At 36.9% G+C, this 69232-nt stretch overlaps 8 protein-coding genes, 1 long non-coding RNA gene and 1 pseudogene across 15 annotated transcripts in view; 3 read left to right on the top strand and 7 right to left on the bottom strand.

Annotated features, from left to right (window-relative positions):
• Positions 1-1530, top strand: part of LOC110767055 (uncharacterized) — a 4065-nt gene extending 2535 nt beyond the window's left edge. For both annotated transcript variants that reach the window (XM_021970483.2, XM_021970482.2), the window contains exon 2: positions 1-1530. This exon is cut by the window's left edge. In XM_021970483.2, coding sequence (XP_021826175.2) covers positions 1-1327 — 1327 coding nt within the window. In that variant the 3' untranslated portion in view covers positions 1328-1530.
• A 1179-nt stretch (positions 1531-2709) lies between these two features.
• Positions 2710-6069, bottom strand: LOC110767088 (MICOS complex subunit, putative (DUF543)). Its single transcript, XM_021970522.2, has 3 exons — positions 5799-6069; positions 4451-4593; positions 2710-2987 (listed from the first exon to the last, which is right to left on the bottom strand). Exons 1-3 carry the CDS (start codon positions 5929-5931, stop codon positions 2973-2975), a joined length of 291 nt encoding a protein of 96 aa, XP_021826214.1. The 5' UTR covers positions 5932-6069; the 3' UTR covers positions 2710-2972.
• A 5069-nt stretch (positions 6070-11138) lies between these two features.
• Positions 11139-13659, top strand: LOC110767098 (Sec14p-like phosphatidylinositol transfer family protein). Its single transcript, XM_088247048.1, has 4 exons — positions 11139-12466; positions 12579-12703; positions 12838-12988; positions 13073-13659. The coding sequence occupies exons 1-4, from the start codon at positions 11390-11392 to the stop codon at positions 13325-13327; spliced, it is 1608 nt and encodes a 535-aa protein (XP_088103174.1). The 5' UTR covers positions 11139-11389; the 3' UTR covers positions 13328-13659.
• A 9246-nt stretch (positions 13660-22905) lies between these two features.
• On the bottom strand, positions 22906-25900 carry LOC110767023 (patellin-3). The gene is made up of 4 exons (XM_021970445.2): positions 24320-25900; positions 24110-24234; positions 23809-23950; positions 22906-23706 (listed from the first exon to the last, which is right to left on the bottom strand). Exons 1-4 carry the CDS (start codon positions 25640-25642, stop codon positions 23452-23454), a joined length of 1845 nt encoding a protein of 614 aa, XP_021826137.2. The 5' UTR covers positions 25643-25900; the 3' UTR covers positions 22906-23451.
• Positions 25901-32228: 6328 nt separating this feature from the next.
• Positions 32229-33673, bottom strand: LOC110767089 (berberine bridge enzyme-like 21 pseudogene; annotated as a pseudogene).
• A 407-nt stretch (positions 33674-34080) lies between these two features.
• LOC110767019 (uncharacterized) lies at positions 34081-34852 on the bottom strand. The gene has a single exon (XM_021970439.2). The coding sequence runs from the start codon at positions 34835-34837 to the stop codon at positions 34244-34246; it is 594 nt and encodes a 197-aa protein (XP_021826131.2). The 5' UTR covers positions 34838-34852; the 3' UTR covers positions 34081-34243.
• Positions 34853-35447: 595 nt separating this feature from the next.
• Positions 35448-36928, bottom strand: LOC110767012 (uncharacterized). Its single transcript, XR_015833064.1, has 4 exons — positions 36591-36928; positions 36286-36349; positions 35733-35898; positions 35448-35588 (listed from the first exon to the last, which is right to left on the bottom strand). It is a non-coding gene; the product is annotated as an uncharacterized LOC110767012 (long non-coding RNA).
• A 1126-nt stretch (positions 36929-38054) lies between these two features.
• LOC110767061 (26S proteasome non-ATPase regulatory subunit 1 homolog A-like) lies at positions 38055-47435 on the bottom strand. The gene is made up of 13 exons (XM_021970492.2): positions 47136-47435; positions 44424-44493; positions 43992-44097; positions 43499-43700; positions 43257-43425; positions 41343-41806; positions 41088-41223; positions 40746-40994; positions 40440-40660; positions 40045-40303; positions 39667-39899; positions 38830-39352; positions 38055-38593 (listed from the first exon to the last, which is right to left on the bottom strand). The coding sequence occupies exons 1-13, from the start codon at positions 47276-47278 to the stop codon at positions 38264-38266; spliced, it is 3105 nt and encodes a 1034-aa protein (XP_021826184.1). The 5' UTR covers positions 47279-47435; the 3' UTR covers positions 38055-38263.
• Positions 47436-51248: 3813 nt separating this feature from the next.
• FBH1 (basic helix-loop-helix (bHLH) DNA-binding superfamily protein) lies at positions 51249-56435 on the top strand. 5 transcript variants are annotated; one of them, XR_002528257.2, is made up of 7 exons: positions 51250-52103; positions 52227-52319; positions 52448-52513; positions 54333-54401; positions 54684-54738; positions 55216-55301; positions 56055-56435. XR_002528257.2 is itself a non-coding variant. In XM_021970540.2 (6 exons), the coding sequence occupies exons 1-5, from the start codon at positions 51696-51698 to the stop codon at positions 54729-54731; spliced, it is 684 nt and encodes a 227-aa protein (XP_021826232.1). In that variant the 5' UTR covers positions 51249-51695; the 3' UTR covers positions 54732-54738; positions 56055-56433. The 5 variants fall into 5 exon arrangements, 4 of the variants coding, with proteins under 4 accessions (XP_021826232.1, XP_021826231.1, XP_021826233.1 ...); XM_021970540.2 differs by lacking the exon at positions 55216-55301 and having other exon boundaries at positions 51249-52103; positions 56055-56433; XM_021970539.2 differs by lacking the exon at positions 56055-56435 and having other exon boundaries at positions 51249-52103; positions 55216-56018.
• A 900-nt stretch (positions 56436-57335) lies between these two features.
• Positions 57336-61869, bottom strand: LOC110767074 (uncharacterized). Of its 2 annotated transcripts, none has more exons than XM_021970503.2 (7): positions 61663-61869; positions 61147-61577; positions 60668-60760; positions 60253-60486; positions 59270-59372; positions 58461-58690; positions 57336-57912 (listed from the first exon to the last, which is right to left on the bottom strand). In XM_021970503.2, the coding sequence occupies exons 2-7, from the start codon at positions 61470-61472 to the stop codon at positions 57690-57692; spliced, it is 1209 nt and encodes a 402-aa protein (XP_021826195.2). In that variant the 5' UTR covers positions 61473-61577; positions 61663-61869; the 3' UTR covers positions 57336-57689. The 2 variants fall into 2 exon arrangements, with proteins under 2 accessions (XP_021826195.2, XP_021826196.2); XM_021970504.2 differs by having other exon boundaries at positions 61147-61540.
• Positions 61870-69232: the final 7363 nt, after the last annotated feature.

The raw sequence follows: 69232 nt of genomic DNA, 5'->3' as shown, positions 1-69232 counted from the left end.
GTGTCAGGATGGTAAGGTCATGGAGGCTTGTGGCATATTCGGTCAGATTGTGAAGTGTGGTTTTGTGCCATCCATTCTAACTTACAGTAGTTTGATTGATGGAATGTGCAAATTGGGGAATTTAAAGGATGCATTTTACCTGTATGAGAGTATGATCAAGACTGGCTATGAACCTGATATTATTCTTTATGGTGTGCTAGTAAATGGCCTCTGCAAACAGGGGCTGATGGGTGATGCTCTTAGGTTCTTCTTTCAGGCTGTTTATAGGGGTGTAAAGCCCAATGTCTATACTTTTAATATGTTAATAGATGGTTTCTGTAGGTTAAAAAGACTAAGTGATGCTGTGAAGGTGTTCATCCAAATGGGAGTTTATAACATAAAACCTGATATGGTGACGTATACTGTGATTATTAAGGGTATCTCTGAAGCAGGGAGATTAAAAGATGCGTTAGTATTTTTCTTCCAATCATTAAAGAAGGGGTTCTTGCCTGATGTTGTAACGTATTGCACACTAATCGATGGTTGCTGCAAGCAGAAACAAGTATATTATGGACTCTGGATTCTAGAGATGATGCGAAGAAATGGAGTAAGTCCTGATATTGCCGTTTATAATGTTCTCATTAATATGCTTTTCAAAGAAAGTTATTTAGAAGCTGCACAAGAACTCTTTGAGCAACTTACTGAAAGTGGGCCAGAACCTGACATTGTTACGTACAACACAATGATTTGTGGTTATTGCTCTCTGAGAAGGTTAGATGCAGCCGTTCAACTTTTTCAAAAGCTGATACAGGGACAGTGTAAACCCAATGCCATTACTTGTACTATACTGATTGATGCTTTTTGCAAAGAAGGTAACATGGATGATGCCATATTGATGTTTGATAAAATGCTGGAAAAGGATCCCCAACCTAATTTGGTCACATATAGTTGTCTTATTGATGGTTATTTTAAATCTGAAAACATGAAAAGTGCATTTGAACTGCACGAAGAGATGCTTAAAAACATCTCTCCCAATATAGTCAGTTATAGCATCCTTATGGATGGTCTTTGCAAGAGAGGGCTAATGGAGAAAGCATCCCTTGCGTTTCATTGTGCTATAGAAAGGGGTTTGGTGCCTGATGTGATAGCATATGGGATTCTGATTCGCGGTTACTGCAAGGTAGGAAGAATGGCAGAAGCCCTCATTTTGTACGGCCGTATGTTAATTAGTGGCATCATGCCAGACGCTGTCATACAAAGGACGATCACTGAGCATATTCTTGAAGCTGATCAACGGAAATATTCAACCGCCCAACCGCATGATCTGCAGATAAGATCTGTTCTGTAATACAGTGTGCCACTTGGAGCCCTTGTGGTCACCTTTTTCCACCTTTTACCTATCTGGTACTACCTATTAGCTAATTGTTGTACTAACACCTAATTTTCTTTACAGTTCTTTTCGTACTCAACTGTATAGATGTATAATTTAGTTTTTCATTGTAAATGAGGGAGTACAGTATTTTATTGAAGCTAAGTTAGCGTTATTATTGATATCTGGATTCTTGAGGTTAACTGGAATCAGTTTCCTAGATTCTGTGCTCAAATTTGTCGACATTTATATTTGAGTACCCCATAAAAACGAAGACAAAGAAAACTAATTTGATGGATGACGGTAGAGTAAAGGCTATCTGCAAATGCGTTTCATGCATGGTTAACATGTCAAAGAAAAAATACCATGCGTTTCTATTCGACTTCTTCGGTCACAGCTTGTTTTTTCCTTCCGTCTGAAAAAAGTTGGTTCAAGTCTTGCATGGAATTAGGAGCCCTGAGTTTGTCCTCCTGAATTCTTACTTGTTTCAAGATCTCATAAACAAAAGAGTTTACTTTGATGTTAAACTGACATTATACAAACCTAGCCAAGTTGCTCACTGCTCTCTCCCCTGTAACAAAAAGTTCATAACACAAAGGGAATTTATGAAAAGGTAGAGCATATAGAATAAGTCATAAAGATCATTTTCAATTAAAGAAATTTGAAGAAGAACCTCCAAGCCATCATCTCCAAACAGATACAAACCATTACTATCGTTTTGGCTTCCATGGAGAAGTGTCAGCGTATAATCATCCATGGAGAAGTTCTTGTTTGCAACATAACCATCCAATGATTTTTTTTCGTGTCAGATAATCAGTCAATATACAATCGTTGTCTTATGACCTGAGTATCTGTTGGACAATCAAAAAAGACATTTTGTTCATCTTTCAAATCGGACAATCAAAACACATTTTGGTCATCAACCAAGATGACATTCCCAGTTTCTAACCTTGTTCGATTCTTCGTCATCGATGATGCTATGGTGAATAATAGCATAGCAGAATATGAAATGGTCATGGTTGACCAGGTCGTGTTAGAGGCCATATGGATCACAGAGAAGTAAAAACCGAAGTACATTGATTCTGGACTTGTGATAGAAAAAGCATTTTAGTGGTATTTCGATTTTCTGAAATCCTTGATATTTACATAAGCATCCATGTTTTCTTATAAAAGTAGAACAATGCAGCACAACAAATAACTACACGTTTGTTCAGCATTGCCCAGCAGAACCACTTTTCCTGAAACATTATCACCATATTATAGAGAAATAATTGAAATCAAATGGCATATAAACAAGACAGCAAGCGACTTTGCGCATCAAAGATATTTCTGACAAAATTTCCTTTTGCTTACTCACAAACTTCTTCCTAGGAAGTTAAAGAAGTAAGAAAGCTTCCCCCAATGCAATTATTTCTTCCTTTTTCCACATACAAAGTTCGACATAATGACAGGGTTACAAAGCAAAAGGTAACAAATTTGTATGAAGTCTGAAGTAGATCAGGTGATATCTTTATCAATCAAAAACAGTATTTGTACTACTTAATCAAAGCAATTGCAGGCACAAACAGTCTACAAAAACCCGAGTTGAATCCCAAAACTGTGGGTTATCTTGACTTGCATAAATTCAATCTTGTCCGTCCTGGAAACAAGAGGAAAAACTACATCAAATAACTTCCCTGCACAATTCATCCCATTATTATATTACTGCAAAACAATAATGAACTTATATTTATTCTCAGGCAGAAAAAGCCTGAATATTTACGTGAGTTTCAAATGATGTATAAATCAATATACAGCAATCACACACTAAACTCACTTGATTGGCCTTCATTGAAAAGAAATAAAAATAAAGATTCTTGTGAACATATTAAGTTGACTTTTTGTTACCGTAAGAATCTTATTTCCACGAAGATATGTAAAAACAAAAACATTGCATGTACTCAAAAGTGATATTGAGAATATACATGCATATTTATATATGTGTGTGTGCGTGTGTGTTAAGCTGTGAGAAATGTAAAGAAAGGGAAATTCCCATTTGACAAAAATGTTAGTTTAAGCAACCAAGACACTTCGGATTCTTGTGAAAACAAGCTTGAAGATGGAGGCCTAGTGCCTTAGCTCGATAGCCAAACAAAAGTTCTATGAAACTTCAGTAAAACCAATAAAACAAAAAAAACCCCAGAACAAAAGTTCTATACTGCAACAGATTCCTAAACCCATAAAATTTCATAAACCGTAAACCCAGATCATAAATCAAATGCCAAAATAAATGTCAAATGAATGACAACCAAGAGATGAAACCCTCATAATACAACAGAAAAATAAAATATATACCTTCAAATTACAAGGTTATCAGAGCCTGAGTTGTGCTATTTTTTCAACACAAAAAAGAAGAAATTGAAATCAACTATAGGGTTTGAGTTCTAGTTTTGTTCGTTGAAGAGATGGACTGTCTCAATGTGATGCTCAGAAGAAGTTTTTGATGCTTTGGTCAAATGGGTAATTCAGTTGGGTTTGTAAAAAAACAAGGGGAACGATTTCAAAATTCAATGCAGTATGTTCACTTTTCTCAAGGGAAACCAATTGAATGAGGTAGAAATGGGGTTTCCTCAGCAACCCACATGGAAGCTTATAAGCAAGAGGTGTCCTACATCTGAACTAAGGCCATGGAGTCCGTAAAGTATGCGTCCACACAAGCAAGCACCTCAGGCTGTTCAGCGAGGAAGCTCGTGACCATGACTTGGGAAATAAAAGATAATTGATAAAACATCTCCAAGAGTGGGGTCGGATGAGAAGAGGCTCAGGAAGGAGATGGAGGCACCCTCCTTCAATTGTGTGTGTGTGTGTTTTTTCTTTTTTCTTTTTTCTTTTTCTTTTCTTATGGGTTAGGGAGGAGAGATGCTTTTTTATTGTTTAGTTTAGTTTAGTATGAAATGACAGTCTTGCCCTTTGATTGTCAATTTGAGTTTCTTCCCTTAAAATTAAGGGGTGTAGGTGGAATAAATCAAAGTTGTTGGGTCCAAGTGGAATAAGTCCAAACCTCAAGCAGTGTAACTCAAATTCTTCCTCAATTATTTGAGTTTACTTGGAAGAAATCAGTACCTGAGGAGCAGGAGTCTCGATAACCTTAGGAGCAGCCAACTTCGCTGGAGATCCCTCAAATAAACGAGAGCACTCCGTGTATGCGGATCCAATGCCCAATCCAGCGCCAAAAGCTACAGAAGCCCAGCGACTCACAGGACTCCCTAGTAAGACACATCAAAAGTACATTGATTAATTCAAGATTGCTAATTTTGGGAGATTTAAAGCATATACTCGGTTCAATAAAATGAAAAAACAAAATTGGTCTCAAGCTCATGATAATTAGGTAGAGCATTCAATGAAATCAACAATCTGCCAAGGGGAAAGGGGGAAAAAGAACTGTAAAAATATGGTTACTCCTGATTTTTATGCCTTTGAAAGTCCTGCCCTTCATGGCTTATGAACTATGCTACATGGCCTCTGGTAAGAATACTAGATGCAGGTACATGCCCATATGTTGGATTAGTTTGATTTTATAACATTTCCATGAATCCAGAGTGCCTAGTGGTCATAATTTTTACGATTGGCACATCCTGTCGCAGGAATATGGCAGGTGAACTGAGGGCCAACATAACGTAGGTTATGAATTCTACCAAATTAATTAGATGTATCTACCATATCCTTCTACATATTAGGCATGGATCCCACTCACTTCCATTAGAAATCCCTAAATATTACTTTACACAGTATGCTTCGTTTTTAGAAATTGTGTAAAAGGAAATCATTTTGCAATGATATAAGCAGCTCAACCTACTCCATTCTCAACCTAAATTAAGAAATCCTAGAAAAGGGTAATTTGGGATGGTGGACGAGGGTGGTCAGCTCTGACACCTGTGTTGTGAGAGTTTCCTGAACTTGAACAATCCATTTGTAGTCCATCTCTGTTTAGTGTGTCTTGCCAGGCTTAGTTGAAGCCATACAATTGACACAAGGCTTGCAGACAAAGACAGTTGAAAATTTCAAGCCCAAGGAAAAACGAAAACTTGCTCTGATGCCAAATTTGATGTAGGATATGGGTGAATTGAGTGTTTAGGTAATTTAGCAAAAGTGAAAACAATTTTAAAAAACAGAAAATATATGATAAGGATGTAAGCCAAAGGGTTTGTCACCAAGAATTCTCCAATCTCTGGAAACTAAACTCTTCTCAATATCTCAACAACTGAATTTTAAAGAGCTACATGGGGTGTATTTATAACAATCTAACCCTAGAGTGAAAAAGAAATTAAACTTATTAGCTCACCCTCTGGGACATAAACACCATTAATGAAACTTTTTAGATAAAAACAAAATCTCATGAGGTGATAGCAAAGAAGCCAAACGGGGTAATGAGCAATTAAACAGACAGGTAAAGGGAAAAGGAAGAACTGACTGAATAAAAGGAGACCACCAAAGGCACCGCCCAAGGAAGAGTAGACGAAGCGCCGGACCGTCAGATCGAGACACGCGTCCCATTTGGCGTTCACATCGTACTGGGGTGGGAAGAATTCTTTGTTGTCTGCCATTGCCTCCTGCTTTAGATTTGCTTCTTTTGTGTTTGGATCGGTTTCTTTGTTGCAGCTGAGTCTGATTTTGTGAGAGTGAGGGTTAGAGGTCTCTTCTTGCTTGCGCTTGATAATCTGTGATTTTGGGGGGTTTGGGTCCGGTTATGCTTTTGGTCCTTAGCTTTTGAGCTGCATTGTTTTTGGGCTTTATTTGGATGAAAATTGGGCATCTTCACAGGGCTTAACAAGTAGGGCAATTGTGACGAAAACTTCCCAAGAGTTAGGGCCCGTTTGAGTAGGGGTGGATTTGGATTTGGGCTCTTAAATTTTTTTTTCGGATCCAAAATTAATTTGGACAGCAGAGAAAAAAATTTCTTGCACGAGAAACGAGTCAAATTTACCCATTAAGTATCCATTTGGCATTGCTTTTTTAGGGTTATAAGTGATTATTTTAAAAGTTTGGGAAGCCTAGTCCGTTTGATAAACTATGAGAAAATCACTTATTGTTAAAAATTACTATGAGAGAAAGCTATAAGAGAAAGCAGCTAATAAGGTGCTTTCATTTTCTGATTATGCAGGAATCAGTTTCGAAGAGGCGTTGGGTTTAATGATTATGCAGCAATTATTTTCTAATTATGCTGGAATCAGTACCAACAACACTTTTAACAAAAAGTTTACCAAACGCCAAACAACTTTATCTCACAACTAATTTCTCTCACAACAAATTTGACAGCGATTATTTTCACAGAACAGCAATGTCAAACTGGCTCTCTCTCTCTCTCTCTCTCTCTCTCTCTCTCTCTCTCTCTCTCTCTCTCTTTCTCTCTTATTGGCAGTGCCTCTCTAAAATATGAGTTCTTTACATCGGAACACATTACTCTCTAAAAGATTGATGGACATGACTTGTTTTAATCCTTTTGTTGACCCCCAAATCTCTTCCGCCACACGCCGATTATTTCGGTTAGTGAAATAACAAACTTGGGGCGGGTGGTCTCAAGTGTAACAAAAACGTCATGCTTTTGTGTGTGTGGTATGTGGGCGTGCCAACACGGATGGTCGTGTGAATGGTTCATAGATGAATGAATGGATGGATGGATGGATGCGCTAGTGTGATTTGACATCTTTACAAACGATTGTTGGCTAAAATAGGAATAAGTCTCGGCCTGAACTACAAGGCCGTTGGGTTGGTAAATACGGTTGATGATGGCGAATGGGTCACTGAACTTGATAGCTCAGCGATGATGGCACTGAGCTATTCACACATCCTAGGAAATGTGGTATCCTAAGATATCTCAATGGACTCGATGGTGCTCAAGAAAATGCTTAAGAAATGCGGGTATCAAAAGAACTTTCTTGCTGATATATTGATGAATGAAATGAAGTGGGGACTACCCACGAAAGCATTCTTTCTTTGCGATAGTTACTCTTACTCCTAAGAAAGCATTTTAAAGATACATGATAAAAATAAAGGGGTTTCTGCTCGTTAAAGGATTTTGGTTTGGTGTGAGTACCCTTATAAACGTTGTTAGGGGTCTTCTATTTATAGGTTTGGTGGATGCTCTGGCCGAACTTGATTACACATGGCTGCTTGTGATTGGTTAAGATGGGTGGTAGAAAAGATTTCCTTCGGTCGAGTTTTGACAATTTGGGTGATGGGAAGATTTCCTTCGGTCCAGAATGTCCAATCATTCTTTCTTTATTCGTCCAAGCAACACATCCTCGGACTCAATACTTTTTCAGTCATTAGTTCTCAATTTGACCCTCGAACATTTATACTCGAGCGTCAACATGGGCTTTTGGGCATTTTGCCTCGTTTCCTAATATTTCTCCTTTTCTGAAAACCATCTGTGTATGAGCCTAAGGGTGTGAAAATTTGGGTCTAAACATTGCCCCCTCATTTCCAAAATCTTCGACCTTCGTACACTTGTAGTCGAATGATTTATGGAAATGCAGGTTTTTAATGCGAAATCCTCCCAATATTCTTTACTCGCCTTCAATTACAAAAATCATAATGACTGCTTTTGGCATGATAATAACTTATTTAATGCTCACAGTCTCATCTCCTTACAGAGAAAAAGATCCAAAAGTACCAAAAATAATAACTTCTCTAAGTAAGCTAACTGAATGCAACAGTGATTGACCTTTAAGAAATATATGACAAAAGTTAGAACTAGGGGTGGCAATTTCAGGCACGACCCATTACACGATTTGAAACCCGCACAAGAATTCAGCAGGTTTAACCCGCACGATTAAAATTCGGGTCATTTTCAAGTGAACACGCCATAACCTGTTTAATAAACATGTGGATTTTGGATCAACCAGCCAACCCGCTAAAATACCTATGTAACCCGCCAAACCCCTAAAATATCTGTGTAACCCGCCAAACCCACTAACCCATTTATTTGTTTATTCTTCATTTTTCTTTTTCTTTTTTAAATGTCTTTTAGTTGCTACCACTTAGTGGGTCAAACTGACACGACTCGAAACCCACACGAGAACTAAAGGGGTCAACCCGTGCATGACACGTTTATTAAACGGGTCGGGTTTGAGTTGAGCATTCCTGACACATATATAATCTTGACACGACCCATTGCCCCCTAGTTAGAACCCCATTAGTCCAAAGTAAAAGTTCTCAAAAGGGTTGGTTATTCAGTTAGTCATCCACATAAATATCCCACACAATATAAATTGGTAATTCCAATTCAGAGGTCGCTTGATCAAGATTATTAGTTAACACGTTGACTCATATTATCACTAAAGATGGTTACTCATAGTAAGAGCGAATGCAGAAGGGAGAAACAAAGAAATTAGTTGTTCAACCAAATCCTCCTTGGCTCTTCTTCATACTAGACACAGTTTGCTTCCATACTTAAGCCTGTTTTCTGACAGGAATTTCAACATTTAGCATCAATTAAAGGCCGAGACAAAACAAAAATCAATTTACAATTGATTGCTCCACTAATTCAATGTTTAGAAACTTAACGACTATATTGAAACTCCATCTTATATAAACTTACTTTCATTTCATGTCATGTACTTTGTGAATTACCTTATACGGGTATATGCTTGCTTGCTTTATTTAATTATTTGCTAGTTGAAATTTAATCACAATTTAGTCTAGTCAAGCTAGTTTTTTTACTTTGAACTTTCGCTTTGAATGATTACAAAATCAGAAGTTGTACGTGCTGGAATTGATCTTCCTTCGATTACAAAAAGACCAGCTTGAAGACCGCGAACAAAGAAGATCAAGTCTTTTAAGAAAGGTACAATGCATTTTTGACTTGCACACACTGCATTGCAATTTCCATTTAATTACAATTGGCAAAATTGTTTTATCATTGGATATTGGTATGATTTTTGAAGTTAATGAAAATTATACAATTGTGTCATTTGATATGTCTTTTTTACTTTGTTTAGTTGCTTGTTTTCATGATAACTTGGCTTTTTTGTTTTTTTGTTTTGTTTTGTTTTGTTTTTTTGTTTTTTTATTGTGGTTGCAACTTCATCAGAAACTGCAACGCAGTTTCGGATTGTTTAAGTTTAATTTCTTAAGCCCCAATGATGATTGGATTTTTGGAAGAAGTATGTCTGATATTGAAGCGATATGTTCTTTTGACTTAGTTTTAGTATTTTGATTATGGCTTTTGCCTTTTTGTTTCTTTACAATTTTGTTTTAATTTTGTTTTAGTTAGTTTTTGTTTGGTGCAGTTTTGGTTACAAAATGAATTAGAGTTGGTGTTTCTGTAACAATAGATATTTGCAGCATGTTTTAACCCATCTGTTTTGAGATCATATAGTGTCATATAGCATCCTGTGCTAACCAATTGTTTATGTTTTTTAATATGAAAAAAAGAAACTGAAACTTGATAGTATTGTTTTGTTTTTCTTTTGTTATTATTGTTCTAGTTATTTTTTTAAAATTGTAGATTGAGCAGTGTGTTTGAATTGGTTCTTATAGTGCCTTAGTGTTGCTGATATGCTTTGTTATGAAATAGTAATTTCATTGTAGTTTATGTTTTTTATTGTGAGTTTTTTTTTACTTGATATTAGTTTTTTTATTTATTTCTCTAGTTATGTTTTAGTCAGAATGTAAATTGATCATTGTTTTGTCGTCGTTCTTATAGTGTCTTAGTGTTTCAGATATGTTTTGTTATGTAATAATAATTGCATTGTAGTTTCTATTTTTAATAATGATTTTTGTAAAATAACTTTAATATTTTTGCTACTATTCCAATTATGTTTTTGTTAAATTGTAGAGCATGAGGGATTTGATACAAATTTTGCACGTATCAGTGCGAAATGATTTTTTTTTTTAAACCGTTGACTGTTAATATAAATATTGCATAACCGAACAAATATCACAACAAGAAGGTTGATGTTGTGGTTTATTAAAGAGGCTTTCCTCTTTTTAGGGTCAAGGTTTGAGCCCCTTCAAGCACACAAAATTTTCTTTTATTTTAAGATGAATAAAGGGCAATAGAGTTTGTCATCGGCGAGAGGTGGCGGTGGCTAGCGGGCGATGGGCGACGGTGGCTAATCGGAATGGGTTTTCGGAGGGTGTACATGCGGCATAGTGTGATTGACTTAAAAGGAGTGGCAAAGTCTTTGACCGAGGTTGATGCAAATCATCCAATTGTTATTTGGCAAAGTTTTTGTTTTTGTTTATTTGTTCGCTCTTATGTGTATGTAGATCGCTGGAAATCATATGTTCCTCATATATGTTACAGATGTGGTGGTGGGTGTGGCCGAGACAACGCTTCTTCAGGTGGTGGTGGTAGGGTTCGTATCGGCTCATGAGTTGTTTTAGGGTTTGTGGGTTTGTTTAGGCTTATGGTTAATTGTGGTGATGTGGGTTAGTATTTTAATGCGGTTTTTATACGTGTTAGTTTTGTTTTTAGCATGTTAATTTGTTGTCCTTTTTGGATTGGTATTTTAGATGTCCTGTTGATGATTGTACTGTTGAAGTTTATCTAATGAAGTTTCTATTTATTTTTTTTTTTTTTTAAAGGGTGGCAATGTGTGTAATTTTGAGATTTTAATTACATTATTATAAAATTGAGTACTATTTTTTTATCATTGACCTTATGTAAATTAGGTAAAATTATGTTCTTAATAGGAAACTCCCTATTGAATTTAAACTAAAGCTCTCAGCTGTACTACCCAAAAAAAAATGCTTTAAAAAAAAAAAAGCAAGTTAAAAAAAAAAAAAGCATAGGATTCCAGATTGAAGCCAAGCCCTCATTCACATCCCTGATGGAGGTATGTGGTGAGCATGCGTTAACACAACGAGGGCATCGCTGACAAAACGGTCAGTTCCTAAATAAGCATCCCTCTCTCTCTCTCTCTCTCTCTTTCTTCATCTCTCTCACTTTACTCGTTTCTTTCTCCATCTTCTTCTACTAAGCAACCAGTCGAAAACCTACCAAACCCATCTCCCTCCATCTAATTCTTCAGCCCCCTTTTTACCATTTTCCCGAAAATGGCAGATGAAATCCCCAAAACAACCCCACCACCTTCAGACCAAGCACCACAGCCGACAGCAGAGAATGAACACCCAGCAGCACCTCCTGCCGCTGCTGAGCTTGAACCACCGGCTTTGACAGAAACAGGGGCCAAAGAACAAGAGCCACTTCCGCCACCGCCGTCGCTTCCGGAGGTGACAGAGTCTGAGAAAGAAGAGCTGCCGCCGCCAGTGGCAGCAGTGGTGGAGTCTGAGTCGGAGGAAAAAACCCAGAAAGAAGAGCCGGAGCGGAAGCAAATTCCTCGATCTTTGATTTCATTCAAGGAGGAGAGCAATATAGTGGCTGATCTATCGGATTCCGAGAGAAAAACTCTTCAAGAACTGAAGCAGCTCGTCCAGGAAGCTCTCAACAGTCACCAGTTCACTTCCCCAAAACTCCAAGAGACCCAGGAAAAAGCAGCAGCTGAAGCACCACCACTCATTTCTGAATCAGAAACTAAACCGACCCATGAGCCCAAAATCGAAGAGAACCCATTGAAGGAAGCAGAGGAGGTAGCTAAAGAAGCGACACAATTGGCGGTTCCTCCAGAGGAAGTGTCAATTTGGGGAGTTCCTCTTCTCAAGGATGATCGGAGCGATGTGATTCTTCTCAAGTTTTTGAGGGCCAGGGACTTCAAGGTGAAGGATGCGTTTACTATGCTTGGTAACACGATCCAATGGAGGAAAGAGTTCGGGATCGATGCTCTTGTCGATGAAGATCTTGGTGATGATCTGGAGAAGGTGGTGTTTATGCATGGATATGATAGAGAGGGTCACCCAGTGTGTTACAATGTGTTTGGGGAGTTTCAGAACAAAGAGTTGTATCAGAAAACGTTTCTCGATGAGGAAAAGCGAACCAAGTTTCTTCGATGGCGGGTTCAGTTCTTGGAGAGGAGCATTAGGAAGCTTGATTTCAGGCCTGGTGGTATTTGTACTATTTTTCAGGTTAATGATCTTAAGAATTCTCCGGGTCCTGCGAAGAAGGAGCTTAGGATTGCCACCAAACAAGCCCTTCAGTTGCTTCAGGACAATTATCCCGAATTCGTTGCCAAACAGGTACTTGATTGTTCATTTTGGTATTTTGATACTTTTTGGGTTTATTTGATGTATACCAGGTTTGTGTTGAATGTTGATGTATTTTTGTTTGGTTGTGGATTTCTTAATTAAGGTGTTTATCAATGCTCCTTGGTGGCATCTTGCATTGTACACCATGATCAATCCCTTCGTGACCCAGAGGACCAAAAGCAAGTTTGTTTTTGCAAGGCCAGGCAAATCTGCAGAGACCCTTTTCAAGTGAGTAGAGAGAATCTGTCTATCTTATGTTCCAAATTATAATCTGATATCAAGTTGGTTTTCTCATATTTTTGCCCCTTGTTTTTAATGCTTGGTTTGAACTTTGAATTTCAATTGATGTATGTATACTATAGGTACATTTCTCCTGAGCATGTTCCAATTCAATACGGTGGCTTGAGTGTGGATTACTGCGACTGCAACCCAGAATTCACCATTGCCGATCCAGTCACGGATGTTACCGTTAAAGCCGGAACAAAACAAACTGTGGAAATTATCATTTATGAGGTTTGATTTCCATCTTTCCTTTTTGTTCTACTTTGATTGTTATGGGAAGGTTACCTTAATCAATTGGATATTGATAAATTGCAGAAGTGCACCATTGTGTGGGAGCTCCGGGTAGTGGGGTGGGATGTGAGCTATGGCGCTGAATTTGTGCCCGATACCGAAAATGGATACGTAATTATCATACAGAAAGCCACAAAGATGAGCCCAACTGATGAACCAGTGGTGGAAAACAGTTTCAAAGTGAGCGAGCTGGGTAAAATATTGCTCAAGATCGATAATCCAACCTCAAGAAAGAAAAGGCTTCTGTACAGGTTCAAGATCGAACCCTTCGAAAACTAAGCAGTTTAAAGAATCGCGCACGTAAAACTTCTGATGTGCACTTGGGGGGGAAAGTGAAGAGGAAGGGCTTTGCCATCATACTGTTTATCATCTTCATTTTGTTGTGTTTGTAAAGTAAATTGGGGTTTCTACCTGAGGTTTAGAGTTGTAACGTTTGGTTTTGCAAAATAATTTTTCCTTCTCTTGTATCTTTTGGTTTGTTTTGTGGCATTATTAGAAACAAAAGTATATTTATATTCGAAAGGAAGCGAACAAATTTGAGGAAAACGGTGCCGTTATGAGGCGTACGTTAAAAGTACATTTCATTATCACAGGTTAACCTCATTTTCAGATGGAGTTTGTTTTCTTAGACTTTCTCTTTTTCTTAGGTATTAAAGTGGGCCAAAAGCCCAGCACAAGGCCTCTTAAGAGAAGCTGGGGCAAAAACTGCGGCAACCCGTATCTATTATATATTTTTCTTTTCAATATTGAAAGAGGTTTTAAAGTTCAAATTTCACTGTTCTATTAATAAATCAAAAGAATACTTTAAAAAATATATATTATAAAATAAAAAATAATCAAAAACCTTGCTAATAGCTATCAGCAAATCATCAGTACATTTATAATTGTACACGATGTGGGGGAAACATCAAGACTCTTTTTGCTGTTCAAACAATGAGATACTCTAATGCTGATCTTCCCCAGCTTTTTCCTAGATTAGGGACGTCTGAGTTGGGTAATCTCAATTGTGATATTAATCCTCAAGTCATAAAGGATTGTTTGTTCAGTATTGGGAGCTTAAAAGCCCCTGGCCCGGATGGTTTCCCTGCTAAATTCTATCATGATTTCTGGGATCTCTGTCAGGGTACCTTTATTGAGCTAATTGCTGGTTGTTTTAGCTCTGCTAGCATACCTGATGCTTTAAATGACACTTTGATTACCCTTGTTCCGAAAGTGGCTAGTCCTAGCTCTGTTGCTCAACTAAGGCCTATCAGCCTATGTAATACTGTATACAAGGTGGTGTCTAAGATCATTGTTCAGAAACTCAGGCCTCTCATGCAGAAGATTGTCAGTCCTGCTCAAGCTAGCTTCATCCCTGGCAGGCAAATTGTTGACAACATTATTGTTGCTCAAGAGGTCCTTCATAAATTTAGAAATTTTAAAGGTAAGAAGGGTTTCATTGCTTGGAAAATTGACCTCTCCAAAGCCTACGACAGACTTCATTGGGATTTCATCTATGATGTGTTATGGGAAATTGGGATTAGAGGTAAATTGCTTGTTCTTATCATGCAGTGCATTAAGTCTGTCAGGTACCAAGCCATCCTTAATGGTGAGCTTACTGAAAGATTCTCTCCTAGTGCTGGGATCAGACAAGGTGACCCCCTCTCCCCCTACATCTTTGTTCTGTGCATGGAAAAACTTTCCCATATTATCAATGATCATGTTTCCTCTAGAGCTTGGAAGTCTGTTAAGGTTGCCAGAAATGGTCCTGCTATATCCCACCTCTTCTTTGCTGATGATCTTATTTTATTTGGGGAAGCCTCTATACAGCAAGCTAAGCTTATGAAGCATTGTCTTGATTTATTTTGTGGTGCTTCAGGTCAGCAAGTTAATTTTGATAAATCCAGAATTTGTTGCTCTCCTAATACTGAGTCTGGAATTGCAGCTTCTATTGCTAATATTTGTGGGTCTCCCCTTACTGATTGTCTCGGAAATTATCTTGGTGTCCCTTTGATCCAGTCTAGAATTACCAAGGAGACTTACTCTGGGATTGTTGACAAAGTGCAACGTAGACTGGTTTCTTGGAAGAGTCACACTTTATCTATGGCAGGTAGATTAACTTACTTGCATGCTGTTACCTCAGCGATTCCAATTTATACTATGCAAACTGTTGATCTTCCCATGTCTACTTGCAACCAGCTTGACAAGCTTAACAGGGATTTTTTGTGGGGTTTTACTGGTGACAAAACTAAAATCCACCTTGTTAATTGGGACACTGTGTGTCAGCCTAAGAGCTTTGGTGGCCTAGGCATAAAAAAAACCCATTGTATGAACCAAGCGTTGCTTGCCAAGACTGGTTGGAAAATTGTCCAAAAGGATCAGGGTCTTTGGTCTCAAGTTCTGAATGGTAAGTATCTTAAAGATCAAAGTTTGCTTGCTGCCCCTAATCTCAAATTCTTGAATTGCCCTACTACTTGGAGAGGTATTCTATTCGGTTCTAAAATTGTTTCTAAAGGGCTTAAATGGAGAATTGGCAATGGTGACAATATATTGTTCTGGAAAGATAATTGGGCAGGTTGTGGGCCTCTTGAGAACTTCGCCACCATTCCTCTTTCTGATGACTCGCTTGAGTGGACTGTGAGTGATTTCCTCACAGAGCAAGGTTGGAACACCATTTGGCTTCTGGGTTGTCTCCCTTTGGATGTGGTGCATAAAATTCATTGTATTCATGCTGGTTTTAATCATAGTGAGGTGGACTCTTGTATTTGGCAGCATACCTCCAATGGTGAATTCTCAGTGAAAACAGCTTATCTCTCTTTATTTACTGAGGAGACTAATCATACTTGGAATTGGGATATTATCTGGAAGCTGCATGTCCCTCCCAAAATAAAAACCTTTGTTTGGCTGCTGTTTCATGGTAAGCTCCTAACTAATGTCCAACGTGTTAGAAGGAACCTTGCTTCTAATCCTAATTGCCCTTGTTGCAACGTTTCCATGGAGTCTTTAGACCATCTTTTTCGCAGGTGTAGTCATGCGGCTAGAATGTGGAATGCCATTGGTATTCCTAATCAAATTGCTCACTCTTTCTCTATGGATTTCAAGGACTGGCTTCTCATCAATATTAAGGCTAGTTTCAGCTGCATGCAAGGTATCCCTTGGTCCTCTCTTTTCTTGGCCTCCCTGTGGTTTTGTTGGAAATGGCGATGTAAGAAAGTTTTTGATGACACCTTTACTCCTCCTCCTTGGCCCCAAATTCCAATCATCCAGTTTACTAGGGAGTGGCTGGTGGCTAATTGCTCCAGGAATTCTAAGGCCCCCAAACAAATTCTCAAGTTACATTGGTCTCCACCTAGTGCTGGCTGTTTTAAAATTAATGTGGATGGTAGCTGTATGGGTGAGCTGGGTTCTATTAGTGCTGGTGGCATCATAAGGGATTCTACGGGTGGCTGGATTAAGGGCTTCGTCACAAATTTGGGGTGTGGTAAAATCCTTGAAGCTGAATTATGGGGTATTTTCAGAGGCTTATCTCTTACGTGGAATGAAGGTATTCGAAGAATTAAAGTGGAGAGTGACTCTGTTACTGCTGTTTCCTTAATTAATGGTGAGACTAGGCCTAGTCACCCTCTCTCTAGCCTCATCCACAGTTGCAAAGACATGCTGTTGCGTGACTGGGAGTGTTCCATTTCTCATATTTATAGAGAGCAAAACACTGCTGCTGACCATATGGCTCATATTGGTCAAAGCTCCAATTTGGGTTATCATGTTGTTGATCTTCCCCCTCCTTCTATTGTAAGCCTCTTGGCAAATGACTCTGTTAGAATGACCACTGCTAGGCTTGTCCCAGTGTAGTTCTCCTTTTGGTCTCTTTCTTGGGCTTCGGCCCTCCTTGTAACCGAAAAAAAAAAAATATATATATATATAAGCTTAGTTGTACTAGTGTTCGTGAAATTAGAGTTGGTAATGGGTCGTGTCAAGAATGATCAACCAAAATTTGACCCGTATAATAAATGTGTCATGTAGGAGTTGACCCACTAATTTCTCGTGCAGGTTTCAGGTCGTGTCAAGTTGATCCGTTAAGTGATAGCAAATTAAAAAATTTAAAAAAATCATGAATTTAGATCATTTAATCAAGTAATTGTATTTTATTTTATTTTATAAAATAGTGATTATATTTTGCCTCTCTCTATATGTGAAGATTGAGAAAGAGAAATAAAGAAAATGAAGAGAATGGGTTGGCGGGTTACATAGGTATCTTAGCGGGTTAGTGGGTTGACCCAAAACTCACCCTTTTATTAACGGATCAGTGGCAGATTGACCCAAAAATTTAATCGTGCCAGTTGACTTGCTAATTTTCCGTGCGTGTTTCGAGTCGTGTCAGAAATTGTCACCCTATGTGAAACTGTGATCAAATTCCGCATTGCCCTCCAACAGTTATGTTGGCCCACTTTGCTCCATTGACCAATGTTTAGGTGAAGGACAAAGTGAGACTCCAAATATATATCAATTAAGGGGGTAAGGAGGAATAGTTTGACTTTCGCGAAGCAATATAAGATTTGATCATATCTTTAGTAGGTACTACAGTATTCAAAGCTAAAATATGATATATTATGCAAATCTAGATAATCACGCGTGAAAGGTAATTGTCAAATATTGATGCATTGTGAGACTACTTGCATAACCACCTACACTCATGAGTGACTATCCTTAGCATTTCTTTTCATTCTAAATCTCCAAAGTTGAAATAGGATATAGTCTTGATTAAGCACCTCTATTTTCTTCTTTTTTTTGCAATTGAATGCGTTGATTATGCACTTTGAAATATGCTGAATAAGTATTATCGTTTTTTGGCTGGAACCCAAGTTAACTACTAGACCCTCATCCAAAATCAATCATGCCCAACACCTAAAATCTAGACTCGAACACTATGTTAGTGAGGGAAAAGATTGAGTTTTACTTTTTCAGTAAGTTTCAAAACACACGCCTTGTGTTGGTTGCTGACAACTTTCCGCATGTTGGTTGTTTGTAGCAGCTGGCTTATTTTATATAGACAGACATAGCGACTTTATACGAATCTTGCAGGCTTGCAGCCGCAATTTGTGCTTCACACTGCCAGGGCTAATAAGATCAAGGGAGCATTTTTACTCGCTATTTTAACTCTTGTCCATAGGTATAATTATAGTTCCATAAATACAATGTTTATAGGCATAATTATAGTTCCATAAATACAAGGAAAAAAGTTGACTATAGTTATGTCAACTGACACATATCAAGTGATGAAAATGATAGTGAAAGTACACCTTATGTTAAAGTGGCGAGTAAAAATAAGGGTAATGAATTCCCCACTCCAATTTTATCCACTTACACTCCTTTTTTAGTTATAAAATGAAGTGTAAGTGGATAAAATTGGAGTGAGGAAATCACCACTAAAAAATAACTCCTAAAATCAAAGGAATCATAATGTTTTGATTTCACCTTGAGTTTTGTTTGTTTTGCCTTGTTGTTTCCCATAAAACTATGTTGTTGAATTTGAATACTGATTACTCATGTGTTTGATTTCTCGATTCTAAACTACTTTTGATAGCATGTATACTTATTACGAGTGAGTATTAGAACATATGGGTATTGAAATTATGGAAGCTTCACTATATTATTCATAATCCAATACACTCAAACCAGAAATTGGATCAATTAGGGGAATAGTTCCAATTCCTTAGTTCTCATATTTCTAGGTTCCGCGATTCATGACTTCTCTTATATTTCTAGTAGGTAAATATACCCTAATTTAAAAAATAAAAATAAAGAATATTCAAATTTGGGATGTAAGGAGACGAACATATTACTCTGACCAACAACAGCCCTAACTCACACGTGCCATTACTCATCATGCCTATAAAGAATTCTGTTTGCATTCATTATATTGTATGATATTTGTTTGGTGAGCTTTCGATTTTTAGGTACGTGGATTCGCATGGGTTTGGTAACTTGGTGGGACAATTCTTTTTCCATTTGCTTTTTCATGTTGTGCACTGTCTTCGGGCAGCAATCATAATCAACCCATTGAAGGGACGTGGTGTTGGCTTTCTTGGTTTAATGTTTTGGCGTTCTTGTTGGGAACTTAATATCTAATTTCAGCTCTAACATTTTGTATTGTCCCACAGGACAACAATGTGTACTACCGAGCACATGTTATCATGTTCGTTAGTTGACAATTGAAGTGGCAAGAACAACGTGGTGGTAAACTGTTGAGCGTCGTTTTTATTTAACCGCTCGCTCGTTTGATAATCATTTTAGTTTTCAGTTTGTATTTTTATTTTTTGTGAAACGACAATTTATTTCAATCAAAACCAAAACCATTGTAAAAGATCCTCAACCAAATCATCCGGAATGAGCTCATGCGCCCACAAAGTTGTTTCAGCTAAAGAAAAACTAAACACTTTTTAAAAATAGAGACATTAATCGAACAAATATAATATAAGTTATGAAAGGTTATTTAGGTATAGTGTTGAATGTAGTCGGGTGCCAAAAGAGTTTCACAATTTTACAAGGCGTCCAGAGACAGTAATCGAACTTTAGTTCCCAATGGCACCCACAGCCCAACCCTCATACTAATTGGACCAGTCCACCTTTTTGTCATAGGAGCACAAGGTACCAAATCCCAAATCTCAAATCCCAAATCTTATGGAGATGCTACAATGAGGGGAATATGGGTGGGATCTGGATCCATATGAGTATAGGGGTTGAATGAGGGGTTCAATCCAACCATTCAGTCATTAAAAAAATTTAAGTTTAATATTTTCTTTCTTGTTGGGTCGTTGAAATTGGAATTGCGAAATGACAACTCTTTTGGTAGAAATTAAATTTGGAAATCTCGATCCCCAATTTCCATGATTTTTTATGTACGTCATTTATAATGAAAACGAATTCCTGCTGAATTGGAATTTCGAAATGACAATTCTTTTGGAGGAAATTAAACTCGGGAATTTCGATCCCAAATTTCAATGATTTTTCCCATTTCGTCATTTAATAAGTTCCATGTTTAAGTTGCTAAACAATAGAAATATCAATTTCTAACTTTTAGCTAAATCCCGAGTTATTTTCCTCCATCCAAACATCAGATAAAGGTATTTGGTTGTCTTTTTTTAGAGCTTTGAGTTGAAGCCCATGCATTTTCACCAGTGCAAAAGGTATTTGATAGCAACATACCAGTTCCATAATTCTTATCACTAATAGCCAAAGGATGATCTTAAAAAACCTTGGAAGCATTTGATTTATGTATTTAATAGAAAAGGGGACCGATTATAAGGCGGCTTAGTGGAAAAATATCATACAAAGAAAAAATCAGCATGAAATGTAGCAATCAACACAAAGAATCTCCAACCACAACACCATTATAAAACCATAAAATTACCATTTAAAAAAGAAATAATATTAATAATTAGCAGATGCCTTGTAATATTTAAAGTGTGATCATAGTTTGACCCCGTTGCTTGATCTTGATGATAAAATTTAATTTAGTAATAATAAATAATTATTTATGTTTAATTAATTAAAGGTGGTGGAGAAAATGATTACAACCAAACATGGGGCCCTAACCCTAGGAAGGAATCAAGATGAATAAAGCTACCTAAAGAAGACAACTAAGAAGGCTGCTTTTGCCAAAAGTGATTGATTGCCAAAATTACTGCCCAACTTTTTTTTTTTTTTTTTTAATTTAAAATTTTATAGATTTTTAAAGTGATAAAAAAAAATATTTACAACGGAAAGTTATCATGAATGTTAACAACATGTGCAACCTTTTGTTCCCTCCCATGTATGATTAAAGAGCTCATGGAATGAAATGACTGTGCTGTGCTCTGGTCGTGGATATACTTTTTTTTTCTTTTCCAGACCAAGAAAAAAAAAAAAAAAAAAACTTTTGCCCTTTTCCTTTTCTTTTTTTTTCTTATTTATTTATTTATTTATTGTTTTTTAACGGTCTGTAAGACTGTAATTCCACTATGGAGTTGCAGAGGAAAGGAACAAGACAGTGATGAAGAAAAATGGTCCAACTCCTTCTTCGATGCACCGAACACTATAAAATTCGAATTGTTTGGTACCAAGATGTTTGTTTTTTAACCTCGAAAACGCTGTTAGTTTATAAATGAAGAGGAAAATCCTGAAATTTTAGCTTGTACCTCGGCTGGCCCAAATCATGATGAATGTTACTAATGTGGCGTTAACTTTTTCTACTTGGGCAGACTTAAGTTTGAAAAAAAGGATGATTAGTAGTACCACCAACGGGGTAGTCGAACGGAAAAAAAAAGTCTTGATTTACATATCAGTTGTCTCAAGTTCGAATTCATATAATATTTTGGTAGTGTATTAGTGTGTGTGATAAACCTCATTCTCCCATATGATTTAGGCTGTAGTTTATATTGAAAAATATTATTAGTGATTGATATTGTATCGATATTGTTATTGATGTCACTTAGATTGAGATTGATTTTGTATTGATATTACGTGCTTCAACCTTTGTTATTTGGGCAAAGTAATGTTAAAAATGGGATGGATGCTTCGTTGGATGTGTCAGATCATGTTATCAATCAATGTTGTAGAAGAGACGACATTAATATTCTATCGATATTACATGCTAGATATTAGCTTAATTTGCACTAATTAAATAAAATCAAAAAGATATTTTCCTCTTCTATAGATAATCAAATGTGAAAAATAAAATAATAGAAATGGAAAATATTCAAGAAAAGAAGGTTTTATCAATCACAATTTCAAAGCAACCAAAACGTGATTTGACACATTGATAATGTGATCTAATTGAAAACATGATTTTAGGCACCTAAAACTTGAGTAGAAAAGCAACTATATATCAATAAGAGAAAGTAGGAGGAATTATAGAATGGTACCGTATCACCACGACAGCTGGTTATACTCCCATTCAAATTAGATTGATTTGGGGCAAACATGCCTAAAAGGAAAACACTTCTAGACAAATTTCAATTTACTTTAAAAAACAGTAAATCAATAAAACGTAATTGAATCAGACTCCAAAATAATTTCCTAATACTAGCCTCTCTGCACGCGCTTCCGCGCCTGCAAGAGGCTTTTTTTAAAAAAATTTTAATTTATTTTAGAATTAAAAAAGATAATAGGTAGTTGTGTTCCATAAAAATAGGATCAATTACATGATTTTACTTTTACTTTTAATTTTTTTAAATATGAAAAAGTGTGAATTTACAATATTATCCTCATTTAATTAATAATTTCAATTCTTAATGTTTGCATTAACCAAGGGCATTTTCTGGTATTTTGAATGTTTCACCATTCTCTGCCTTTTGCTTTATATATATAGATACATGTATGATAATGGCTTGACTTACCCCTGGATCAAATATCGTTCAAATGTTAAGCTACAAGGCTAGAAATCGGGATTGCAGGTCAACTTTAATCTTACATTAAAATGACACTTCCAAACCTATAATAAGGTCTAGAAAATACCAACATGAATTTCATACTAATAATATCTTAATTATATCGTCCACTCATATTATAATACTTTCCCGAGCAATGGAGATTAATGTAACGCCCCTGTTGTTGACAACTCCAATGCAATACCCAAGGGCAGAAGAGCACTACATGTCACGAAAGAAGAGAGGATTAGGCGGTGTGGAGCATGTGTAAAAGGTTTGTTAACTTTTTATTTTTCAACCGGCTTTTAGGTTTTTAAATTATACTTTTTAAATCCTTAAATTATTTTACCGTCAGGTTTAGTATAAATATTAAACTGATTAGATTATAAAACAACTCTTTAATCAAACTTTTACCTGCAAACAGGCTAAAAATGTCCTTTTAATAAGAAATAATAAAAAATGAAAAAGTGGAAATAAATTAATAAATAACATAGTATTATTAAAATAGGCATACAACAACAGAAGGCTCAAAAATATAAAATGACAAACAGAAAATAACAGGAAACAAAAGAGACCAAATTTACACAGATTTTACAGGCAAAACAAAAGAGTATAAAGAAAGAGTTTCTGTCCCATGTCGACACACATTCCAATTCCCCCAACATATCATATATACTGTCACCACAAGCCCATCATCTATCCATCCACGACTCCACTTCAACTATTGTTTACAAACAATCCAAAACAAAATTACCAAAACCCCCATACACTAAAACAAATATGAATAAAAATACCCCCAGGCTTGTGTTTTCTTCATTGCAAAACAAAACAAAAAAATATCAACCAAAAGAAGAAAAAATAATTAACCCTGTATTTAAAAATTAAAGAAAAAAGAAAACAAAGAACCCCCCAGACTTGTTTATTCTGCAATGCTGCAATTGAATGTCTTCTGTATGATTGGATGGAATAGTTGAGATCCAAGACAGGCATGAATAATTGAATTATTCAAGCTTTCTTTGTTCAATCAGAGCAAGGCTTGGTCTTGGACCTGTAGAGGAGCTTCTTTTTCTTGGAACTTTGGTTATCAATGGTGAGCACAACCTTGCCTGCCTCCCCAATCTTGTAGCTGTTTGAGATCACTGGCTCATCAGCTGGAGCAACCTTCCTGGTCTTCTGCAATATTATGGTGTAGCCGTCCTCCACGGACGGCACAAATTCAGCTCCATAGCTCACATCCCATCCCACCACTCTCACTTCCCAAACCAGAAGACCATTCTGCAAGCAAATTCAACAAAACCCAATGAGAATTTAGAATTTAAAAAAATACAATTAGAAAGCTCATATATTCTGCCATTTAATTCCTTGAGCCCTGCATACCTCAGAGACTGGGATTTCAACTGTGTGCTTTGTGGCTGGCTTAACTGTGATCTCAGTGACAGGATCAGATGTGGTGAATTCATGCTCACCCTCCTGGCTTAGCCCACCATACTGAACTGGTACATGCTCAGGAGCAATATATCTGTTTGACAAAATTCAGAAATTAAATTATACACATACACTTTTCTTTTTTTTTTCTTTTTTAAAATTTAATCAATGAACAAAGCTCCAAAGCAGCAGAGCAGTGGTGCAGAAAAAAGGACATGAGAATGGATAATTAAATAGAAATTACAATACTTACTTGAAAAGGGTCTCAGCAGACTTGGAAGGACCAGCAAACACAAACTTGCTCTTGGTCCTCTGGGTGAGGAAGGGGCTGATCATCCTGTTGAAAGCAAGATACCACCATGGGACATTGATGAACACCTTCAAAAACCAAAACCCAGATATCAAATTAAGCAATTAAAAATTGAGAATATTATCGCTAATTAATCAGTCACTAATTGAGTACCTGTTTGGCTACAAACTCAGGGTAGTTATCCTGAAGCAATTGAAGGGCCTGGTTGGTGACCTGGTTGTGCTCCCACTTGAAGAAACCAGGGAAGTTCTTGAGATCATTGACCTGAACAATTGTAGAAATCCCAGTAGGGTTGAAGTCAAACTTTCTGATGCTCTTCTCCAAGAACTGGATCCTCCACTTGATGAACTTTGACCTCTTCTCTTCATCTGTGAAGGTGTTCTGGTAGAGCTCCTTGTTCTGAAACTGCCCAAAAACATTGTAGCAGACAGAGTGGCCTTCCTTGTCAACTCCATGGGTGAAAACCACCTTGTCCCAATAGCTTCCAAGATCCTCCTCCAGAAGGGCGTCGATGCCAAACTCCTTCCTCCACCGCACGCTGTTCTTGATCATGGCGAACGCGTCCTTCACCTTGAAGTCCCTGGCTCTCAGGAACTTTAGCAGAACGACGTCGCTCCGCTCGTCGCTGAGAAGCGGAATTCCCCAGATATACACCTCCTCCGGTGGCGGAGGAGGTGCGGCGGGGGCTTCCGCTTCCGTCTTCGGCTCCTCCGGGGCCGGAGCAGAAGCAGCAGAAGACTCCGCTGCCACCTCGGATTCTGGTTTAGGCTCGGCTGCAGCCTCCTCTGCTGCAGAAGAGGAGGCAACTTCCACTATGGTCTCTTTGATGGCCTCTACGGTCTTTGCGCCGTCATCGTCAACAGTCTCGGTGACTTTCTCCACCACCTCCTCTGTCACAACCACAGCCACAGTCTCTGTTGGCTTATCTTCTTCTTCCACTTTGGGCTTGACTTCTTCTTCTTTGGGTTTCTCTTCTTCTTTGGCTTCCTCTTTGGGCTTCTCTTCTTCTTTGGCTTCTTCTGCTGCTTTTGGTTCTTTAGCAGCAGCAACTTCAGCTTTGGGTTCTTCTTCGGCCTTCTTCTCCTCAGGCGGTGCAGGCTTCTCTTCCTCCTTGGTCGGCGGCGGAGTGGGCGGAGCAGTGAACTCGTGCTTGTTGAGGGCCTCCTGGATGAGTTGCTTGAGCTCCTCAAGAGCCTTCTTCTGCGGCTCGGGAAGCTCACCAACAACATAGCTCTCCTCCTTGAAAGAAACCGACTGAGCGATAATCTTCTGATCCTCCTCAGCAGCCTTGGGGGCTTTCTCCTCAGCCACAGGCTTTTCGGCTACCGCCTCAGCCTCGGCCTCCGGAGGACCTTCTTTCTCGGGTACAGCCTTCTCGGCAGGCGGCGCATCGGCCACCACCACAACCTCCTCGCTGTAAGTTGCTGGTGCTTCTGCAACAGCAGTAGCTTCAGGCTTCTGGTGCTCCTCAGCCATAAGAACTAATTATGTTTATCAAATCTTCAGAGAGAGGGAGAGAGAGAGAGACAAGGGGGGGGTTGGGGGTCTTAAAAATGGTGGAGAAGAAGTGGAAGTTGAGGTTTGAGTGGTGAGGGATTGAGGGGGAGAGGGGGGGTTTGAAGAAAATGGAGAAGGTGATGGTTGTTGATGTTGGTGGTGTTGTCTATGGGAAGAACCAGTCTGTCAGACCGGTTTGCCAGCTAGTAGGCCACTTTGTTTTCGGGTCGGGGCCCACCCCACTTCTTCTTCTTCTTCTAAAATTCTAAAACTTCCCCTCCTCCTATGAGAATCTCCTTTATTATTTCGTGTACTTTGCTCCAATATGTCACAAAACTCTCAAATATCACTATCGCCCTGCCCTCTTCTTAATTTCACTTACCCTATTTTATTTTATTTTTTTCATCTTAAAAAATATTTTATTGGATGATATCCAAAATGTCCAATGTAGCCATCATGAGGTCATAAGTTTGTACTTATCTAATAGAAGAAAATTTGAGAAATGGGAGTGGATTTTATGTTCTATCCCTTTAAGAAACTAATAGGCCGTCACTCACTCGACCTTTGAGAATTGGTCATCCAAAACGTTATTCTCCAACCCATTTTTTAGTATGAAAGGAGCACTAAACATTATCTTTCCCTCCAGGGCGCATAGCTCGAGCGATAGAGAGTATTATACCCTCAGATTTACGATAAGAGTTCAACTCCTGCACCGACTTAAAATTTGACATTTCATTATCTTACATGAACAAACTTCTATTATGTTTAATCAAAACATGTAATTTTTATTTTATTTTTTTACTTTTAAAGATTTTTGCTTTTTAGTTAAACAACAAGGATAACCCACTTTCAATTTTTTCTTAGACTAACTATTTAGCCCAAATATCGCATTATGACATAATAGATGACATGCTCACAATAAGAAAATGCGTAATTAAAGTTGATTTGTTTTAAATTAAAATATTATTGTATTGTGATAGAAATGATCATGTAAGAGGTTGCTTTTTCTTATTATTCTCCTTTTGTCAATGCACATGCAATGCAAGGATGAAGCCCTCTAATCCTCAATTTATGGAGAAAGTTGGTAGAGTGATGACTTATTGATGCTAGTGCCCTTAGAAAAATAAATCTAATTTTTTTCTTAGTTGGATATTAAAAAATAAATCTCAAACATCATACCAAAAAACAAAAAAAAAAGGACCTATAGGCTGTCACAATGATTCATATTGTCAATTCATGTACTCACAATTTTTCTTTCTTTTCCTTGAATTTTTTTTATATATAAATGATTTCACAAAATAAATAGTCCAAAAAAAGCCGTTTGATTTTTCAAAACAATGGGCCGCCCAACCCCAAGAGAAGCCGCATAAAATCTCAGAAACCGCTAAGCACGTTTTCTTATGGTAGAAGGGTTCTCAAAATTTTCAAACACATCATCGTGCCCCTCTAATTCGCCTTTGAGTAAATAAATTAAAATAAATAAATTTGTCTTTGATTTAGTGTTATGTCTCTACTTCGTTAGAGGAGGTATCATATTCGACACACTTGAATATAAGGACAATCTGAATTTTTAATGAGTTTGAAACATAACCCGTTCTGATTAGCTTCATTATGGTGGTGTAGCATTGTTGTGGATGTATTGACATGTTTTAAGAGAGGAATGCTAGTAACCTTCTCTTCAACCTTCTCTTTTGGACCTTCTCCATTTTCCTCATGACATGTGTAACTTTTCTTACACTTAAAACAATGTAACTAATGCATCAAATAAGCTAACATTTGTTTTTCAAGTTTACCCTTATTAAATGTATTCTCCTTCAATTTGTTCAAAAATAATTTTACAACTCTCTTACCACATGTAAAAAATTAATAATAAAAAATGTCACATTTTTAAAAAAGAAAATGACCATTTTTTTTAATAGAGATAAAATGTCTATTTTTTTAAACACAAAAGAATGACCTAAAAAAAACACTCAATAGAAAGATCACGTTCATTAATTGCATTTTTTTTTATACTGCTAAATAAAGTTAAAGAGCATTTTCAGTAATAACTAAAAATATTTTTAAACCCCCAATAATCAGATTCCAAAGGGAGTTCATAGTTTTATTTATATTTATTTATATCCCTTATTGTCTTTGGAGTCTGATTATTTGAAGAAAAAAAAATCCTAAAATAAATAATGGCATACCAAATTTTAGCAAACAAAAAATAAAACTAACGTTTTTTCTTATTTAATTTTTAACAAGGTGGTAAGAAGTTTGTAATTTTTTTTTGATAAATTAGAGGAAACATTAAAATCAATATATTTAATAAGGGTAAATTTGGAAAATAAATGTTAGCTTGTTTGATGCATTAATTGCATTGTTTTAAGTGTAAGGAAAGAGACACATATCATGAGTAAAAAGGAGAAAGTCCAAAAGAGAAGGTTGGAGAAAAGATTGCTAGCATTCCTCGTTGTAAGATTATCTTGTAAATATCTTAACGTTTGTCAAAACAATTATAAAAATTTAAAAATTTAAATCTCCCCTTCCTTCTATTTTTTGGACGAAATCCCCTTCTTCTCTTCAAAGATTTTATTTCCTATAGAAATAATACAGTGACAGAGCTGTCAAAGAAGAATAACACCGCGAAACCCTAAGGCAATTTGGATTAAAAAAACAAAAACCCTAAGGCAAAGCCAAGGTCGTCTCGGGACACGTGTGGAGTTTCTATTAGGTGTTGTTAGAACAGGCTGTCATGTCATCAAACAATGTAGGATTTTCGATGAAATGAAACCTTGACAGCATCAATGTTTGAGGAGAGGAAAAGAGCCGGCCGCAACGGTTGTAACGCCTGCCAGGTTGAGAGGGGCCATTTTGTCTTTTTGGGGGCCTGGAGTGGGGCCCACAGCGATCAGATCAGTCTTGCTTCCCAAAAGCAAGCCAGAGCTGTTGGCTGGTTGTTCTTTGCTGTCCCTTTCTTTCCATTTGAAATTTAAAGGGAAATAGGCGGCTTTGGCCGCTGGCTTCACTATACAATCCCCAAATGGCCCTTTGTTTTAAAGCCTACAAAACTGACCGCTATAAATACTTCCTATTGCCCACCTATCACCTCTTTATCACTTTTTCTTTTCTCAGTCTGAAATCAGTCTATCTACTCTCTCTCCTCACTCGCTCTTCAAGTCACATCGACTTTTTCCGTTCTGTGAATGAAGTTGCTGAAGAAAATGAACTTGGGGAGTCCAATAACCCCAAAAATTTACTCACCACCTAAACACAGTCCATTCGAAATTAGAAAGGAACAGAACCCCGCAAACCCTTAATTCCCAAATTAGTTTCACACTTCCGCTCAAAACTCAAACCCTCCGGCGCCGATCACCTCCTGCCGCCGCAGCAGCCCTTGTGTTGCCGGCGCCGCCCATAATTTCAAGTGAGTAGAATTTATATTTGGTTAGGAACCATTGGGTCATATTCCTATTAAGCTTCAGCTCTACAATTTCCCATTTCTCATTTCAGTTGTAATAATGGTTCTAGAAGCTAGGTTCAGTAAGATTCCTCCTTGGAGAGTTTGTTATTCTGCTTTCCTATTTTTGCCTCTTTTTCCTATTTTTTCTCTGTAAGTGACGAACAGGGCTCTACCATATTTCTAATGAAATTGATATATATATATTGTTTTTTTTATGGATTATACTTTATTATTGATATTGATTGATATTGTATTTGGATTAGAGTTTATAATTGATTGATATTGTTATGCTGTTATGTTGATATTGTTTCGTTGATTTATAATAAACCTCTGTATCTCAGAGAAGCTCAGTGCTACAATCCGCTTTTCCTACTAATTTTTCTGTTGCTGGAATTTATATGATTTTTTTTTTTTGTTTTCTTTGTTTTGGGTTTATGTACTTTTTGTTTTTCATTTACATGTAATTTTGTCAGCTTGTATTTATTCGGATACATCTTAACCCGGCACCAACCTGTGATTACTGTTTGTAGGTTCTAGAGCCATGAATTGGGTTCAATATGAATGATTGATTTTTGTCATTTTGAAGTTCAGAAATCACAAAAAAAATTGCATTATTCTTGATCATGTAGAGATGGAGTATATAATTTTAATTTTCAAGTGGTTGTATGACATTTACCATTTGTTCAATTGGAAAAAAGAAGCATTTTGCTTGAACATATTATAAATACTTGCTGTAACGAGTTCGAAAGCATGTATAAGTTTCATCAAAACTTGTATATCATGTTTCTGGTTCAATCTGATGATCTTTAATTAATAGCAGGGGAAGTACATGTTGAAGAAGTAATGCTATATTTAGGATATAAGATTTTAACTCCATCTCTCACCATTCTCGATCAAATTTAATATGAACTTCTCTCTCTTCCTCTGTGCTGTTATATTGAATTTCTGAGTTCCTTAATCTTGACAGATACTTTGGTCGCTGTGTTGATCTGGTTCTTTTTTTTACAATGGCTCACGATATGTAACAGAGTTTTGCAAGAGGTAACATTCTAACCTTTGTTTTCTTGTTGGATATCATGAGTTGTAGCATCTTATCATTATGTTATATTGGAACTTTGTAATATGTACTTTGCTACTATGTAGTCGGATGTACCGGTATTCGGCTGCCAATTGAATGAGTTTTACAACTCTTGGTTCAGCAGCATCCCTTCCGTTGGGAAAATAGATCAGTTGTGGCATTAATGTTCTTAAATATAGTTCAGATGTTGATTTATGTTTGCGTACCGCCTCTCCAATCCACTTACCTATTTTGTCATAACTGAAATGCCTTCTTCATTGCACCCACTGTACCCTCGTTCATAATGTGTGGATTCCTAAGTGCTTGAATAAGTTGCTTAGCTGTGTTTCATAATGTGAGCTTTCATGTGTTACAAATTGGAAAGCACCATAACCACAACAAACAAATTTTTTGAAGGGTTTACGTTACCTGTCTATTAACAGTGGTGATCATGACATGGATATTCCATATGTGGGTATTATGGCTTGGATAGAATCTATGAACTTGACTCTTTCATTGGAAGCCATTGTTCATCGACGAACAGGTTGCAGGGTTGATATCTATCTTATCTTCTTCCTTCTTATTTTTTCATGTCCTTAATCTTTCTTCTGTTCTGTTTAAGTTGAGTTTGGTCACAAAATCAGATTACAACTATCTCATAGTTATGCCTTTTTTTCCCCTTTAGATATAGAGTGCGGTAATTCAAATTACCAATCCACTGATAGATGATAAGATGTTCTGAGTTATTCTTTGTCCATAGAAAGGTCATTAGTTGATGTTGGATTGGTAAAGCCTATCTTCTGTTAGCAATATTCAATGTGAAGTTATTAGGTTTGTGTGAGAAGTTCTGAAAATACCACTCGAAATCAATATGAAGTTATTAGGTTTGTTTGCAATATTCAATGGTTATTTATCACTTCTATCAAACCAGTCGAAGCTTTGTTTGCACTTTTCACTGAAATTTTGATGGTTTATACCCTCAGCTGCTGATAGAGAAAAGACGAGGACGTGTCTTTAAGGGATAGAGTGAAGGAAAGATATATTCCCCTCCGACACACAAGTATTTAATTAATTCATATAGCTGTCTTGGAAATAAAATTATATAGTTGGGAGTATGGAGTATTTTATTGCCTTCTTATTGTCGTCGCATTGTCTCTATATTGCTATGTTATTCATGTCCAAGTGTCTTGGAATCAAAATTATATAGTTGGGAGTAGAATTTTTGTATTGCCTTCTTATTAGGAAAATAGGAAAAATAAGAAAATAGGAAAATACGATCAAAGGAAAATACAAAAATTAGAAAATTGGAAAAAAGGAAAATATGCAAATGCGCAATTAGGCAATAAAAAAGTAATGAGTACTGCTATTTGGACACACAATATTGACACACTTAGTGACACCCGCTGATGTGTCAATGTATCATTTGCTCTTCTTTTCTCCTCGTTTTCTTTCAGCGAATGATACATTGACACATCAGCGGGTGTCAACTAAGTGTGTCAATGTTGTGTGTCCAAATATCATCACTCAAAAGTAATACATGTGCAATACAGCGGCAATAAATTCGATGGATGAGTCCACACCACAGTGAAGGATAAAAGTCCCATGGTGAAGGACATAAAAGTTTGATGGATTAAAAGCCCAAAATGGATCAAAGGGACGGAAAAATTCGATGGATAAGCCCACACAGAAGAATGGGATGGAAATTCAAACAAAAAACCCCAAATGTTGGGAATGGATAAAAGCCCTATGGTGAGAGTGGGGGAAAAGGGACGGAAAAATTCGATGGATAAAAGCCCCAAAGGTATGATAGCGTGTTGTCTAATATGCAGTCAATCCGTATTACAAATTGAGCTTTGTTGTTTTTCTGTCTCTCAACATTCTCATTCTTTTGATAAATATTAGTGCCTCTCTATCTTTTCTAAAGTACAGATTTATCCTTTTCTTGTTTCTCAAATATCTTTTGGTTTGTACCTCTGACAAGTAAGATGAAGATGCACGTCAAAAAGTACAGATTAAAGTTCCAAATACTAAAAACTCGAACAAAAATTCTTTCTACCAATTACCACAGTACAAAATTGATAGAAAGAATTACAAAGAAATAAACAAGAACACCAGTAGACCCAGTACTAGCTTCAGCTTCCCCATTGATAGTTTAGAACTTGAGCTTGACCCACCGTTCACCTCTAAGTGCAAGCTTGAATGAGGTGGCTGTGAGTGGAAACTTGGACGAGGTGGCTCTGAGTGGAAACTTGGATTAGGTGGGATGCTCTGCTCGTTCCTGAATAAATTTTCTGGATCAACAGCAATCTTCACCTTCACCAACCTATCAAAATTGTCATTGAAGTACTTCTAGCCATACACCTTCCCTTGTTCATAGCTTCTATTACCAAATTTATTGACACCAATGTCAAGGTCCCTGTAATTTAAGAAAGCACTCCTTGGATTCTTGGACACAAATGGGGTCATGAACCTGAAAAACCTCCTGGTGTCTGTGGTTCATAACTTTCAACAAGTACCCGGCACAGTGTGGAAAAGGCGTGGCAGAGGCTGGAATCCGACTCATCATCCCACCATATGGATTGAAAACAAAACCTATTCGGCCTATTTCAATCATCTTCTTCCACACCAACTCCAATCTGCCTTTGGAAATTGGGATTTGAACATAATCAGACTTCCTTTTCAGGAAATTTGCATGATCAGGATTTCTATGAAGCAATACATCAGGGGAGATCCCATTATCATAGTTTGCCCACCAAAGCACAGACTCAATCCAGCTCATCTCCTTACAGTCCTCCTCCTCCAAACCCAACTCAGGAAACTGCTTCCCCAATAATGACACAAGTTGGTCAGCATTGCCTAGAAACTCTGCCATAATTTTGGCTTTAACAGTGTTGCTCCCTGGCTGAAACAGCAGCCTCATAAGCAGACCATCGTCTGTGGTTGGTCCCACCTCGAAACGACGACGTTGGTTGCATTCTCTTCGCACCCTGGAAAACTGTGAAAGTTTCTGGGACAGAAACCAGCTTCAATTTGTATGCAACAATGACACCAAAGCTTCCTCCACGCCCTCCTTTAATAGCCCAAAACAGGTATTCTCCCATTGATTTTCTATCAAGAACTCTCCCCTTAGCATCAACAATCTGAGCATCAATGACATTGTCAACAGCGAGGCCAAACTTCCTCAACATGTTTCCATAGCCACCGCCACTTATGTGCCCACCAATACCAACGGTGGGGCAAACACCAGCAGGAAAGCCATGGACTTTGCTCTTCTCCGAAATTCTGTAGAACAATCCTCCAAGTGTGGCTCCAGCCTAAACCCAAACTGACCTGTCCTTAATGTCTACAGTCACAGACCTGAGGTTGAACATGTCAAGGACAATAAAGGTCTGGGTAAAGATCATTACATTCTACATTCCCTAACTAGCTTGGTGTATCTTTTTATCTTTATTATTAATGAAATTCAATTGTACCATCCAATCGCTTTTAAATAGACTTATTTGAGAAGTCTTCCAACTGAAACTCTCTATATGTATTAAAAAATTAATTACAATTTTCTCGTATTATGGTTTTTCATTTAGATATTGTAGTTTTGGTAAGGATTAATTTTGCTAAGTAGTCCATATTTTACATTCAAGAAAATTGGATTGGTCCATATATTTGGCTCGTCACACTTCCCTTCTCGTCCATTTGAATATAATTTGAGAGGATGGACGGAGGCATAGCTGAAGGAAAAACGCTCTTATCATAGGGATTGCACTGACATTACCATCCCTATGATTTTTTTATTTATTTTTTGTTGCATTAAATATTAGAATGCTGGAAGAATTATACGTGTAAATTCTTTCCAATAGCAAACTCTTCGTTTTTTTCTTTAGTTAGTGGGACTGCTGCTTCTACTTCTCAAAAACTCAAAGACAAGGCAAAGACGCACACAACTATTTCATATTCACAATTCCAAAAATTCTCAACAAAAAAAACTTCACAAACAAATTTCACCAAAAGAAAAATAAATAAAAATGGATGATCTACAAGCTAACAAAAAAGAAAAGAAAAAAGGAAAATGCAAAGAAGCAATCAATCAAGCCAAAAGAGGAGTAGTTTTGGAATCATTATCATAGTCATGAATCTCATGGTACAAACGATCATCAACATCATCAACATCATCATCCCCACAATCATACACAGATCCAACGAGCAGCAACTGATCCTCCAAATACCTCTGCAGCAGCCCCATCTCTTCTCTCTCGCCGCCGCGTCCTTCTTCGCATCGCCGCAGCCGCTCCTCCTCCTCCTCGTCTGTGCCGTGAGCCGTCTTTATACGGCGGCGGCGGCAGAGCCGGAGGCAGAGCTCGGCGGCGCAGAGGAAAGGGAAAGTGGCGCAGAGAAAGGGGATGAGAACCGGAGAGCAGAGGAGGAGGACGAGGTAGCGGCTTCGGCGAGCTCGGAGCCATGTGGTTGAGGAGGAGGCGGCGGCTAACATGATCAGAGGCGTCGCGAGGATTGGGAACGGAGAAGGGGAGGGAGAGATCGTGGCCGTTGGATTGCGGAAATTGAGATGGACTTCATCTCGTCTTTTTTGGTAACGGCTGCGCGCTGCAGAAGCTGCTTTGGGTTTCAAAGTGGGGGAGTGGGGAATCACATGAGTGGGGATTTTTATACATGTGGGCGTCATGTGAACCTCTGACTTCGTGACTTTACTTTCCTTTTGGTATTTTATTTTCTTTCTTTTCTTATTTTTTGACTGACAGTGGCTGGCTGCGTTTTATTTGGAGTTGAACTTGAAGTGAAAGTAGGTATACAGCATATGTGGGTTAGGTTAGTTAAACAAAGCATTATGGTCATCCTTTTACGTTCGAGCTCGATTTTCTTTCTCGTAGATCGTGTCCTTCCTAAATCAGTTAGGAGTAGGGGTGGGCACGGTATGACATGACACGGGATGAAGGTCATCCCGGTGTCAATCCCGAATAGTGGAATCGGTATGGGATGACACGGGATGAGGGTTTTTGAAAACACGTTCAAATCGTACCGAACCCAAACGGGATCGGTATGATTCGGTATCAATGTTGATACCGTAACAAATCTACAAATTTTCAAGTTCAATCAAATCTGAAAATCAAATGGATGCTGTTACAATAGTTCAATCAAATCTGCAAATTTTCAAGTTCAATCAAATCTGAAAATCAAATGGCTGCTGTTACAACTTACAATAGTTCAATCAAATCTGCAAATTTTCAAGTTCAATCAAATCTGAAAATGGCTGCTGTTACAAGAGTTCAATCAAATATGCAAATCTTCAGATTCAATCAATTCTGAAAATCAAATGGCTCCTGTTACAACTTACAATAGTTCAATCAAATCTGCAAATTTTCAAGTTCAACCAAATGTGTTTGTACTGGTGGCAGCAGCTTCAGTACTTGCATATTCTGCAAAAAATAAATCCACACATGTTCTTATAACCAAATGCAACATTATAAAATAATAAACAATTAAAAAGCCTAAACATTTAAGATCAAATTAAAAATAAATACAACATTATAAGTAATAATTAATAAACATAGTAAACAAACCTAATTCAACACTCTCATAAAACTCATATTCTTCAGCAGTAGGTTCATCTTCTAAAGTTTGTTCTCCTGCTAGGAACATTGAACAAAGGGCAAGCAACACTGCAAAATTTCCTAAAGCCCTTCTTCTACGTTGGAGAGCTGATGCAAGAATAATTTAACTGCAAAGCTGCACCAAATGACAAATTAATATTACTTTGGGTTTGATTATGATATGATACCAATTAATTCAAATGGCTGGTCTTGATTACATTCATAATTTAAATGATTAATTGAACCCACGTGTGCTACCATTGCATTTCATGTTGTAAGAAGATGAGACAATATAAAATTTAATGATAGTAAATTAATGCACAATTTATATGCTTATATATAAGAAAACAGACCATGGAATGCATAAAAGATATTTGCTTTTGGTATCGAAATGCCAACTTGTGGTCTAAATGCTATGGCATTCAAAATTCATTTATTTTGTATTTAGGGTCTGAGATGTATGAATTTAGGTTTGAAATCCAACTATTTCAAATCTTGATACTTGATTAGTGATGTCGTGTACCATTGGAGGTCTAGTTTGTCATGGAATAGAATTGATGCTGAACCACAGTTATTGTGCCTGAAATCTGAGCACAGAAACTTCTTTAAGAACATAACTATCAGATATATATACATATACATAAACAGTAAACTGACAGTAGCCCATATGCATGTTAATAATTCATGTCTTCCCAAAATCAAAACCAATCCATCCTAAATAATAAGAGAATTGATACCATATGGTATTAATAGATTCCCACACATGCTTACAGAACCAATTCATGTCTTCCCAAAATCAAATAATCTCTCAAATTTGAAAACAAATACCTGAGATTGGTAGCAGAGGGTAAGGCTTGAAGAAGAAGATCCTACAAATTCGGAGAGACTTCGGGTTGGGTTGGGGCTTTCCTTTTCCACGGGTTTGGTTTTGCCGTTTTGGAGAAGAACAGAGACAGAGAGACAGAGAGACAGAGACAAAGGAGGATGAGGAGGAGAAGAAGATGAGATCGATTGATGTTGTGGAGTTGGGAACAGATTCAATTTGATTGAGAAAGGAGAAGAGAAGAGAAAAATCAGACAGAGGAAAGGAGAAAGGAGGAAAAAACGCAGAGAAACAAAGAGGCAGTCGACAAAAACATCTCTATGGACTTAGGGTTAGAACTGAAATGAAAATAGGAATTAATAAAATAATTTACTATTCGGTACGGTTGATGCCGATGTCGTGTCAAACAGTAACGGGATGACACGGTATCATCCCGTTTACACATCAACACCAAATGGGATGGCACGAAATTGACACGGTTTGACACGGTTTCGGGATGACTTCGGTATTTCGGTTTTGATGCCCACCCCTAGTTAGGAGTTTAATTAGAAAGAGAAATTGAAACTAGAGTGTCCATTTATGAATGTATCTTTCTCGTCACGTTACTTAACACATGATGAAATATAATGACACATAAAACCTATATTTACCATTTGATGCTTCTCTTTGTTGAGGTTCACTTTGTAAGCTTCCATACTTCGTATTACTATACTAGTCCATTTATATTTATACAAAACCACAAACTAGAAGGAAAATAAATTTATACATGATTAAGGAGATGGAGATATTTGAACTATGACCTTAATGTGTAGTCAATACTTCGGATTACAATCCCTTCAAATCAAGTTACCGGAGTAAAAGTCTATAGCTTAAGTGATTAAGAGCATTTATCCTTATACCCGAAGTTTTAGGTTCGATTCCCCCCTCTCCTTATATAACAAACAAACAAAATTCAAGTTACTGGATAAAGAATTACACAGCAAATTACTCTGACAAAATGAATATGTTTTAAAGAAGTATTTAAGTTTTCATTAGGTGTATCTATATGGTATTCAGAGTATTTAATGTAGAGTTTGGAGTTAAATTAATTATCACAACATTTTATAATTTAGATGAATTTCATACACAACACCATATGAGCAATTGTGAAGTGGTGTTCAGATACATACCCAAAGAATGGGTGAGTCGGCTTACGGTGCCCAACCATTTGCATGAAACATTCAGCACAATGAAGACTTAACGCGACCAAGAATAAAGGAAATGCTCTCAAATAGCACTATTATTGTAACAAATAGTCTCATTATATCGATGTGGTAATATGCAACTACCACATGTAAGGACGTGTTATCTCTATTTGTAATCAACCCAAAACGTAATGGATCCATCCATTTTTACACCATACATGATAGTTACAAATAATCATGACTACATTGTGGCCGGGAAAATTTAAAATTTTAACTAGTAAAGCAAGCAAGCCAACAAATCAACTGCATATTTATAGCGTCATTCTGACTAGCAAGAAAAAGAAATAAGATGATAACTAAAGGTCTTTGAAACAAAGATACATTAAAAGGAACACATGTGAAAAGAAAAAAGAAAGTGCCAAATCTATTGTTTCCTCACTGTACAGAAGGAGAAAAATCTTACTGAACACTGTAGAATACATCTTCTGCCTCGCTCATTGATTAGGAGTGTATTCAAAGGGCTGAGGAGGCTGAGGTTCCTCATCAACTGCCATGGTTGATGCAGAACCCTGCTGTCCTGTTGCTGATCCACCAGCTGGTGACGCTGTAGAAGAGGGAGTGTCCGTAAGTGAAAGCACCTCGGGTTCAGTTGGCCGCAGGTCTCTCAAGAGCACAAAGCCTGAAGGTGCCAACTTAATGGGCACATATCTACTTTCTTCCAGAAATTTGATAAATTTCTCCTGAGAAGGAACCACCCTAGCTGGGTTGGTCAAAATCTCAAAAGAGGGCTCAGGCTCTGATTTCTTTTCAGTTGGGCCATCAACCTGCAAAAAGGGAGGGGGGATTTGAATTAAGACCACTTATGATGTCCTAAACTAAAGATTATAAAAGTACATGGAATCAGAGAACCTGATAATAATTAGGGAACAGTTTAAACCAGTAGTATGTCATAAAACTAATAGAAACTATTTTTAAGAAGAAAAAAAACATAAACATTGAGCTTAAAAATCTTTTGGGCAAATGCAAAAGTGAAGGGGGGAAGCGGTGGGACAGGACTTACTTGCATTGAATCCCCATCCTTCTCACTTGATGGTTTTCCTTTCCCAGTATTTGCACTAGCAGAGGAAGCCTCTGCCCCAGTTAACTTTTCAGCATTTGCCTTCTGATCTGCTTCTTTCTTGGCCCTGGCTTTCGTGGCCTTAGCTGATGTTGACAAGACAGCTGTGGGAAGTTTAACAGCCGATGCAGCAGTTGGCACAGTGGTTGGTTTCGGATATTCAAACAGTGAAGGTTTTGCATGTGACAGGAACTCAAACTTCGGAACTTTCAGGTCAGAGTTTAGTCCTATCAAAGCTGTTGGTGAGAATGCCAAGCTTATGAAATAAATAAGGGGATACCAATACCAAAACTGGCTGAAAACAGCAAGGCCGACAACTGCAGTGACCTTATCATGTTTTGTTTTAGAAAGCAATCTGATGGTCACATTCCTTCCACCAGCGTCAAGAATTCCAGAGGCCAAGATTGCTCCCATTTTGCTGATGGTGTCTTCATGCTTATCAAGGATAATTTTCTCCAATTGCCGCCTATATTCAAAAAACAAGATCCAAGTAATAAAATAAGTTAACAAGTTTTGGTAAATTCCAAACATTATTGAAGAAAAAGGATAATTTTCTCCAACTTCCGCGTCTTGTTATTGGTCTCTTTGAATAGGAACCTAACATATAGACGGTTAAGATCATTGGATTAAATTGAGGGGTTTGGCTCACATGCAATCCTTTTCGACTCATGAAAATGGATTAATAAGGGCTCTATTTGTGTGTTTATACAGAGGTAGACACAGAGACACAGAGAGAGAAAGAGAGCAAGATGGTAAATTTTGCAAATACGATGACAATACCTGAAAGCTCCTACACGAGAATCACTGGCTTCACTAATCTGGACCATGACCATAGCCATTGCGATGAGAGCACCTTGGCGCACAAAATCAACAACATCTAAAGTCAGAGGCTCTAGCAAAGATATGGCCTCACTCAAGCCAGTACCAGCACAGGAAATGCCAACTGCAAGAGCAGCACCATATCGAACATGCGGGTTGTAAGACTCAGATAGCAGGGAGACAATTCTTGGTGTCTGCAGTTTTCCAGTTCAATTTTGGAAATATAAAGGCATTATAAGAGAACAGGAAAAGAAAAGCAGCAAGCAACATCAAATAGGAAAGAAACAACAGCAAATGGAGTACTGAGAGCATAGCAATGGACAAATAGAAAGTACCAACCTGCTCTGGCTCGGAGTACAAGACAAACCCAAGTGCTAGAACGGCAGTTCTCCTGACATCATCACTCACATCAGACACAGCAAAATGCAGCAGCTGTCGAATGGCCTTGTTGTTTGCTGTCCCACTGTAGGCCAGTGCCAATGCATACATACCACCATAACGTAGTATGGGATCCTGATCCCTTGTCATCTGCTCAATTAAAGTGTCTGCTTCTTCTTCTCTTCCGTATACCGTCAGGGCAATTCCCAAAGCTAACCCCCTGTAACATACTACACCGTTAGCAAAAACCCTAGGAAAAGAGTATCATTTCTACCACAGATGACAAGAAAATCTTGCTTTTCTCCGACAAATACTATCTTTAATCCAAATATAAAAATATATAATGAAGTCTATACCTGATGATCTTTTCATGTTGTGTCTCATGTGCATAAACAAGCATCTCACTAGCCTTCTCACTAGCAGTTCCAACCATAAGCAGACCCACACTGATCCCAGCAGCTTCGCCTGCTACAGCACTGTCAGTATAGAGCACACCTTTAAAGTCATCATAGATCTCTTCATCAGCAGTTCCTAAGGCTGCTAAGCCAAGACCTAAGCATGCACCATGTTGAATAACCTGTATCAAAAGATCCCATTAGAAAAAATTTGGCAATAAACTTGTATGCCCAAAAAATGTGATTGCAGGTTTACAAAGTACACACCTCAACATTAGTACTGCGTAGACTATCACGAAGAAATTGTTTGATGCCTTCGCCATGGTTGGCATGAATGAGACCCAAAGCATACAAAGCACCACCTTCTGAGTACGGACTGCCACCACCACCAGCCCCACCTTGAGGCAAGTAAGGTGCCATCAGCGATCTTCCCTGCTGCAAGTGGCCTCTGTGAATAACACCTAACCCTGCTGTTGCACTGAATTTTGCCCAATTTGTGGCTCTGCTTAACCAGTCCTGACAATGTAAACCTAAGTTGTCAATATCCATAACAAAGAAATATGCCAATGCAAAAGGTGGTCAAACAACAAATTAAGTTATCTGCTTTACCAGATTCTCCCTAAGAAACGTGTCCACAGTTGTTCCAGCATGCATAATTGCATTAGCGTAAATGGTTGCACTATGGCATACACTATTTCTCATCTCAACCGACTGCTTTATTGTCTTCAGAATAAGAAGATCGGACCTATATGCAAATGACAGAAAACAGTTAAAGCACTTTCTAAACGACTCATTTCCAGCAGAAACAAAAAGTTACTTATGAATTAATGAAATTACAATATGGGAAGAAAATAACAGCCTCACTTGTTATGACTGTACAAAAATTGTAGAGTCAACTGTATTGATGTCTCTCCAGACAAAATTCCTTTAATTTTTGTCAGCCTCTCAGAATACATCACTTCATTCGGATCTTCAAGCACACTCACATTAGAAGCAGGTCCTCCATCTGTCATTTGAACATCCTCTTGAGCAGAATTTTCATTTGGAGCAGCTTCACTGGATTCTGGCTGCGGAGATTCTGAAGGCTGAGGCTTGGGAGGGGAAAGGCGTTTTCTCACACTTAAGAGAAAAGCTTGATGTTCATTCTCTATGAGATCAAAGGCTATTTGAAATGCCAAGAGTGCATCATCCTTGTTTTCAGAGCGCAAAAGCTTTTCCAATATGCTTGCAACACCTTCAGGTTCATCTAAGAACATGAGACACTGACAAATGCTCAAGTAATCTGGGGAGGGAAGCTTTTGATACACGTTGACTAGAAGGCGAAGTACCTATACAATGAAACAAACAAGGATAAATAGTTCACTCTCTTCAATAAAGATATTTGCACAATGCATGGCTTGATTCAATCAACCAACATGGCACAAAGCATTAAATAAAATGTGAAAAATCATTAATCATGATATTTATGGACGCATAACATAGAAAATGAGACACAAAAGGGTCACAACAGACAAAATTTTCCAATCAAATCATCTTAAAGCCTTTGATTTTGGTTCCAAACCAACTATATCCCCTTCTTGTTATATCATCAAGATTTAACGTTTTTTTGTTTTGGTCAATTAACCTGGAATACAGATAAAGAAGAAATAAGAAGAGAACACCTCTAAGATCTATAACCTAGCCTTTCAATATAAGAGCCATGTAATTTGTCCAATCCAGCATATATGTGTGCCCTTAAATAAAAACATCTCCAACTTAGTGCTGGAACAAATTAAAATCCTTGCAAATTTTAAACCTAACATTAATATTCCAACAAAGAATGGAAAAATTGGTATCAAAACACATGTTAAGGCGTACTACAAAATTGTTCATAATCCTGTGTTGCATATGCGTCCATGTATAGCAATTATATTTTAAACCTTCCAAATAAGTCTTTTCTTTCACTCAAAAATCCTCAACGTCCATTCAAACACCCAGAACACCATCACCAGAACCGCTAGCACTCTAAATGATTTTCTCCTATTTTAATTAACTCCACATTCATAAGAGGGTTAGCAAAGGCATATGAACAACATAAGGAAGCACAAGGGAATCCAGATCAATCCGCGATACTCAAACGACTAGAAAATACAGAAGATTGGTCTTTAAGCATAACATGCTATCAAATATGAAATTAATATGAAACAGAAATCTAAAGTACATCATGAAAATAAAAGAATATGTTAGAGCCATGCAATGTATTGTACCATCCATTGTGCCCACCTTTGCTATATGCGTATCATATGTTTTTTTTTACTAAAACTCATTAGCTTTCAACCTTCAAGTCCTCTCAGTCGTACCACGATTATTGCTTTTATTAGTTATTTTATACGAATTACGTGTTTAAAATAAAATGTAATTAAAATCAGATATATATATATATATATATATATATATATATATATATATATTTAAAACTAAGTATGTATTTACATACCAAATTTTCCAGGTTTTTCATATCTGTATTTTTGGCCTATTTTCACCATACTTATAGATAAATCTACCATGTTATACAATATAGCCTCAAGAACCAACAAAAGGAAAAGTCTTCTATATCACTGTTTGTTGGCCATAGACCATGCAGCAACAGAAATACCATATCTTAACAACAACAACAAAAATAGTAAAGGAGAAAAAGAGATACAAAGTCACATGTAATCATCTTATCAGAAAAAAAATCACATATATCTGAAACACAAAAGCCAATAATATATCATCTATGAATGAGCAAAGCCTTACCTCACGCCTATATTCTCTAAGATTAACAAAGGAATGTGAAACATTTATGCAATATGACAGAGTTCCTTGAACATTATCACTTTTTATGATTGCTTCCTCAAGTATATCCAATCTTCGGCATTCAATTGCAATCCCCATAGCTTGGTGATATTTTCCATCCATGATACACCTAAAGGGAAAAAGTGGTCAGAAAACCAAAGGTACAGAAGTATTGCATTTTAAAACATTAGAAGCCTGCATACTTATTCAGCATTCTCTCTACAATTGCCACCAATCTAGGATCCACATTTGCTGCTTCAGTACTTGATTCTGCTGCCTTAGACTTAAGACGGGGATACTCAATTATACCTTTAGCTGCCTCCAATCTAGGATCCACATTTGCTGCTTCAGTACGTGATTCTGCTGCCTTAGACTTAAGACTGGCATACTCATCTATGGCTTTAGCTGAAGAGAGGAGCAAACAACAAATATGTCATGTAAATAAAGTGTTGTAATACATCCTCAAAGTTCAATGCATCTAATCCACTTCTAACAGTACTAAATCAGAGATGACTTGGCCATGAAAGAAAGTTGATTATCCATATTGAGATATCTTAAACCTACTAGCATCATCCTTTCATAGTTTTCTACCCCTCAAAGTACATCCAAGATCCCACTAATCACAGTCATCATTTACAAAGCGAAGGTGTAAGTTTTAGCGCCTAAGAGTAATCATGCTAACTAAAATATCCTTACCTAGAAGAGTATGGACATAATCAGAATCCTCTGACACATCAAATAAGGAACCAGCTCCAAGGGCATAGGAAAGTGAGTCATTAAGTTCACCCAAATAATAGAAAACCTGGGGAAAGGAAAAAGATCATGTAAACAAAAAGATCAGAGTAGTTAAATTAACACATTCCAGAAGAAGATAGGGAACTGAAACCCACAAATGACAGAGACACATATGCAAATACTTTGTATTATGAGGACATTAATGTTTTCCAGTAATTTCTGGGCTATTAGAAGGCAAAAGTGCAGGCATAGAAAGTTCAGCCAACAGGGTCCATGGTGGTCAATAGATTTTCCCCAACCTTATTTGTTTGCAACCAAATTGATTGATAAAAAAACCTCTTGGGAACCAACACACTACTTCAAAAGGGAGGCAGCAGCGCAGTCAATTTTTACCTTTGACACAAGCAATGCAGCCAGTTGTCTTTGATGCTGATCAAACCCTTCATCTTCATACAAACTTTCTCTGAGAAACAATATGACATCGTTATAAATATTCAGAAAAACATCAATAAATACAGAAGTTCAACAACAAAAGTTTTTATTTTCACTATCTATCCAAAATATCATAGTTTGGAGGTATGCATAACAAAGGTATTAAAAGCACACTAGCCTAATCAATAACAAATTTGTGATGAAAACTAGCACTGTGAATGGATGGGATTTTGATCTGAATAAAATTTAATTAATCGGATGTGGTATGGTGAATTCAATTTGATAATCCAGTTATGATTTAAATCTGATAACCCATTAGCTTAACAATCATATATGGATTAAAGCTATTCTCTGGTCAGATAATAATGTGATCTAAACTTTGATATAATATAGAGTTCATTTTCTTTGATATTATGAATATGATATATATAATATGTATATGTAAGACTAATTTGATATTTAAAAATAATGAATTATTAATAAGGGCCTGATTTTCAAAATACTCAATAACACTTTACACAGGCCCACAACTGTAGCCGCACTAGTCAGTGTTACTGCAGTAACAGTTAGGTGCAATTGCAGTAACTGTCAGAGGCCCTTATTTGTCGAAGATAAATATGTCAGAGGTCCTTTTTGTTGCAAAAGAAATGTTAGGTGTATTTCCATAAATTAGGCCTTTACTAATAAAGAACCTTTTTTAAAAACATTAAATGAACCCTTAAACTATTCACTTATTTATACATAAGCTACAACTTGATAACAAACAATAAATCAATATAAATTACGAGAATAGTTACAAAAAGGACAATTTTACTCGTCTAATAAGTTTATTTATGCATCGTTTGTTATTTAATTATCAATTATCAGAGGTCAAAAAATATAGTAGTCAAGAAACTAAGCCATATAAGTAACCATGTATAGCTCCTTATTGGATAGTTATAACATAATATGGTTTAACTCTCTAGAAGAGATATTTCGCTGTGCAAACAGGTGAACTTTTTAAATTTTATTTTGTAATGGAGAAGATTTTTTTTATCAGAAAGAAGAAGAAAATTTTAAGCTCCTTAATAACCAAATTAAAATTTGTCAGATTGGATATCACATAAAATAAGAAATCTGAATATCTTCACTGATCAAGAATCTGGATGTAGGTCAAAACATATACATATCAGATTTCTTATTTTAAGCTCAGGTTATCGTATCAAAATGTATGATCAGGATGTAGGTCAATCTGGTCCATATCGAATCCTTGGAAAGGCATAATGGCAGCACAGAAAATACAAAGTAGTCGATTCATCTATTAGGTGTTTTTCAGCATAATTAAACAATAACAGAACAGTGAAGTCTGCTTGAATCATGCTACGCCACTCCCACCATAAAATACAAAAATAAAAAACCATCAGCTTTTATCCGAATTTGAAAGAGCCACTTTCCCTCTTTCTTAACAGTCTAAAGCATAAAAATCAACATCTAATAATCTCATTCAAATAAAAGATATCTTACATCCAAAACAAACATGACCTGAACTATAGTTACCAGGATAGAAAAACAATCTGATCTTTCCTATCACTGACATCAAAACAAAAAATCAACAGTCTTTAAAGTCCATGGACTTCACTAATCTTAATAGATCTCCTTAAAACCACCTGTACAACCAAAAACCAGAAATTCCCATCTTCAAACTCCATTAAATTAGAGATCAGATACCAGGTGAACAACCTAAGTCATACAGAATGCAAGTAGCACTGTAGAGAATCCTTTCTGTTATATAGCTCTTGTCGTAAATTCATAAGGAGATCACACAAGGTTTCAAAAACAAATAACTCGACCAAAATTCACTGAATTATTAGTAGGCTCTTATACTACTATTAATGGATCTTGTGAACCTAGTCTGATTATTCCAAGCATATATACCAATAGCTCAAAACATTTTTCAGGAGGTCTTCACTGATCAAGAATCTGGAGGGGGAAAGCATACGAGGAAGACACTGCCAGGTGCACTGGACATAGGCACCTAGAACCAAGTAGTATCGTCAATCCTAAAGTAGCTTCCCATGCAAAGCTTCGAGAACTTATATCCCAGTTAATACCATCCCAAGTAACCTTCTTCCTCTTAAGTAAAGGTCAATATTAGGAAATAAAGCAGAAAAACTAATTAAAGGAAAACTCAGTTGCATTTCTCCTGTATGTCGTATTATGAATCCATATTCTTATTTCTCAACACTGTCTACAAGATACAATTTAACTGCCCACTGAAGAATTGAAGATACGTATAAATCCCATCATCCGCTTTCTTATATAGCTTTATATAACATCATCAACTTAGCCACCACATGATCAATTCTTACAACCTACACACCCCTCACTTCCACCAACACAGAAAACGATTGCAAATATCAAACACATAAATCCAACCTCGTTGGTATTTTAAAAAAAATCCTAATCTTCTTCCCTGGAACTAAGAATTGAAACCCTGTTTTCATTCCAACAAAATTAAATAATTATAAATAATAAAAATCCCAGCTCACACATTCTTTACCTACTAAATACTCCAAAATACACACGAAAAATCAAAAGAATTCTTCTAAGATCAACAAAAACATGAACCCTATACACAAGCATTCAGCAAAAACAAAAAACAAAAAAAGAGAGTGGGTGAGAGATAATGTGTACATGACGGGTACGCTGGCGGAGATCTCGGGCCAAAAGTTGTCGACCAAGTTGTTGAGGTTGGACAAAGCGTGGAGCTTGAGCAAGGGATGGGCCTCGTTCAGCATGGCTAGGAGCCCACAGGCCGAGCTCACCATAGTCGCCATAGCTGCACCAGCGAAGACTGCTTGAACAAGTTTCTACGCTTCGAATGGAGTTCCCTAGGATTTGGATTTGCCGTTTGCGAGACTTGGATTCGAAAACCAAAGAGTAGAATAATAAAGACGCTGTGCAGATTGAGAGTTCTTTTTAGGCCAAATTGAATCGATCGTCTCTGTAATTTTCACTTTCGTGCTTGTAGATTTTTACTTTCACTTTCGCCCTTGTAGATAAAAATTTGGGCTTTTTATCACAAATGGTAAATGACATAGGAAATGATTTCCCATCAAATTTGTTCCGTGAACCAAACGGGGTCTTAAGGTTTTTTTGTGACACTAATATTCCTTAATGTTACCCTTGACCTCTAGGAGCTCCTAAGGCCAAGTCCAGCGGGAGCACAAAACCGGGCAAAAGGCAGCCCAGTCAAGCCAAACAGGCCTCCAGCGCGCAGCCTCAAGCCCGGGCAAGTGGTTGGTCCCACCAACCTGGGCAAGCCCACGGGCAGATCTTGCCTGGGCTGCAGTCCGAAGGCGCTGATGTCACGCTGACGTCAGTGAGCAAAAAAATTCAAAAAAAATTCAAAAAAATCCAAAAAAATTCAATTTTTTTTTATAAAAAATACCAACAAATTATGGATGTTTTCCCTATAAATACATAACAATTTTATTCACTTTCTAAATTGTTTATATTTTGTTGCATAATCTTTTTTTTTTCTTGCCCTTGCCCTAGCCTTCATGGGTGGAACCAACTAAGGCAAGGCTGCCACTATTCACGTGAATAGTGCAGCCCTTGCCTTGCCTTGCCCTTGCCCTAGCCTTCATGGGTGGACTTGCTCTAAGAGCATTTCCAACAGAAGGGTTTTTTTTGGGGAGGGGGTTGGTCCAAAATGCCGTTTCCAGCAACAAGAAGTCCGGGCAAAAGGCGGGACCCAGCGACTTGGGCTGGCCCGAGGGCAGGTCGAGCCCCATATCCAAAACGAGGGCAGGTTGAGGTCAGCAACAAAAAAATTAATTAATTTTTTTTAAAAAAATCTTTAAAAATACAAAAAAAAATCATATTTTTTAAAAAATAAATACTTAGTCCTATTTTTCACTTCTCACACCAAAAATCTTATCCGAAAATATTGTCCAAATTAATTGTTTAGGTGAACAAATTTGTAAAAAAAATTTAAAAATGAATAGTTTTTGCACACATTGCTTTTTGAAAAGGGCAGCCACTATTCATGTGAATAGTAGCTGCCCTAGCCCCCCCTTACCATAGCAAGGGTTTTACTGCTGAAAGTGCTCTAAATATGAGGAGAGAGAGAAATGACTCTTAGTGGCTCCTTATAATTTAATGCCTTTTTGTTTTATGTATATCTTAATCATTTAATCAATGCTAACTATTTTTATATTAATTTTTATAGAGATTGACCATTTATATAGAATTAAACAAAAATTATAGCATTTATGACTACATAAACTAGGGAGTATGATTGAAGTTGAAATTTTATAGAGAGCTTCTAAAATAGGTTTTGTGTGTTTTTAGCTAAATTTGAACTAAAAAATAGAAAGCATGATTGTAGATGCTCTTAGGGTAATGTTATCTTTGTCGGAACTTCTTTCTTACATATTTGCTTGATGCATAAAATATGCACGCTACATCATTGTGTTAAGAAAATAAATACATTTTTGTATACTCTAATGTGAGAATAGCATCTAAGTTGAGAAAAGAAAGTTAGGGGAAAACGTTAGGTTATTAGCATTGTTCTAATTCAACATATAAATTAAGACCTATAATTTGAGATGCTTTTATTTAAATTAGTTACTAGACTTGACTAGACCAAGTAAGCATGTATTTTATGTGAACCTTAGTTCAATAGAGGATTAGCTTATATTGAATACTAGACTATTTAAAAATTGCTTTGACATAACCTTTCGTTTAGATGGAGGAAAATAACTCGAGTCTTAGCTAAAAGTATGGAATTGAAGTGAAGAAATTGATATTTTCATTATTTGGCAACTTAAATACAGAACTTATTAAATGACGCGCGGGAAAAATCGTGGAAATTTGGGATAGAGATTCCCGAGTTTAATTTCCACAAAATAGTCGTCATTTTGCAATTTCTATTGAGCAGGAATTCGTTTTCACTTTAATTTTTGTCATTTAAAAATTTCGACATACATAAATCAAAACATTAAAAATATTTATTGCCATAAACTTAAACGATAGATATCTAAATTCCTTTATTTAAAAATTTTATACTATTTTCAATTACTTCATCCAAACGGAGGGTAAAAGAACTACTGAAGATGGAAGATGGAAGATGATTTGATGGCTACATATGCCATGTGCGTGAAGAAGGGGAAGCTAAAGAGACTCTCTATGGTTTGGGCCTTTAGTTTTTGGTGTGATTCTTTATTTATTACACCTTAAAAAATATTTGATATTAAAAACGCAGTTGGGATTATGTTCCCAAGAAAAAAAAGGAAGGATAGAGAAAAAAAAATATTTTATTTTTATGAGAAAGAAAATAAAATTAATGATTGTGTATTAAAAAAATTAAAACTAGCCATAATCTCATCTATTAATAAATGGGCTAATCCAAAGGTGTAAAACCTTTGTAAAATACATAGTGCTGCGGAGCCCCCAAAAAATATTTATGTATGCTTATGAAATGGAATACTTATTAGCACCTTATAGTATACTTATATTGTAACTTGGAATGTAGAAAAGCACAAGAACTTCAACTGGTTAAAAATTCGTGTCTATAACGTGCTATAAAACTAAGGGGGGAAATTGTAGAGAGAAGTGGCTTGCTAAAGAGAAAGCTTCATAATGAAACTTATTCATTTCATCTTTAGTAGAGCTACCTATTTATAAGCTTACATGATGAGAGATTGAATAAAATTTACGGCATACATATAAATTAGAAGTACTACTTACAAATACTTTATGCATATCTTACACAACATTAAAAGGGTGGAAAAATATTATTTTTTGTCATTTCTTTTTTTTTCTTTTTTTTTGGGGGGGGTAATGACATGGTGCTATCACATTATATCTCAAACAGGAGAGAGACTTTCATGAAACATGAATAGCACTCAACTAATAACGCTATGACAAACGTAATAATACTTCCAAGGGACATAACATTATTGACGAGGAATGGTAAAACACTGTTAACAAATTTTTTCTCCCCAAACGGAGTAGATACAAACACATTCCAATCGTTTTTCTCCTCAGACGGAGTAGATACAAACACATTCCAATCCCTTGGATTCGACCCAACCCTAGTTGGGTCCACACTCTGGTTCCTTGAGAGAAGAAAAGCAAGTAAAAGACTAAAAAGTCCATGTCCAAAGCCAAAACACCTTTCTTGAAAGGAAAAAGAAAAAAAAAAAAAAAAAAAGGACAAAAGGCTACACCTTTCTCATTGCGAACCACTGCTGTCTCCTCTCCTTAAATTTGCCAGAAAAAGCAAACCCAAAAATACACAAACTCCAACCACAGCTCCCAAAAAATCTACCATATCCAATGAAAAAGCAAACTTACCTCCACGCGCCAATGGCAACCCCCTGCCTCCATTTTCATCCACACGTGCATCCACGCGCCACACTTCGTCTGGGTCTTGAAACCCATCGTCACATTGAAGACGCCGTTACCAGTCCACAAAACGATGACGTTGCGGCTCTCCAGCCTTCCACGCACAGCGATCTCCCGACCTTACATGTTACTCTTTCACGTAACGCGTACGTCTTTGTTACCCAATCAGCGTTGACTTCTCCGAAGGCAATGATTTTCTGCCCATCCGACGGTCCAGAATGAAGGGAGAGCTACACCTCAAAAGCGCAGGAACAAGGAAGCAATCAATCAATCACTTCTGCTTTCCTTTCTTTATTTGGCGCAACATTGCTCAGACAAGTGAACCAAAATAAGCAAAACAAAACAAAACAGAAAAAAGTAAAAAAAAGTTAATAATTCTGATTTTTATCTGTCCTTCAAGCATTGTCTCTCTCTCTCTCTCTCTCTTTCCTCTCACTTCTCTCTCTCCAAAATTTTGCAGCTTGAACAGAAAAAGAAGAAGAAGAAGGAAAAAAAACTCAACAAAAAAAAACCTTGTCAGCAGACAGGGGAATTCGACAAACGCTAGCACAACACGGGGTGTTATAAATTTTTGAAAAAAAATTATAAGTTAGTATTTTTTATTTTTATTTGTCCCTCTGTCTCCGTCTCTTTCCTCTCACACCTCTCTTTGTCCAAAATATTGAAGCTTGCAAAAACTCTGAGCAGCAGCAGCAGAAGAAACAAAAACCCAAAAAGAAAAAAAAAGTTACTTGGTAGCTAGCACAAGTTAGGGTATTATAATATTAAAAGAGAAATATTATACATATATATCTATATATATAGTGGTGAATAGTTCGAGTTGAAAGCTAGCCAAAGCAGATGCAACGGGCAGCTGGCGGAAGCAGCAGTGGCGGCGGAGAAGTGAGTCGGGGAGGCGGGCTCGGCCGGTTCTGCTCGGCGCCGGCGACATGGTTAGAGGCACTGCTTGAGGAGGAAGAAGAAGACCCATTGAAGCCCACCCAGTGCTTAACTGAGCTTCTTGCTGAAAACACAGGAGCCACATCAGTAGGGTTTGGTTCTACGACGGTGGATCCAGTGTCGTATGAAGCTGCCGCCGCCGCTGGATTTCTTAGCCGACAGAACAGCTCTCCGGCTGAGTTTCTGGGGAGTTCGACCGACGGGTCGGAAGGGTATTTCTCGGGGTTTGGAATTCCGGCGCACCTCGACTTTGCGTCCTTGTCCCCAAATAGCTCTTCTCCTCCTGCTAATAAGAGGGTTAGGGAGGTGGTGAGTTTTCTCTAAATCTTGGGTTTTTTTAATTTAAAAGTTTTAAAAATATATATTAATTTGGTTAATAATTTAATAACTTGGTTGATTTAATTAATATTTGGTTTTGCATTTTCTTGTTAGAAATTGGAGGAAAGTGGATTGGAGGATGCAGTGCCTTGCAGGGTTAGGGCCAAGCGTGGTTGTGCTACGCATCCTAGGAGCATTGCTGAAAGGGTTTGGTTCCTAACTTAAAACTGACCCCAAAAAAAAAAAAATTCAATCAAATTTCATAGCTCAGTTAAACATATTTGATGTTTGTTATTTTCTAAGTTGTTTAATTGCTTGCTGGGTTAATATTATAGGTCCGCAGGACTCGAATCAGTGACCGCATAAGGAAGCTTCAAGAACTTGTGCCCAACATGGATAAGGTGCTCCCTCCTGCTCCATTCTTCTTAACTCCAATTGAATTCCTTTTATTATTTTCCCCTTTTATTTTGGTATCCTTTTAGGGCATACGAATTTCTATACATTTTGATTCTTCTAGTCCGGGGGACATAGTTGAAATAACTATAGATGATTGTGAATAATAGATCATGAAATATTGAAAAACAATTATTCAATAAATTACGGCCTCTACGAGACATATATTACAGGATTAAATTAATACAAATTCGGAAATTATATGAGAATAATTCATCAAACATATATAAGATAAATTAAGCAAATGCTTACAATATTGTATGATCTGTTGACTCATTAAAAGAAACGTTATGCAGAAATAGTACGGATTTTTAGAATCAGCACCGCATTTAGTTTCATCAGATATTATAATTCTTTTGTTTTTTTGCCATGAGATTTTATAATTCATTTGACATCTTTCGGTTCTCTAAAACTTTGAAGTCATTATATTAAGTACAATCAAGCTTAACCCATATATAACTGTTGGCATTAATCACAACGTTAGGAGTTAATGAATTACGGTTAGTATCTTAGAGAGAATCTATCTATGATTAATCTGGAGATTAATGCGAGTGTATGAACATATAATTATTGGGTGAGTTATGAATATGAAAGGTTCATAGGAGTTAATATAGCGTTATCTAATCATTACTAAGTGACTCCTATTAATACTTGTTTGTTTGTATCAAAGAGTAAATGAATTGTATCCAAAATTATAGAAGAGAAGTTATCTAAGAAGAGTTTTATCAAGTTCGTGTAGGAGCTCTGCGTAGCCTTCGGGCTTCACATCTCCAAGGCTACTTTATTTGTTTGCTTTTATGTTGAATTCACATAAAGCTTCATCTTACACATTGAACATGATTTTATGCTTCTGCTGTTCATATTTCTAAATCCAACAGTAACAAGTTACAACTTAATTTTACTGATGAAAATACTGAATCTCTTTAAATGAGAAAGTGACAGTCAATCCAAAAATAGAGTTTAGTTGTGCACAATAATTGTTGCAATAATGTTGATGTGGATAGCAATGGTTGTCTTGCTTCAAACTCTGTAGTAACCACTTCAATTTCTTATTGAAGAACTTGAGTGAATGAAATCCTTACAAGAGCAGCATTTGAGCATTTTCAATAGGGTAGAGAGGTTAGCAAAAGAATATTTATAAGTTGATGAATGCACAGTTGTCTGGGCCGTTGTTCACTCGATTATGGCAAAAATTATTTAGGGAGGCAAGGTTGAATTGGGTGATTCCGAATTCATGTGTACTTCATGTAACAATGGATATTGTGCCTTTTTGTCGAAAGGAAAAGGTGACTATGTTATGGGCCTGCTGCATTTTGACCTTTTTCTTGGAGTGGAAAATGTGATGAGGAGGTATCCTTCTGGTGGGAAAGAGTGTTGGTTATTGAGATCGCTACATCTGTGTTATGTATTTGCTATCTTGGTTTGAGCAGATAGCTGGCTGCTAAACACTTTTGTTGAGTCAGAGGACTGCTTGTCCAGTGCTATTGTACTTGTTTTCTTTCATGTTAATACAATTGTTTCTTTTCATATTAAAGAAAATTCTAACTTGAAATCCTGATAGTAATAAAAAGTCTGTTTTCACCAGTTTTTAATCCTAGAACTTGTAATCTTGATCTTTTGCACAAAGAACAGAAACTAGAAGATTTCTAGAACAACTTCAAAAGTTATAAGTAGAAGAATTTGTCTAAAATTTTAATGCATTTGCAAAATTAAGCAGACAATAACTTACTTTGTTTGGTATGGTGCTTGTATTGATTTTCCTTGCAGCAAACTAATACTGCCGATATGTTAGACGAGGCAGTGGAGTATGTGAAGTTTCTTCAGAAGCAGATTCAGGTATTATATACATTGACCTTCTTCAAGAAACTTTCTCAATATGTATGCTTCCTGAGGAGACACGTGGGAAAGATTTGAAAGTAAAACTATGATATCCATTTTCATAGTTCAATTTTACAAAAGTTTTTCTTTGCTTGCTCCCCCTTTTGAAAAAGTAGTAGGCACTAAGAAGTATAACTGAGAAAGGAGGAGTTATAATCATATTTGAATCAGATGTGATGCCTGTCTGGTGTGCATTACAAGGAAATTTGTGTACATACTGAAAAATTTGGAACATCGCAGGAACTTTCAGAGCATCAGCGCAGATGCAAATGCATAGCTAAAGAATAACCAGAAGGTATCCAAAATGCGTTCTCCCCCTCCCAATTCCCTAGTACTGTTTAGTTTTTAGTGTAATTATTAGATTTATTAATTTCAGCCAAGGTTCATCATGGTGGTGGTATGTTGATAATGGTTCCTAAGAGGATACCCTGTAATTTCGAGATATACTGTATTGTATGTTGCATTCTTCTGCAATATATAGATGTAAGAGTGCCCATACCTAGAGTCCATGATTTTGCACTTAGCTGCTTCCACTTGGAAAAGTTCAATCATTAAGATTGTGGTTTCCACTTCAAATGAAACAAAGTATTGTTGTAGTTGTAAACTAGTATGGCAAGATTATTATTTTTTTATTTTTAGCATGTTTTCAATCAGCTTCCCCAATTATTAATTTGTGACGTTGCACGTGGATTTGAAAATTTGTATTCATAAAGTTTACTGTTTCCATAGCAAGGTGCTCTATAATTAATAAAATCTTTTGTGGAATTTTCAGAGGTGTCATTAATTTCAGTTACCTTCTTGCATAGTGATATTGAGTTTCGATGTGTATGTTGTCTTGGCAATAGAGGAGGATTTCAGGTGAGAGATTATCGACTTGCATATGCTTGATGATTGCTTTGATTAGAAATATAAAATTGTTTGGTGGTTTCCTCAATTATGCACCAGGTTTCTATGTAGTAAATGTTAGAGCTTAGGAAATCATAGCAAAAAATCCTATCCTCAAATCCTTGCATTTGCAACCTCTTATGTGGAATGTGGGATCTCTATTGGGTAATGACGAGAGGCTGACACATGAGGGACAGAGTGGTTGTTTTCTGCTTCCTAATTGCATTGTTTTTGGGGGAATGTGGAAACTAACAAAATTTTACAAATAATAAATGAAAGAATTCCATTGTCTTTTTTCAATGAAAAGTTCTACTGAAATTATCTCAATTTTCTTTTGTTGTTGTGCCTTCTGTTGAACATGTATGCATGAATTGCACCTTTGTCCAGAAGCTTAAGATTTTAATAAACACAAGCTTAAAATCTTAGAGGGCATCGGTGTCAATTCTCGGATCAAATCCTACACCATACCTCATAACGGAAATTAATAAGTATTTGAGTTAGCCTGTTCATCATTCAATCTCAATTGCACTTAATCGTGGGTTATAGTTTGAGAGTTTATCTGGTTTCTGTAGTTCCTAACCTCTTTATTATTGTGATTTCGATTTTATCTGATTCGAGAACTCCATTTGCAATTAATTGTACATTTTCGAAATATGCTATTCGTGAAAAGCTTTGGTAAGTGAGGTTAATTTGAATTACATTAAATAAAATGCTCTATGTTTGCAGATTTTGTATCGTAATCTGTTGATTTCATCCATCCCAAGAGTTTCATTATGTTTGATTACAACATGTTCATGATCTACACAATGAAGTCTGAAGGGTGAGCATTTTTGCATTTAAGGTTCACCAATGCTTTAGTTTGAGCTGCACTGTCTTTAGGTTATTTGGTGTGAAACATATAATTTTGGATCTTGATGATGATTTCTGCAAACTGCATCATGAAATTCCAGTGGTATTGTAATCTTTGTTGGATTTGTCAGTTGCTTTGAGATAGGGCTCAAGTACAAGATGAATGAATAACTTGTAAATGGAGCATTTGCCTGTCTGTTCTGATGGGTGTAATTTAAAAAAAAAAGAAAAAGAAAAAAGTAGATAAATAAATAAATAATAAAAGGATATCTTCCCTTGTGTAAGTATTGCTGGTGAATTTCAACTTCAGTTTTGTGGAGAAGCTTCCTCGATGATATGAAACACGGCAAAGAGTTTCGGGAATGAAAACACAAAATATAAAAAGGAATTAAGAATGCAGCCGTAAGTCGAATGTTACGATCCGTTATCTCACATTGGAAAAATAGCATATGTTGAGAGGTGGTTTATGAGCTTTTGGGTCTCATACATTTCGTATACGAGTCTAGTTTTACCACACATCTATTCTAAACTTTGAAGAAGAGGGCAAACTCAGTGCCAATGTTGGATTGACGAGGACATTGGGTAGGGAAGTAGAGTATGTAAGCTCTTGGTACCCTTTTTCTGACCAGCCGATTTTGTAGAGGCAAAGATTCTTGGAAGCCTAAAGGTCTCGGGTTGGGCTTATTGGTTTTTATGAAAAACGATTGGATTAACGACATTTTACTCCCTTCAGTTTTGGGAGAGCTTCTATAATGAGGGGGATTCTGTTGAGGGGGTGAATGAGGGGTTAAATGCAACCATTCATTCAAGATTTTCTCTTTTGTTGGAAGGTGGGATTGAACCTCTCTCACTACCCCTCACCCAGAACCCCCTCATTACCTTTCCATTGGCAAGTGGGTCACCCGTTATAATGCTGATGTGTGAAAAGAAGAAAAAAGAAGAAGAATTCTTTAAAAATAGTTTTAAAATAATATCATAAAGTCCTCACAAGGACAAACTCGTTTTGTAGAAGCACAATTATGAGGAGATTACTCATAGCACAGTTGGATCGATGTGGGGGCAAGTGTCTTCTCTTTTTTCAATATTGATTTTCTTTATATATTAAAAAAAAGGTACTTCAGTAACTATTTCAATAAAAAAAAAAGGTATTTCAATAACTATTTAAACATTTAATCTTTTATATATAATTCAAATAATCTGAGTGTGTGATACACCATAAATGAAAAATGTACGTAAATTCTCTCCCCCTCAAAGGGGAAAGTATATAACAATAAGAGATAAAAAGAAATTTAAACATCTTCGTTCAAATAAATATTTGGGAAAAAACAAAATAATCTATGTCACAATTCACAACACTGAAAGGCCTGCAATTCCCTGCCGTATTGATTTTCACTGGGAAGCTTTCATAGCATGCAAGGTGAGGCTCTGCTTGTATGATGTGTATTCAGAGTATCGGTACGAGGGCTAAAAAACTTTCGGAACCTTTCCACAGTGCTAAAATGGCAGCTAATGTTAGCTTCCCTCTTCATCGAAGCTATAGACTGGTATTTGCCATAACTTGGTGTTCTTCTTTGGGTCATCGGTAAGACTGAGACCTGCGTCACCTTCTTTGAATGTGTTGATGAATGTTTTAGCACCCATCATGATAATCCTTTCAATCATGAACAACTGGTAGTTATTCTCAATCACGGGCTCCAATATGTGGCTATAGTTTGATGAATAGGCCAACTTATATCTGCACAGATGGGTCAGACATAAGGATCAAGGTCAGCGGGGACCTTGTTTTACAAATGTAACCTCTTGAGGTTGGCAAAATTATAGTGACAGCACAATCCATGAAGTAGTTCAAACTAAAATAAAGGAGGCGTGTTTGACAGCGCAAAAGTATACAACTCAAAGTTCACTTAAATTAAAATCTTAAGCATAATGACAGACAAAATATTAGACCAGCTCAGCAATCAATCATAGTGCACAGGAAGACGTTACACATTATTGATTCTATCATTACTGTTCAAGACTCCAGTATCAAAGAATTCAAAAGCTTATTAAAATGATTTTTAGTCCGACTACTTCAGTATTAACTAATCCAAAAGTTCCTGCCAAATTCGTTTTACTTGGAGAACCTAAATCCAGAACATTTTCTGCCAATGGTCAACCTGAATTTAGAATTCATAGCCACAACGTGAGAGCTATCCTATATCATGTTAGCATGACAAAATGAACACACAGGCTTTCATTTTCAAAGCAGATGGTGCAGAGAACAGAACACGCCTGAGGACTTACCTGACTGAGAGAGGTGAAAAAAATCCTGGTGTCCTCTCATTTGAAGCAATAAAAAGAGTTCGTCCAGATGGGACCCATTTCTCAATTCTGCGGAGAATAAACTCTGGGTGTGTATCCCTGTCCACATGAGGATGCAGGGTCCTGTTAACGCCAAACCTGTCCTTCCTGGTCTTAATTATATCACCACGACGTACGTGAATGGCATCATAATCACCAAGGAGTGCCTTAATCTGTGAAAAATATTTGGCCAAAGTCTGTAATAGCAGATATGTACAGGAAATAATTCAAGAGAAAACAGAGGGGGCTATGACATGAATACAGACTCATTTTCAACAACAGCTCCAGTTTTAGTTATAATAGTGACTGACATGCTCTAACTTACTGGAATATGTTTATATGACATGAATATACCTTAGACTCATGCGCACAATAAGCAAACAGATGAAAGAGCAACATCATGGAAGCTTTACACAACTTAAAGTATGGAATTAAAACTTATGGCATGTTTAGTTACTTAGAATGGGGGAAGTTAGCATAGAGGAGAAAAGGAATGGACATGGGATCAACTATTACCCCATAATCAATTTAATTCCTAGTTTTTCAGAGGTATTGGATTAGAAATTTTAAAATGGAACCCACATAATTTTTGGTTCCTTATGTGATAGTAAACACAATGGAAATCAAGAATCGGAATCATTCCAATACCCACGTGTGTAAAAATAAGGGAAGTCAGGAATCGAAATAATTTCAATACCCATACCAATTAAGTAAACATGCATGACATTAGCGGGATTCACTATAATGCATACCTTGTCAGCTGCATTCCTCAACTTCTTTGCAGCCATCGAGGGGAGAAAGGTATATGGCAAAATTATAGCACTATGATTTTTTCGATCCTTGCACTCCATAAACCTATATAGCTGCCATTATGAATTCCTCAAACAACCAAAATCAATATTCTAATACTCATGCAACTTAACCAAGAGAGGCATATCATGGTTTATTTCTTAACTAAAAGAATTACACCAAGCGCAAATTTAAACAAACTTGAATGGAGACTTTCAAAACTTTCAACCAAGCGAAACTCTTATTCAATTTCCTACAATTCAAATCCTCTCTTGGCTTTGAAATTCAGTTGTTTTTCAGCCAACAGACTCAGATGATTAATAAAATTAGAGGTATCAAGTAACAAGCAGTGTTTTGGAAGGCGTTCTGAGGTGCACATTGACGCTAGCTATCAGTGACGCTAAATCCCCAACAGTTTCTTCTTCGCAACAACCCAGCCCCAAATCAAATTTTCTAAACCATAATTCTCCTACCAAAGACACAAATCAGACTCCCGAAGTCCCAGCTCCAAACTTCACGCTCTCTCTAATTCTCTATTCTCTTTGGCATTCTCTTTCTAATTATTTTATATTAAATAGTTTTCTTTAATTAAAGAATTCATGTTGCCTCACCTTTGAAAACATTGGTAACAAGAGGTTATAGGTAGCTCAAGAAATTCCTAATTGCGTAAGTAATTAAAGATCTTTTTACAAAATCCCTAACAATATTATTAGTGCCACTGCAACGGGTATGATTCCAGTGGAGAAATATCTACAAATTGGAATCTCTCTGAAATGAGTAACTGTAAACAAATATCTCACTTAACTTAATTTCTTTCAAAAATACATGCACAACTATTATCTCCAAGTCGATTGAAACCACACCTTGAAACAAACAAGTAGGTTTCACCATCCCAAAGAAGCCAATCTTAAAGCTTTTAACAATAAAAGAAAATGAAATAGATTACCATGCAAGAGGGCTTGCAGTTCTGTTTATGAGTAAAAGATTTGAGAAACTACTGTTCTCCCTGAGATCAACACGAGTACCTCCTTCCACATGGGCAGCTCCTCTACCTCCCAACTTCATACTTGTTGCCACCACTCGATACCACATTTTTGAATTGTCCAAAATTACTGGTACAGTGCCTGATATGAGGTCTATATCATACAAAGAGTCCATGGAACAGGAGTTTGCTGTCCACCTAACAAATGAAAGGAAGTCCATTCTGATTGTATACCATGCACATTCTGATCAACAAAAATGTATATACAAATAGGATATAAAGTAGGGAAGTTGACATAGTTTTGCTAACACGTAGCAGTAAAGCTATCCCACAGCCAAAAAGCATTCTCTTGAAACCCAATTAAGAAGTACAAACTTACCTTTCTTCTGAAATTTCATTATGTGAGTGATGAAGGATCTCTTTATTATTGTGTATTGGGTTAATACACATTCTTGAAGGCATTACAAAAGTTCTGCAAACAGCAGCAGTAAATTACTAAACAAGATTATATAAACTTTACTCCATTGCAGTTCATAACAAGAAATCCAGAACTCCCTGATATAGAAAACAAGGCAACTAAATCTATCAAACCACAAAGGCATAGCTTGCAATTACACTAAGTTCATCGTGGGTGAGCAGATCTATAACGTGATAAACTTTCCAGTTTATGAAGGAAACCTAGAAGTTATATGACAGTTGGGTCATTTCAAAACCCATTTAACTGGTCCATATGATATCAAATCTGAATTCTTCCACAATTCTCTGTTGTCCACATTTGCTCAGCAACCAATCACGACATAAACTCCGAAAACAGAAATCAGAAAGAAAGAAAAAAAAAAAAAACCTCAAAGAATGTACCTTCGAAGAAACATAGCCTCTTCAAGAGCACACCTGAGGCTGGACTCCTGGTGGCCCAGACCCGCACAGGACTCGCAGTGCTTTCCAGGGCAATCAATTCTGTCACCCCAGTAGAGGTACTTCTCATGGCCAGTTTGGTGGTTCTGGTTTATGTTCTTTACTTTGAGTCTGCTTTCGAGGGTTTTCAGAGAGGATAAAGAGAACTCACTAGTGGAAATGAGAGAGGAAACGAGAAAGAGGAGTGCAATGGCAGCTATGCAGATGACAAGGAAGATGATTGGGGAACTGGGTCCTGGTTTGGACTTTTGGGTTCTAGGAAAGGCCATTGTTCTTTGGGGTGGACTACACCACCAAGCTAAACATTACCTTTTTCTTTTCTCAAGAATCTGGACTCCTGCATGCATCTATCATGTGAGCTATAGAACTCTTCACTGTGAGATAACCAGTAATCAGCCAATATCAGTTATTAGCCTGCACAGAGCAGTAAAGTATTAGACAGTGTTTTTAAAGGCATGCCTTCGCGTGCGTCGGCTAGCGCGTCGGAGCGAGGCGGCAGGAAATCGCCCGAGGCGGTCAGCTGTTTCGCGAGTTGCACGTTTAGCGCAGGGAAGGCGTAAGGAGCGTTGCAAGGCGTGGCCAGGCGAGCCAGATCTGGACACTTCTGAACCGGAAGAAATTTTGCGAGTCTGCAAATTGGCTGCGACTCTGCAGAGGAAGACGACTCACGCGTTTGTTTTTTAGGTTTATTGTTATGAAACGACGTCGTTTCGATTGCAGTGTTTTAATTTTAAATAGAACGACGTCGTTTCGATTGTGTTTTAAAAAAAGTCCTAACTGAAACGACGTCGTTTCACTTGGAGTGTTTTGAAGAAAAAAAGGGAAGTTTCCCTTTTTTTTTTCTTACCTTAATTGTAATAAGGCAAGAAGAATTAATATCTTTCTTACCTTTTCTAAGTCCAGCTGGTTGTAGCTTTATTCTACTTACCTATTTTTTATTTTTTAAATTAATATATTAACACATGGACTTATATTATATATATATACACACATAAAGCAAAATGCAGAGAATGGTGAAACATTTAAAATACCAGAAAATGTCATTGGTTAATTCAAAAATTAAGAATTGAAATTATTAATTCAATGAGGATAATATGGTAAATTCACATTTTTTATATTAAAAAAATTAAAATTAAAAACGAAATCAAATAATAATTACCCATGTTATCTTTTCTTAATATTAAAAATAATAATAATAAAAAAACCAATTGGCAAGGAGCTAGTATGTATATATATTGTATAGTACAACCCTAATTTCTACCCTTACCAGATAATCTCCATCAATTTCAAGAATTCTCTTCATCTTTCGACTGCAAGTAAGCCATGTTATTTTTCTCTCTAATTCTTCGCAACTGTAATTTGAAGTTCCGTATAATTTGTTTTCAATTTTTTTTTCAATATATTAGTTATCTTATTCGTTTATGTGATATAGTATAAATTTGATGTACATGCATCATACTTGTATCTTAGAAATATTAGCGGTGTTGTTTTATAGCTATAAATTGAAAAGATCCTGTGTGAAAATATGCAAAAGAAATATATGGGGAAAAATACTTGAGATGCACATTTTGTAATCAAAGATACAATGGAGAAATTTCTAGACTTAAGCATCATTTGGGTCAAACTCATCATGGTATGCAATCATGTAAGAAAGTTCATGAGCATGTGAAAAAAGAGTATGCCGCAACTTTGAAAAATTTTCAATTTGAAAAAAGAAAGAAAAATGAAATGCTTAGAGAGATTATGGATGGTCCACGAGGAGGGGCTCAGAGTATGAAAACTTCATTGGATAAAGAATATGGAATCCTCGGTACTAGGAGTGTTGCAGTTGATGAGGCTCTTAAAGCACAACCTAAATCAAAAGGACCAATGGATAGATTTATCACTTTAGAAGCTCGGCAAAGTACATTAAATTCAGCATACAAACAAGAAGAAAGAAAGGAAGTTTATCAAAAAAATGGTCGTTTTTTCTTCTCTAGAGCACTCCCATTTAATATTGTAAATGATCTATTTTGGCTACTTATGGTGGAAGGGATTGCCGCATATGGTGTAGGATTTAAGCCTCCATCAATGCACGAGCTGATGACTTGGATTCTTAAGGAAGAAGTTGGATGCATCACGTAGGGAAATATTGTTAGACGGCGACACTGAAGCTACACTCGCCTACATGAAAGCGAAAGCGTCAGTGGATCTTGAATTTTTTTGTAAGTTCAGTGTATATGAGGAGAATATGCTTGCTAACTTGTTTTGGAGAGACTTTACTTCACTTTTAGATTATGTTGCCTCTGGAGACGTCCTCATATTCGACAGCACATACAAAACCAATATGTATGACAAGCCTCTAGTATTATTTGTTGGTTCAAACAACCACGGGGTGAGTGTTGGTTGTGCCATATTGCTTGACGAGACCTTTGGAACATAAAAGTAGTTATTGGAGACATTCATATCCTCCATGAAAGGTAAGAAGCCTACATTAATACTGACGGATAGGGATGAGGCAATGCGCACAAAGTAATTGAGTATGTGTTGCCCATGTGCAATCATAGGTTGTGCTCATGGCACATGGCAAGGAATGCACAGAATAACTTAAAGGATGAAGAATTGGTACGATAATTTCAAGCATATCTTTGGGAACCAATTACAGTCAATGAGTTTGAAATGAAATGAGAGTTTTTGAATGACAGAGTTACTACACATAAACAAAAGGATGGCTGCAAATGATGTATGCAAAACGAGATGCATGGGTGAAATCACACTTTAGACCCAAGTTTTTCGGTGGTATGTGTACTACTCAATGCGTGGAGTGTATGAACAAGTTTGTAAAAGATTACTTGAGGAAAGACGTTAAGTTGTTTGAATGCATACTGCCGAAAACAGTCAAAGAAAATGCTTACAACAACACTGAAAAGTCTTGAGCAACATGCTTCCCAAATTTACACACATATGTGCTTTTTATTAGTATGTAACGAGATCAATGTTTCGTCAGCACTCATTCATGAAAAAATAATTCATAATTTCTGAGGACGGTTGTATATTTTAGTGAAATATGGTGAACCACAAAATAATTGGAGTTGTGTGTACCTTGGCGGGAAAGATGTTCGAATAGAGTGCAACTGTCAGAAATATGAAAGCGAAGGCATCCCATGTTGCCGTTTATTTTATATGATGAAGTGGGAGCATATTATGAAAATTCTCTCGTCACTCATAATGGACATTAGATATGCATTTATGTCAAAAAGTGATAGCAAAGAGGTTGTACAAACCACGAGATACGAAAGTTTAAGTTGTATTGCCAACAAAGTGTGTTTGTATACATTAAATAGCACAGATGTGTATAGTATTATTCATAAATTTTTCTTATTAAAATAAATTAATGTTTAAAAGGCTTACGCCTCACTGCTTCAAGGCTTACGCCTCACTGCTTCAAGGCTTACGCCTCGCATAACGTGACTAAAATGCCTCTCATCAACGCCTCGCCTTTCAAATCATTGGTATTAGAGGCGCTAAATAACGCAATTAGCATACAAACTAGAACAAAAATGAGGTAAGTAGCCAACACTATAATTTACAGCCAACGATATAACTTATGCAAAACAGCCAACAATATAACTTGTGCAAAACAACCAACAGCCAACACCAAATACCACAACAAGGAAGGGCCTACTTATAACTTGCAGGTTTTATCCAAGATTGACGTTTTTCGAATTGGTAAAATGCGAGTATGATCAAATCTAATTATAATCCAAATTTTGATAGAATCCTGGCCAGCATTATCATCTCAAACTGAAATGAACATAAAATTTATGTTCAAACAGCAGAACAAAATATTCAAATCGAAATGCGGATCTGATCATATTTAGTAAGTGGAAATTCTTATAAAAAATTAATCTTTTCTCTTTGACTCACCCTTTCTCCTGCCCTACGAGCACAAAATTCCGTTTGTTCTCTCTCTCTCTCTCTCTCTCTCTCTCTCTCAGACCATGAAATTGGTAACCCAATAACTCCATTGAAAGCTTGTCAAGCAAGCCCACTAACTGAATCTCCCTCTCTCACATTTATTTTATTTCAAACCATTATGTTTGAACAGCAGTTAAGATTCGGTTAAAACAGCAACAACAAAAAATTGTCTTCGATTCATATCGCTATGTTGTTCGGTTCATTTTTACACATGCTTTTTCATGTTATTCACCCACTATTTTGAGTTAGTTCTTGACATTTTATAGCTTTTTACTTCTTTTTTGTGTTTTAATAGGTTTTACCTTGGTTTGTATGAAAATGAGCTAAAAGTGCATTATTTGATATAAATTCTGTTTTTGTTCATTTTCGTAGGTCAACTTCGTGGCCTTGGATCAGCATGTTCCGGTCCTTGGATGAGGTGATGATCTTCATAAGACTTGTTCCAATGGATGTTAACTACAACATATCCAAATTTGAGCTCCATTGGGCAAGTGTAGCCTATCCAGCTGATCGGACAATTGACGCTGGCTCTGGATGTTTGTTTTGGCCCAGTTTTCACCCCCACTTAATAGCATTTTATTTCTACTTGTTACCACACCTTTTGGTAACAATGGATTGCATTTGAGTGGCATTTCCTGAGTCAATTGGAGCCTTGGATTATACCTTAAAACAAGGTTTCATCATTTGCAAGGGGACAATGGGCAATAGCTTTAGAGAAAGAATAAGTTTTATACTAAAAGAAAAGCTGGAAAGGAGGAGAGAGAGAAGTCAAAAGGGATTGCAATCAGATTTGGGGGAGTTTTTGCAACGGGAGAGAGGGTATTCCACCATTCTACACAATTGAGAGCAGATTTTGGAGCTTGGAGCTAGGAGAAAGACAAGGTGCAGTCAAGAAAAGTGGAGAAGAAGACTTCCACCATTGATGATCTTGAAGCTTTCATCATTTTCTGAAAATCTGTAAACTCTTTCTAATTTCATTTTGAATTTGTGTTTGAAATGATTATGAGGAACTAAACTCCATAGCTAGGGCTTAGGTTGAAGCCCTAAACATGATTACCTTATTGTTTTGATGCTTGAGTGTATGAATTTCTAGATGTTGTTGATGAACCCCATTCACTAATTGAATTTTATGATATGTGTTTGCTTCCTTTGCTTAATCACCTTAGGTTGTATGCATGTAGCTAAAGTTGAGAAGTTGTGTAAGATAACCAAGAACACAATTTCTAATTAGCAACAAATGATTGAACTTGTTTAAGTGAGCATCATGTGAATTGGTTTCTTGACAACAATTGATGAATTCCAATTCACCAAATTAATCTATCCTTGATGTGTGTTTTCCTTGATTGATTACCTTTGAAAGCATGCTTCTTGAGGTTGTTGGGATTATGTGTATCTTCATGTTTTCCTAAGCAATAGATGGATGGAGTAAGAACCATCCATGTGAATTGGTTTCTTGAATACCTAATGTAAACACCATGCTATTAGGGTTCTTGTGATGTTCATATTCTCTTTGAACTTAATGGGTTTTCCTTGCAATCGAATCGAAGTACGAACCATACCTAGGTTCGGTTATGAGGAGGGCACAAGTATTGTAGCACGAACCATGCACTTTACGTATATTAGAGAGAATCAATGCGTCTTGAGCCACGACCCATGGTCTTGATTGCGAACATCTTCATCAATACATTTAGAGTTCATCACTTGAGTATCCATGAACATGGGTAGAATTGTTTAGGGTGGATTCCGAAACCCTAGTGTTTGTTACATTTTAATTTCACATTTTGATAATTCATCTCTGCCATTCACATTTAAATTCAAAGTCCATTTACTTTCATGCAATAGAAATAGGTCACTTGAACCAAATCAAAAAACCCCCCCAATGTGTGTGTGAGTTGCGTGTTTGACACGTTTTGTGTCTTTGTCACTGAATTTTGTTTGTTTCGTAATTGTTTTGGACTTTTGGTCCGCGTTGTATTCTTGCATTTTCTGTGCTGATTCCAACCGTATAAAGAACGTGAATTTTGGATAAACGGTTGGAAAGTTATAGGTCAAAAACTGGACAGAGGTCGAAACTGAAAAACAGAGAAACGAATCTGTCCAAATGGTGATAAACGGGTGATAGAAAGTGCTGTTTGTGTTTTTCTTTATTTTCTTGTGTTGTTTCATTTCTTTTATCTTCCTTACTTCATTTTTAGTTTCCAATTTGTATTGTGTTTGTGTGTTGTGTAAAATTAGTGTTCTTTACGTACTCAAATTAGAACTTATAGGAAACCGACAAGTTCTTCGTGGGATCGACCCCGTACTTACATAATCTATACTTCATTAGATTCGTGCACTTGCGGGTATTTTTAATTGGTTGTTTGCACATTAATTTGTGTCCTTTTAGGAATGCAACAATTTTTGGCGCCGTTGCCGGGGAACTGGCACGGTTGCTTATTTGTTTTGTTTGAGTATGTTTAGAGTACTTAGTTTTATTTTTGTTTATTGATTGTTGTTTCATTTTATCTTGATTTATTTTTGTTTCTTTTTCTTACAGGAACATCCGAGGAGTCACCTCCACCATCTCCAATGGCAGCCGCAACTGAAATTGTGGAACTTACTATGTAAGAATACTCCAATAAATTTGTGATGGAAGAAGCAAATGTTTTTGGCTCATTTCATAATGAATTGCCTATGAATGAATATTTCCGACAAACATACAATTCGGAGTGGAGAAATAATTCAAACTTCTGGTGGACCGACAATCCAAATTTTCAACAAGGGTCATATCAACCATATCAAGGCCAACATAATACTTGTCCACCTTATGGTCAACCCCAATATTATAATCCACCACCACTTAGTCAATCTCACCAACCACCTCAAGGACCAACTTTGGAAGAAATTGTTGCTTCAATGGTTAGACACACAGATAGTTTCATCATGCAGAGGAATGACACCCATATGCAGAGGAATGATACCCACATGCAGAAAATGGTTAAGGCCATTGCCAATCTAGAAAATCAAGTGGGGCAAATTGTCACATCTTTGAGTCAAAGGGAAGCTAGGATAATGTCTAGCCAAACAGTGATACAAAATGGGCGTGAGCATGTTCAAGCAGTTACCTTGAGAACTGGTAAGGTAATTGGTGAAATTGATGGTTCTAAAAATTTGATTCACAATGTTGATGAAATGCAGGTTGAGCAAGTGATTGGGCCTAAGGAAAATGATGAAATCAACAAGGGGGAAGATAAACAAGCAGCATCTTCACCTGAGTGGATCCCAAAGCATGAACTTGCAAGAAGGGCAAGAAAGGAGAAGGTAAGTCGTGAACCTACTGATGAAGATATCTTACATGCTCCTTTTCCTCACAGGTTGATGAGTTCTAGGAAAAATCAACATGCCAAGGACATATTGGAAACTTTCAAGCAAGTGCAAGTCAATATTCCTTCCTTGGATGCAAACAAGCTCAAGGAATGCGAAACTGTTGCATTAACGGAAGAGGTTTCTGCTGTTTTGCAAAGGAAGCTTCCTCCCAATTTGCAAGATCCAGGAAGTTTCACAATTCCTTGTATAGTTGGTGATAAATTATTTGAGGAACCTTTAATTGATTTCGGTGCTTCAATTAATCTAATGCCATATTCTGTTTTTGAAGTACTAAAGGAAGACAAGCTGAACATCCATGTTCCAAGCACCAATCATATGTTCAATGTCACTCCTTCTACTCAAATGAGAAGGCCACCCGACCCTAAATTTGTGCCTCCTCCATCTAATCCACGTATTGAAGAGCGCTTAAAATTGCTTTTGAAACCTACTCATGTGCATAAAAAGAAAAGAATACGAAATGGGTTGATTAGATGGCAAAGGGATTTGAAGAAACTTCATGTTCGGCACAAGGAGGCGATTGAGCCAAAACCCCCCAAGTGACCCAAGTATGTTGGAAGTCCGGCAAAAGACTTTAAACTTAGCGCTTCTTGGGAGGCAACCCAAGGTGAATAGAAGAAGTTTGTTGTCGTCCTAATCGCTTCAAAGTGGAGTTTCTCTAGACTCAAACTTACTTTTATTTTACTTTATTTATTTATTTTCCTTTTGA

This window comes from Prunus avium, chromosome 1, assembly GCF_965620075.1.
Source record: "Prunus avium chromosome 1, drPruAviu1.hap1.1, whole genome shotgun sequence".
NCBI lineage: Eukaryota > Viridiplantae > Streptophyta > Magnoliopsida > Rosales > Rosaceae > Prunus > Prunus avium.
This window is presented reverse-complemented; position numbering and strand designations above follow the sequence as displayed.

Bases quoted from the DNA above. Each gene is read 5' to 3' on its own strand.
- LOC110767061 (XM_021970492.2), bottom strand. From the start codon at position 47,278: ATGGCGACTATGGTGAGCTCGGCCTGTGGGCTCCTAGCCATGCTGAAC. The intron at 41,224-41,342 runs GTGAGGCTGTTA...ATTTGCATATAG, and splicing joins TTTTTGTACAGTCATAACAA to GTCCGATCTTCTTATTCTGA. The intron at 38,594-38,829 runs GTAAGTCCTGTC...CCCTTTTTGCAG, and splicing joins AGGATGGGGATTCAATGCAA to GTTGATGGCCCAACTGAAAA.
- LOC110767088 (XM_021970522.2), bottom strand. From the start codon at position 5,931: ATGGCAGACAACAAAGAATTCTTCCCACCCCAGTACGATGTGAACGCC. The intron at 4,594-5,798 runs GTCAGTTCTTCC...GTGTCTTACTAG, and splicing joins TGGTGGTCTCCTTTTATTCA to GGAGTCCTGTGAGTCGCTGG.
- LOC110767074 (XM_021970503.2), bottom strand. From the start codon at position 61,472: ATGGCCTTTCCTAGAACCCAAAAGTCCAAACCAGGACCCAGTTCCCCA. The intron at 60,487-60,667 runs GTAAGTTTGTAC...TTCATTTGTTAG, and splicing joins AATGAAATTTCAGAAGAAAG to GTGGACAGCAAACTCCTGTT. The intron at 57,913-58,460 runs GTAAGTCCTCAG...CCATCTGTGCAG, and splicing joins TTTTCACCTCTCTCAGTCAG to ATATAAGTTGGCCTATTCAT.
- FBH1 (XM_021970540.2), top strand. From the start codon at position 51,696: ATGCAACGGGCAGCTGGCGGAAGCAGCAGTGGCGGCGGAGAAGTGAGT. The intron at 52,104-52,226 runs GTGAGTTTTCTC...TTTTCTTGTTAG, and splicing joins ATAAGAGGGTTAGGGAGGTG to AAATTGGAGGAAAGTGGATT. The intron at 52,514-54,332 runs GTGCTCCCTCCT...TTTTCCTTGCAG, and splicing joins TTGTGCCCAACATGGATAAG to CAAACTAATACTGCCGATAT.
- LOC110767098 (XM_088247048.1), top strand. From the start codon at position 11,390: ATGGCAGATGAAATCCCCAAAACAACCCCACCACCTTCAGACCAAGCA. The intron at 12,467-12,578 runs GTACTTGATTGT...TTCTTAATTAAG, and splicing joins CCGAATTCGTTGCCAAACAG to GTGTTTATCAATGCTCCTTG. The intron at 12,989-13,072 runs GTTTGATTTCCA...GATAAATTGCAG, and splicing joins TGGAAATTATCATTTATGAG to AAGTGCACCATTGTGTGGGA.
- LOC110767023 (XM_021970445.2), bottom strand. From the start codon at position 25,642: ATGGCTGAGGAGCACCAGAAGCCTGAAGCTACTGCTGTTGCAGAAGCA. The intron at 24,235-24,319 runs GTACTCAATTAG...TGGTTTTTGAAG, and splicing joins CTGAGTTTGTAGCCAAACAG to GTGTTCATCAATGTCCCATG. The intron at 23,707-23,808 runs GTATGCAGGGCT...ATTTGCTTGCAG, and splicing joins TTGAAATCCCAGTCTCTGAG to AATGGTCTTCTGGTTTGGGA.
- LOC110767019 (XM_021970439.2), bottom strand. From the start codon at position 34,837: ATGACGCCCACATGTATAAAAATCCCCACTCATGTGATTCCCCACTCC.